Source organism: Gouania willdenowi, chromosome 19 (assembly GCF_900634775.1).
Source record: "Gouania willdenowi chromosome 19, fGouWil2.1, whole genome shotgun sequence".
Taxonomy (NCBI): domain Eukaryota; kingdom Metazoa; phylum Chordata; class Actinopteri; order Blenniiformes; family Gobiesocidae; genus Gouania; species Gouania willdenowi.
Genome location: NC_041062.1, coordinates 25,363,011 through 25,427,760, shown reverse-complemented (window position 1 = coordinate 25,427,760; position 64,750 = coordinate 25,363,011). Strand labels below are relative to the sequence as shown.

Sequence of the window (64,750 nt, the reverse complement as noted above, 5' to 3'; positions counted from 1 at the left end):
TGTGTTTAGAACCAAAGAATGTTTGACCAGAGAGACGAGCTCTGATGTAAATTTTCTGTGTTCAAAACAGGGGACAGGACTCGGATAAGCAACCTGCTTCTCTCGTCTCCTTTTTCGGCATGTACAAAAAAAAAAAAAAAACAAACTGTGAATGCAACCATGTCGGAAATAAACTGAATAAATAAATAAATAAAAAAAAATAATAATAATAATAATAATAATAATAATAATGCATCCTTACGGGAACAATAGGGCCAAAAAAAACCCCACCTCATTATTGTATGAAGATTTATGTATAAACTAATAATGATTTGTCATTACTATTTACTTTTAGTTCAGTGTAAGTTTATTCATTGGTTGATAAAAACATTTATTATAAAATTATATCAAGAAACAAAACAATAAAAGAAAAGGAAAATAACTATCAATATTTGTTTACAGTAATTCAAAGAGATACAATCAGTGTTATGATGGATGGTGAGAGAAGACATAATGTGTAATGTTGATGAACAAGTTCAGATTAACTACGGCTGGGCCCGCGGAACATCTCAGTGCAGAATAGCACGTACCACGTTCCTGAGAATTCAGTCAAATGAGTAAAACAATTCAAATTGTGCAACATAAAATCATAATCTATGTTCAATTGCCTTTGAATCGATATATCACAAAACTATTTCCCCATACATTTGGAAATTTACAGAAATAGAGGTGGGCCCCCGGGCTCCATTTCAAAAAAGGGCTCTGAGCGTCTCAAGAAGAAGAAGAAGAACAAAGTGAGTGGCGTTTTGAGTCCAGCCTAATAAATATCAGTCTTTCGGTCAGTTTTGTAACCAGTGGATGGCGGTAATGCACCTGAGTGCAAACTGCCAATAAATCCCAAAAAGAAGAAGAATCTTCAATTCACACATGTCAAATCCTGACTGTAAACTTGTTATACAACAACACAAAACAAGGGGGGAAGCCAAGATAGCGTCCGGTGAGCATCGTTTCACCTGAGCTCCGTAATGTTTTGGGCACTGATGCTGTAAACTCAATAGAAGATACGACAAACTGACGTCTTAAACAGGCCCGTATTTCTATAATGCCATACAAGAATGTGACAAAGTCAACTAATGACAAAATGCATGTGATGAATCAACACCTCCTGGAACAAGATAAAAAAAATTGAAGAAACTGAACAGTACAGTCGACGTTGGAACCTGAAGCTTTTGAACCTCCCAGAATCCCTCAATGAAACCACTGAAGATGGGAGAAAAGAAGTTTTTAGTACCTTCCGTGCCCAGAGCCAGCAGGGACCGGACCCCAGGCCAGAAGGACCCAGAACAGAAGCAGCCGAGACAGCAGCCCCCCCCCCAGGGACGACGACCATGGCCATAGCTGCCTAGGGCACCAAGTCGCACCTCTGGCCCCCAGGTGCACCGACTGAACACCCCAGAGTGTGCCAGATCGCCTTTTCTCGATACTGCCCGCGCAATGAGCCCTAGCCCCTGGGCCAAGCCCCCGTTGGGGGTGCCACCCCATCACAGCCCACGAACTGGCTACAGCCCAGCAGGACCGCACAGCCCCAGCCGGCGCAAGAACAGCAGCCCAGGCCCCGCCCCCCACCAGACAGCGCAGGCCACGGGGCAATGCCCCCCCACTGGTGCAAGGGCGACCGTCAACCGCCACCTCAGATAGTGAGAATGTATGTAATATACCATTCAAGAAAACTGTCAATCACAAAAAACATGATGACTAGACAACAACAAAACTTTCTTCCACGACTTAAGAAAACACAAAATATTATGAACATGTGGCTCCAACGTGATTTGACAATGTTTGGAAGAATTTTCCTAAGGAAAGCTGAAGGTATCTCTAGACTAATATATCCTGCTTTATCTCTATTTGTTCAGGAATCAACGTCTAAAGAAATGAACCAAATATTTTTCAACTTTACTTGAAAAAATAAAAAGCACGATATATAAAAAAAAAGATAAACTTTCAGGATCCAAGAAAGAATGGGGTTTTGAACTGTTACATTTTGTTGATTTGAACTATATTTTTAAAATTAAATAGATAAAGGAATGTCTCAAAACTCCCAATTCTATCTGGTATTTTATTCCAAATAATATATTTAACAACCTTGGTGGTCTTCGTTTTCTACTCACTTGTAATTACAATATAGCCAAAATTAACTTTACAATTATGTAAATTTTATCAACAGGCTATTCTGGCTTGGAAAATATGTTACACTCACAATTTCTCCCCACACAAATCTATAATTTGGAATAATGAAAACATTTCGATCAGAAGGAAAACAACATTTAGACAAAACTGGGTTGATTGAGGTGTTATTTCTATAAGTGATCTCTTTGACTCTGAAGAAGCATTACTAAGCTATAAGCGTTTCCTCCTAATCAAATCATTCCCTGTTACTAGCAAAGAATTTAACATTGTAACCAAAGTTATTCCTGGTGATTTATTCCTTTTAATGAAAAGTCATCTTCAGTTTCAAGAAACCCTAAGAGTGGAACGTCTTCTAATGGTAAATGGTTTAAATATCATGGACTGAAAGTGCACAAACAAACATATACAGAATACATTTCACGAAAAGAGGAAAATATCTCCAGGAAAAAAGGCCTTTTGGTGAAACCTTTTTACAAACATTAATTGAGAAAAGGCTTGGACACTGCCTTACAAATTTTGTTTTAATAACAGGATTAAAGAAAATCTTATACAATATTTTTCCATCCAATTTGTATTTCTCCAAACTTTTAGACACCGACAAAAAATGCAGCTTTTGTAATAATAAACCAGAATCCCTCTCACATTTATTTTATTACATCATGGACCGCTACTTGGTTAAAACCAGACAACCATCCAACAAAGGAAAGCCATTCAAGTTCCTCTGTCATGTCCACCCAAAGTTCCACAAACACAGGGACAGAGATGAACCTGTAGCAATGATTATGAACTGGAAACTCAACTAAAGCTAACTATGCTAAGCTAACACACCGACTGGGCTAAGAGCTAATGCTAACCACTCCAAATAAGGAACAGACCAAATAAAAGAACACTTCTTACTGTCATAAAACCACAGACAGCCACCGATTTGTTTATGGTCAGATATATTTTTTTGAGTATTTTTCACACAATACATTTTAAACTTTGAATATGTGTAGATTTATGTCTATGTTGACTGGAAAAAAGTGCAATAAACCACAAAAATAATAATACTAAAGGGTTGTTTTACAAATATCTCAGCAAATACAAAAACATCATAGTTTAACCCTTAAAATTATAAATATGAAAATGTTTTGCAAAACCTTTAAATACTAGAATAAATCAATGTTCAGTGTTCAAAGCTTAGTTTTTGAGAAAAACTTTTCATTTTTATGAGCTGACAAAAATATAACATCAAAGTAAAGAATGTTTAGTGCATGTGTTGTAGCTGTATTATTAAGACTTCCTGTTCATAACGAGGTAAAACCACAATTATGTCCATGAGCAGGGGTGCACATGAATATTTGGGTCTGGTGCCAAGGGGATTAGAATATATATATATATATATATTCCATAACCAACTCTGAGGAGGAACTGAAGAAAGGGATGTGTGGATAATTTGATATTTAACTTTATTTTTAATTTGAAAATAAACAGAAGCAGCACAACAACAGGTCTTTGAAGCTTCATATTCTGTGTCAAATGCACATGTGTCAAATTCAAATACATTAAACATTTTGTAAATTACCAACTAATTCAGCTGTAGATATCTCAGGCCCTCCAAATACAAAGATTCAATTAATATCAACAATATTTGCAGAGCTCAGTTTCCAAGCTCTCATATCACATCACAGCAATCATTTTTGATTTCAAATTTTTGAAAGAACTCTCAGTTTTTCGAAAATCTGGCAAATTTCCTTCTAATTATCCCATGAAATTTCCCTAAACCCCCCCAAACAAAGGGACATTTAAGTGAAGTTTTCTGTTACTCAGATATGAAGACACAAAGTAAGGAAGCAGAGACCTCTACTGGTATAAAAGTAAATTATACATAAATAATGAATGAAAGCATTTTAACCTGTTTTTTATTGACATTGTTTTTAAACATAATATACTGTATTTTTTGGACTATAAGGCGCACTGGTTTGTTATTATTATTATTATTATTATTAAGACGCATTAAGCGAAATAAAATAGTCAGATAAGTCAAACTTTATTCAACTCATTAACAATAACTCTCAACATTGTTCAGGTTTAACACATAAAATACAGAACAATACACTGACTTTTTCAGTTCAGTATGTTGAAGCACAGTAGTTCATTTCATATATAAGGCGCACCTGTTTATAAGGCACACTGTTGATTTTTGAGAAAATTAAAGGATTTTAAGTGCACCATATAGCCTTATAGTATATATATATATATATATATGTAGGAGTATCAGATTGATTATTATATATCAGTGTTAGAGTTGCTCTCTTGCTACTGTAAGACTGTATATTTTCCATGTAGTCACCAACAAAATGAAAACTTTCAAAGTCAATGTAGGATGTTGTTATATTCAATTTAATTGTTTTAATATACAACCAGGGGAACCAAAATATCGCCATCTTCAATAACTCAAAAATCAACAAATCAAATTCAGTTTTTCAAAAATAACTGTTGAAAACACACACATATATATAATCTTTTTTTTTTTTTCAAAAACATAATCTATATTTTTCCTGGGCAACATGCACTTCACGGCATGCCTGTCAAAAGAAAAGTTTCTTTCAAAATAAAAGAAAAGTCCAAAATTAGAGACTGTAAGTTAATTTATTTTTGACCTGCTGTTCGTGACCCACCGAGTAGAGGTTCATGACCCACTTTTGGGTCCAGACCCACCAGTTATCACTGCTCTAAACCCTTAACATTTATTTTATTTTATTGTGTTTAAATGTTTTAATTTATTTTACTTATTTATTTAATTGTATTTATTTATTTTGTAAAAAGATGACTGGTGAATGTAAGCATGATTATATTCCCATTTTGTTTAAATAAACTGATATAAATTTCATGAATAAATGTTAAATTCAGCATTGCTCTTAATGACTGAAAGCAGTGTTTACCATGTAAAACATGTTTTTATGTATTCTAGAAGCCATTATTATGCATTATAAATGTATCAAACACTACCCTACGTCTTAAGAGGGCTATAGTTGTCTTTATTATAATAAATAAGTAGTTATTTTAACATAAGCACCGCTGTTTGGCTCAGTGTAACTAATGCCCACATTGACTTCTACAGATACAAGATTTTTTAACCCCAAAATTACTTTTTTAAAGCTAAAAACAAAAGTATTAGGGTATTAAGTAGTGCTACAGGAGCCCTGCTCATAATCATGCATTTTTTAAATTTCCCACTAGTGGCAGTTGAGCCAATGTTTACAGGTAGTCATGGTAACGCAGGCTAAAAGATGAAAGCTGATCAGAATCTACCGCAGTGTGAGTTTTGCAGCAGGATCTACAACAGTGACTGACTAAAGGAGGTCTAATATCTTTAAAAGCAGCCCGTAAACATTGACCAGCAGATGTCAGCAGTGATCAAGGTTTGTCACCAACGTTAGAAGTAATATTGTAAACTTTAATGATTAATTCACTGATATTCCTGAATCAAGTTAGTACATTTTGCTGGATTTGTAATATTGTAAATATAGTTATTTATTGAGATAAATTCCGGAGTCAAGTAAAAAAAAGAAAAAAATACAGTTTGTTTAATAAGATTAAAAATGTAGTTACATATTCAGTTCTAATCCTGTGTGAGAGCTGATATTGTAAAGCACTTTGGAACTACTTTGTTATAAAACTCTACTTAAATCTAATCCATTTTAACATTTACTATTTAGTCAGAATTGTTTTATTTAATATATCATTCCAACAGTGTGGAAACCTTTTTGTGAAACTTTTACTCAATTAATTTATTAAAAACAAACAGTATTGATTCATGTTTAGCATTAATTCAATATAAATGTGAATAAATTAACATATAAATACTGACATATTTAAATTCTATGGAGGCAAATGATGATGTGTAAATTATATTAATGTTTATTTATTGATTGTATTCTGTTGACCTTTGACCATGCAGGTCAAGGTTTCATTTAGTTTTACCTTCATCTTTTTAATGTGTGGAATCTGTTTGTTTCCAGGACATTAAAGCTGTTTATATCTGACTAAAATCTCACTGATGTATTCTGGACCAAACCCATTCACACATTTATACACCAGCAGCAGAACTTTAAAGTTTGTTCTGAGGCTGAATAGGAGTCAAACCCCAGCACAGATATGTCATTTAGACCACAGGGAAGTGATTTATTATGATGTTTAAACAGGAAGTAGGATTTTTTTTTTAATTTTGTGTTGATTTTTCCAATCTTTTATTTTCCATGCCAGTTGGAGCATCTTCAGTCTCAAACCAGGATGCCGGTCTTTCCAATGCCTCGAGCCAAAAGGTTTAAGGTGGACAGGTTGGAGATGTACCTAGAGGATCAGGTCCAAGGGTCTGGACCTGCCCCCCTTGATGACACCCTGACCAGCCTCCACTGGCTCCAGGACTTCTCCATCCTCAGCTCAGACCCGGAGTGGCCCAGTGGCCCCGGGTGTCCCTCCTCCCAGGAGCAGCTCTTCCTCAGACGCCTTGGCAACGACTCTCCGTCCAGCCTCGCCGTGGGAGACACCGCATCCCCCGGGATGGCTCAGTACCTCGGCAGCGACTCCACCGTTGGTCCCCATCCCCGCATCCAGGAGCAGCCCATCCCTCTGGTGGAGGTGGTCTACAAGACTGACCCCAAAGTCAAACCACCTTGTTCTCACGCCTCTCTCATCTGCATGGCCATGCAGGCCAGCAAACAGCCCAAAGTGACTGTGTCCGACATCTTTAAGTGGATAACAGAGAACTTCTGCTACTACAAACACACAGAACCCAGCTGGAAGGTAAGTGACACCCACTTTTATTATTTATGAGTATCCATCTCCCTTCATTTCTCATCACTTACTCATATTTGCTCAATGGCTTTGTAATAAATCTTGGTTTTATTGTGTCTTTGTTACAGAACTCTATTCGTCAAACCTTGTCCCGCAACAAGTGCTTCAGGAAGGTCCCCAAACAAAAAGACGAGCCCAGCAAGGGAGGTTTCTGGCAGATTGACCCAGAGTATGCAGACATGTTCGTCAACGGCATCTTCAAAGGCAGGACCAGAACGCTGAGGAGGAACAATGGTTTTCAGGGCAATCAGGACACTGCAAGAACTTCTGCTAATGAAGATGTGACTCCTGAACAAAAGCCCCTGTTGTCCACTAAACCAGACTCCATGAGGGTAGACATTCTGGCAGCAGCGTTGGAGGAAGTTCTCGGTGGTGATTGTAGCACCTTGGAAGATTCTGACCTCAACGCTGCTCTGAGGTCCCTGGAATGTGAGATGGAGGGGATGCAGGAACCAATAGGAGAGCTGGGAAGGTGGTGGGGAGACGTGATGAACCAGCAGCTGTCCTACGGCTACATGGACCTGTGTGTCACCACCACGAACGGCACAGGGAACGTAGCAGAGCTCCAGACGCCTCAGCACTATCTGTACCAGCATCAGGACCATCTCAATGAGTCCTCGGTGTCGGGGGAAGGGGCGGAGGTCAAAGTGGACACAGTGACCGTACCCCCAACCCTGGATCCAGGCTTTGGTCTGAGTGAGGGCTTCTTCACAGCTACCTGTGACCATCCACCACCACCAACACTGACTGTCCTATAACAATCCTCCTACCTCATTACTTTACTCAATGCCACCACCGTTACAATCTATGTGGAATATCTATGTTTGGATTCACATGTGTATGTATATATGTAAATATGTTTTAAGTTTGTGTTTCTTTTTTAATCTTCAATTTACATTTTATTTAGTATTTTCATTTGTTTTTTTAATATTAATTTTTGTGAACTTTGTTTATATATATTAGTAAGCCCTTAGTAAGAATAAAAAACGTTTTATGTATTAATATATTTTTTTTGAGTATTTTTCACACAATACATTTTAAACTTTGAATATGTGTAGATTTATGTCTATGTTGACTGGAAAAAAATGCAATAAACCACAAAAACAATAATACTAAATGGTTGTTTTACAAATATCTCTGTAAATATAAAAACATCAGCGTTTAAATTTACATCTTAGTAACAGGTTCAAAATACAAATTATTGATATTATTAGAGGAAAGCATTGCACAAAAAAACAACAAGATAAATATAATGCACACTATATCTTTGCTATAAAAAAGAAATATACATTTAAAGTGCCCTCTAGTGGTGGTTTGACTCATCAAGTATTCTTTTTTAATTTAAATACTTATGACTAAAATGTTATGCTATTGACAGTGACGTGCCGTGAGAACTAGGGTAGGGTAGGCAGGGCGTTGCAAATCGAGCCCACCAATGTCAACACCAATGACAATTTCATATGTTTCTGCTGGCAATCGTTAATTCAATTCAATTCAACTTTATTTGTATAGCACAATGTACAACAAAGTCATCTCAATGCGCTTATTAAAATATAAAATTCATAATAAGAAAGAAAAAACCCAATAAGATCCACATGGACAAGCATTTATCCAACTAACAAAATCAACATAATAAACACCATTAAAGAAACATAAACAACTATTTAATATAGCCTCCATACTCTCCCAACAACATATATCTCATGACACGGCAGCACATCTATTGTTTGTGTTGGAAACACAGAAACACAGAGAAAATGACAACATCCACAAAGTCAATCCTACCATTCACTGTAGAAAATATGAACAATGTTCTGACCTTACCTTTGCTGAAGGTCTGGTAGCTCAGGTGTTGGTCTCCATCTTTTAAAAGCTGTCGTTTTTCCTCAAAAGAAAGTTTCTTAATCGTCTCTGGCGCTGTCATCCTGACTGTAGTGTTATAATCCCGCCCACTAGAGAACGTAGCAGCGGCCACGCTGTATCAATTCACTAATGCACTGTGAACATACGTATAGCATTTAGCATAGCACGGTAAATGGTTTTCATCTTAGGGAACTGACTGAGCATGTGCAAACACATAAAAACACGCTATGAGAACAGAGGCAGAGCAACAATGTGCTTTTGGGAGAGGGTGTGGCCTCCTCCTGGCTCCTCCTCCTCCTGCCTTACAGCAGAGTGAGACTGTGCAGCGTCTCTGCCGTATCAGGAAATAGTGATGTTTAGGGCTATAAAAGGCACAAAATGCTGACACTTTCAAACTTATAGGTACTGTAGGCTATCGGAAATGGAAAAATAAAATATTTACAGTTGGCAGAGGTACTGCACAAAGAAACTATTTAGCAAAAATAGTGTTCATCCATCCATCCATCGTTCAGTCCAGCCTTACTAGTTTATTCCCCTGGTTTTCCAGCCAGTGACATCATTTCCTCACTGCATCTGAAACAAAATATTAATGTGAACCAAGTCATAGGATATGAATGATGTGATTAAAAATTGATAAATATTTATACATTCATAAATGAAAGAAAAGCTGTACAAATTTAAGATGTAGCACACGGCAAATAAAAGTAGAGGAAATGTATTTATTATTAAACTGCAACTTATATATTTCTTTCTGATAGTATATAATTATATATTTCATTTATATTAATTTGTTATATAATATATTATTTATTTTCAATATTTATATATTTTCATAGACAGCTCCTTTATCCTTTATATGATTTATACTTTGTGGGAGACATACTGTAGTTAATAGTTTTCACAGCAGATATGATTTGTTTTTAAATTCCGGGATTTAAAAATGGGATTATTTACATTTTTCTTGTACTCTGTTTATTTTCGATTGTTGATACATTATTTTGTTATTAGAGTATCAAAGAAAGGAAAATAAATGAATATTCAAGACCTATAAGAAGTGTTCATGTGACTTTAATTATTCAATATATAGTGTGAAAATACAGTAAAAAAAAGCAAAAATAATCGTGATGATCATAATATCGCAATTAATTCTCTGACAATAATTGTAGCGAGAAAATCTGTATATGTGACATCTTTAGTACACTTTAAATCTTAATGTACAGATCTATAATGGTGCAGTGTAGGGGTCCAGCATAGCTATAGCAATAATGTGACACAGAAACATGAATCGCGCTGAGTGAAAGTTTAATTGTTTGCACTTGGTGCTCCGTCTCAACCTCTGCTTAGGAGAGGCGTTCAGATATACTGGATTATAAGCCTGGCCGATAAATCGATAACGATATACATCGAAAAGAAAATATGTGAGAGAATGTTTGATAGTTTCACTGAACTCAGTTAGAAAAAACCCAGAAACAACCCGCGACCCAGAACCGTAAGGCATTCTGGGGGATGTAGGCAGATGAACGGCTTGAACTGCTCCAAAGTAGCGGTGTACATTAGCAGTTTCATGTTTCACTGTGGATGTACCGGTGCTTGGTTAAAGACCAGACATCCAACAAAGTGAACCAGTCCAAGATCCTCCGCCAGATCCACCCAGAGAGACAGATGCACGCTGGAAAAGCTAACTAAGCTAAGCTAACCCACCGACACATCAGACTGGACTAAGAGCCAACGCTAACCACCGGTGAGACCAAGTTAAAAATACATGGCTTACTGTCATCAAACCATAAATGGCCACTAATTTACGTAGGATAAAAGCTAACATGTCACACGTTGTGTGAAATAAACACATAAAGTTAATTATATTTCATGTGTTCAAACAAAGCTGGTCCCATTAGACAGTAATGTAATTATTGTGATAATTACACCTAAATATCCTGTTAGTTCTGCTCTCAGTAATTAATGATTAAATCATCAAGTCTGATCTGGTTTAATTAAAGACAATCACAGAGATATTTATCAGCCATAACTAGTGTTGTGTTCAAGACCACACTATCCGAGACCAAGACTTGCCCGAGACCAGAATGCACCGAGACCAAGACAAGAACAAGACTTTCGGGAGCTGAGACCGAGTCAAGACCAAGACAAGCCGAGACCAAGACCAAAACCAAGTCCATAAACATTTTTTTTCAATTTAAAAAAATATATAAATAAATAAAATTATGGCAAGGTTCAACAGTTAAATAACATTCTCTCTTTAATTTTAGTTTATTTTAAATACATTTGAAAAAGGAGCCTGCAAAAAATTTACTAAAATATTAAAACCACTACTGCTACTGATAAAATAACTTTATGTAACTCGTTATCAGATATAAAATAAACTACATTCAGCAGCAGTGGTTTATTTTAAACAGTAAAAACACTATTAGTTATTTTTCATGTGCTTTTTCTTCTTTTATTTTTTTAGAAAATAATTTCATTATAAATGAGGAGAAATAAATGCCAAAATAATTGTACCCATAATATTTTCTTAATAATACCCTGCTGTTGGTTTCATGTCAGAGATGTCAGTTCTTCCACAGGTGTGCACTGATTTATTATTTATAAAATATGTTGCACATTTTCTTTGATTAAGCATTTATTTAATGTCTATATTTGTACATTCAACAGTTTTTTTTTAATTGAGCTTTTTTAGTTTATTTCCATAGTTTTGTTGACCTCTTTTTAAAATGTTAAAGATTACGTTTAAAATAAAAGTATCTAAATGTTTTTCTTCTAGTCCTTATTTTAAATAGGTGAAAAAATTAAAAATAATCAATATTGGCTGATATGAAACACTTATATCGTGATACATATTTCAGGAATATCGCCCAGCTCTAGCGGAATACATCCACACCGCAGAAATAAGGAAATTAAAATTAAATAGAATAGATAATGTCTAATCGCAATACTTGTAAAATTATTAAGGGTGTAACAATTAATCCATTAGATGAATTGATTTATGTATTTAAACTAGGGCTGGGCGATAAATCAAGATTCAAGATATATCAAGTTTTCTATTTTGTTGATAAAGAAAGTTACAATATCGTCTATATCAATATATATATATTTTTTTTTAAATACTTTTCTTCATTTGCTGGCGTCTATCTCTAGCTCTCAATGAGCGTTAGGCGGGGGTACACCCTGCACAGGGCGCCAGTCCACCACAGAGCAACACACGTAGAAACACAACCACTCACATTCACTCCTACGGGCAATTTATAGACTCCTCCCACAATCCAAAAACATGACTTAGATTGATTAGAGTGAAGCCGTAGCACTCGGAGGAAACCCATGCAGCACGGGGAGAACATGCAAACTCCTGTGCACATTTATTAGATTTTTTTACACGATTTTTAAGTTATTTAGTCAACCATTGCTCTGCGGTGATACAGCAGTGTGTCATAAACTGTGCATCTCAAGAGTCTTTGTTTTATTGGTGCATTGGTCCCCATGCATAGTTATATATATATATATATAGATAGATTTTTTTTTTAATTGTAACCCGTTGGTTTACAAATTGATTCTTTCCATTTAAGTATAAAATCATGAGGGCTAGATTTGATCTGATGGAGGCAGGAAGAGCTGTGTTTTTGATTTTGTTTTATTGAATTTAGCAATTTAAAAGTGACACATATGTCATCTCATAGGGACAATGTCAAGGATGTGCAGTCGACCCTTTTGGGGCCAAAAAGTCAAGGTCAAGGTCAAAGTCACGTCAAGTGTCAAAAACCAAAATTTATATATTGAGTATTGCCATTCTGGTTCGATTGTATGCATCAAAGCATCATCTCAAGACAAGGGCAACATTTCAAGATGTATATTGAATATTGTGATAAAGCTTGAAAATATCGAGATATTAAAAAAGGCCATATCACCCAGCCCTAGCCACAAATTGTGATACAGTGCTCAGACTGGTACCATTGAACAACATTTCCTTTCAATGCGTGACCTTCACTCAAGGTCATATTTAAGGTCAAGGTCAGTCTTCTGTTTTTCCCATCATTATATAACTTGTCAACAAATCCAGATACAGGTTGTCATTTTTGCATTTTCAGTTTCCAAACACATATTCACCTCACGAATACAGCCCTGGCCTAGTTTTGTTTTGTCTTGGTTTCATGGAGAGGCACAGTGTGTCGCTTGTGATTTTGTCTGTCTATTGGAAAAAAATACAAAAATGACTTGTTTTTAAATTATTATTTTTTAACGGAATCCCAAGCTATGGCTTGAGGACCTCTGGGTCCTCTGACATAAATGTATTTACACATTCAAATAAACCCCTTTCTGCATTTATGAATTATTCTTATTATTCCTGCTTGCAATGAAGCACTGTTATAACCACAGATGTGATCATTTACACAAAATGTCCATTTTACATATTTTCACAAAAATATGAAATTCAGTATAAAACCAAAAATAAACATATTTCTTCACAATCATGTCATCTAACTGTATCACCAATCATGTATATAATCTTGTTTAAACACCTTGTTTTTAACCTCTTAATTAAGAGTACATTTTGTCATAACTAAACATATTTTAAGTATTTACTTAATGTAACAGAATAACCTTACATGCAGTTATTGATTTACACACACACCATTAACTAACCAACTTATTAACAATCAGAAACATGACTAACTCCTGGCTTGTCACCAAACCCAAGAACTCTAACCACACCAACAGTCTCAGTTTAAGTACAGGCCCTAAACCTAGGCTTCAGATGTAGCACATTTGTATCCCTACATTAGCATTAGCTTAAACAACCACACAATGTATTGCACTCACACATCATATTTCACACATAAAGATAAAACTACAAACACATTATTGTCCCACAAAACAACCCACAAATGACCAGGAGCCAATAGAAATAAGTAAAGTACACACTTACTACGGTGTCGACCGCCATTTTGCTTACTCTCCTCGTCACGTAGCATGAAACTTACATTTCTACACACATTTACACATTTTAGCTAACAGGCAACTTATCAGTGGAGCACCCTATTATGTTTTAAACACCTGTACTCACATAAAAGGTGAGAAACTAACCTGTAAGTGTAGGGAAGACACAGCAAAGCCGGACACATGTGACTCTTTCTCCATTCAGTTGGATTATGAGGCACGTCCGGTGCGCACCGCTTACGTTTCAGGTTAGTGTCGCCATCTAGTGTCCGTTTCACAGCATGACATGGTAAAGTAAAATGAAACATTGCAACTACAATAAACTTAAATTGACTTTGCATGGGAAGGAAACCAAAATAAAAACATCTCAACAAAACACTCATTTTGTGAGTATCACATATGGAAGGATAAAAACTAACATGTCACATGTTGTGTGAAATAAATGTTAGCATAAATACTAATATTAATCCGTCCCAATTTGTGAAATGCAATATTTTTTAATTATATTTCACGTGTTCACAGACAAAACTGGTCCCATTAGATTAATGTAACTATTGAGATTATTACACCTAAATATACTGAATAATTAAATCATCAGCTTGATCTGGTTCAATTATAGGAAATCAGAGAAATATTTATCAATCATAACTTTATGTAACTCATTATCAGAAAAATGAAACAAGATTCAGCAACAGTAAAAACACTAATGGAGTTATTTTTGCTTTTCATGTGCTATTTTTTTAGAAAAAAATTTAATTTCAAATGACGAAATGAATGAATTACATATAATAACACTAATAGTGACCCACATGCACTAATATATTCCATAAAATATCAGCTTATGAACTCTTTGAGTCAGCAGCTATTATAGCCTTTTTAAATGTGTCTAATGTTGATGTATTCACATTTATTTGTGTTTGTAAAAAACCTGTTTACACTAAGTTATGATTTTTTATTATGATTTTTTCTTTATAGTTTTCATTTAGCGTGATTTTCATTATCATAATTAATACCAGAAATTATCGGGATAATTTTTTTTTTTGTCAATATCGCCCATCCCTATTGTAAACTTATTCATTTTATATGGTAAATTCTATATTCACAAATGTGAGTTCAACCAATTTAATCCCCTCTTTGTAAGCTTTCTGTGTGAATTTAAAGAATATATCAAAACCATAAACTTTATTCATACAAAAAAACAAAAAAACATCCAAACTGTGACAATATACGATGGTATTTTTGAAATGGAAAGATTATGATTTACCCTTATTTATTTTATCTTTATTTTTTTCAATTTTGTATATGTGATTTTTATAATGTGCACTTCTGACCTGTTGTATATTTAAAAATAAATTAATAAATAAATATTATAACAATAATTTTTCCATATATATATATTGTTTATCATTAAACAACACAAAACAATAACTCACAACTATATTATTTAAAAAACATATGAACCAACTTAACACTAACTTCAGGTGCTAACTCACCCCAGCATCTTTAGATTAATTACGTCAGTTCCTAAAGCTCGCTTGCAGTTATTTCTGTCTTTAACATTCCCTCTATGACGAGAAAATATTAATGAACTATTCATCATCATTTTGAACCGTACAAATAACACTTTAATAACTACAGACCTGTCCGTGGCTGTTCGTGCAGCAGTTAAATCTGTAGATGGTTTTATTATGTTTAGCCCCTCCCCCTCTTTCCTTTCTGTTTGCTCTACGTCAGGCTAGAACGCTGCGCATGCGCAAATTGAAGAAGGCCGGTTGCCATGGTTCTCGACTGTTGTAAACATCAGAAGATGAAAGCAGCTCCTAAAATAGTTCCAAAACGAAATTATCTGAGAAACCACATCATTTATTCTGTCCATCAGAGTGAGATCAACTAAAAACGTACACAAACAACTAAAGTAAGTTTAATATTTTAAATTTACATTTTACATTGTGACCACCAGAGTCTCCCCGTGAGCAATGTGTGAGTTTTTACAGCAGTTTAGGGATTTTATTCCAGCATTGAACTACTTGAGTTTTGTCAGATGAAGTTTGGTTTTAAAACAAAATATGAAAGTAATTATATTTAGTGTAAATCAGTTTTATTTTTGGCATAATTTTACATTCATAAGTGTATATATTTAAAATTGTAGCCATGTTATTCACAACTTGTAGTTAATTCTTTAATGGATAAAAATAAATTCAACAGACAAGCATGAAATTAAATTTAGTTTCTCTTTTTTTGAAAATAAATTATATTCTTAAATGTTTCTCACCTGAAATATATAAAAATATTTTAGAGTTTGCTGATCAACAAAAGGCTAAAGAAATGTTAAATAATATCTATCTGTGTAATGATTTCTTACATCAAGCGTTTGATATTGATTTCATTAACTGTTCAGTTTGTGATATTCATAGTATGTCCACTCAGCAATCTTTTTCTATTTATTTATTTACATGTAAGCAAACGAACATGTTTTGGATTTTATTATAGGGTTGGGATTTTGGGTCAGGATTCTGGTTTTCCATCTCTTGAGTTTGTTAGATTAAGTTTGGTTTGATGTGTTTTATGTATATATTAATATAAGTTTTTATTATTGAAGGTGCAGCTTCATGATGAGGGCAGAGATTGCAGAGGTGGTGTCCTTCCTGAAAAGCCTTGTAAAATTAAAAAACAATGTGAAGGCGGAGAAAATTGATTTGTTTGGAAAGCGTCTGGCAGTGGTGCTGCAGGAGAAGTTTGAAGGACACTGGTACCCTGAAAACCCCAGCAAAGGCCAGGCATACAGGTACTGCTCAGTGGGACACACAATGGTTTGTGGGTCATTCCATGTCATTAAAGTGTGGCAATTGAATAATTAAAGAACAATTGATAAACATTTCAGATTTTTTTTAAGACCAAAGTACATGGGATGTCCTGAAAATGTGTAAAAATGACTTGGAGTGACCCTTGTAGCTGTCCTCTGGTCAGCCTCAGCAGCTAAACACGCTGATCCTTTTAGTGCTGTTCTCCTCTTTCTATCCACTAACCCCAACCAGTCAAAGCAGAGGGCGGCTACCTCTGAGCCTAGTTCTGCTAAATTTTTGCGATGTAAATAAAGTTGAATTGAAATTGAATGTTTGTGTTTTTCAGGTGCATCAGAGTGAATAATTTACATCAACAGGACCCAGAGTTGCTGCGTGCCTGCAGGGAAAGTGGGATTAAATACAGTGACCTGGGGCTGCCATGGGAAATCACTCTGTGGGTTGATCCTGGAGAGGTTTGTGGAAGGTGAGTAACAAAAACACACAATTATTCTTCACTCTTTTTTTTAGATTTTCTACTCCTCTGATTATCCGTGATCGTGGAATTCATGTTCTGAATCTGAAAATGCAATCTAAACTTTTTAGTTTTTTCTCTTTATTTAAAATCTGGTCCTAATGGGCCAAATTGCTCAGTGAGACGTCACTAAACTTAAAACAAGAGGAGCAACTCTGAATAAACAGGAAAAACTGTTTGTCAGTGAAAGGCCAGTAGCTTATGCAAATGTATAATATGTCCTCTGCTATTTATTGCTATTGTTGAGTTTCGTGAGATTATTATGAAAACTATAGTCATTTGTCATCGTGGAAGTGAAGTGTGCATATTACCCATATGACATGGAAATGCATCACATGCATGTTTTGGGACAATATCACACACATAAAAGGTCAAATTACATACATAATACGTGGGATTTTGTGTAAAACTTGAGGGTGAGTCCAAAAGAAAACGGCTAAATGACAGAGACTAAACCCTCATGTTTTAGGACCATATCAAACATTTCAAAGGTATTTTTCTCATAAAATGGGGTGCTGAAAAACAGCTTGTTTTTGTTTGTTTTTAATGTGTGTGTGTGTGTGTGTGTGTTATTGTTGCACAGATACGGAGAAAATAATTTCGACTTCCCAGTTGCCACATTGTCCAAAGACACGGGTAAAATGGTGTCTGAATACCACTCAGATTCTTCTGATGAGGAGAGCAAACGTTCCTCCCCCCTCACCATCCCCAACAGGAAGTGCTCTAACCAGGTAACCCATGGAGCAGAAATCACCTCCTTCCCCACTCACCTGTTCTTAAACCACTGTTGTTTCTGTGTTTGAACTTATCTTTAACTTTTTCCTTCCCCAGACTTTAAATGCAGCTGCTCCATCATGGAATCCTGAAAATATGAGGTCAGGAATGGGTGCCAGCAATCCACAGCCCCACAACAGAACCCCCATTCCTTGGAGAAACAAACTATGGGTACCTCCTTTACCAGAGGCAAAGCCTCCTAATGGGACTCCAACCATCAATAACAATTTTTTTTATCAATAAATACAATTTAAAAATGACTTACCTATATATTTTCTTTTTTAACAAGTGTTTTATAGCTTGGATACTGATTGCAGGGTGACTACAAGTAGGAAGAAGTTATATTTAAAACTTTAAGACCTTTTTAATACCACCTTAAAAAAAATTTAAGACCAAACTTACGATGGAAACACAGACCAAAGGGAAAATATATTATTTTACAATTAAAGGCATTGATGTCAGTTAATAATATACAATAAGGAAAAATGAAAGTAATCAGTTGTTCAAGAACATTTTTCAAATGTGTTTATTAATGTGGAAAGAGAAGAAAAATATTGACATTGTCCTAAATTATATTTATTGTAACACAATTCTCACAACATTTAATATCAGTGGACAATAAACTACAAATCAAAATTGACTGGAACCTGTGAGCAAACCAAACACCAAAGTGCTTTGATCAGATTCTTCACTGTGTAATGCTATATGTGCAACTTTGATCAAAAATTAGGCCTTCTAAGAAAATGTAACCAACCCACATTAGCAGCCTAATTTCTGTCCTGGCTAATGAAACTTGATGTTTCTATTATGGGCCCACCTTAGACATAACAATGTGAACACACTATTTTCATTTGAAATGTTGTGAAAACAGAAATTCTGGGATGAGGTAAAAGAGGTCGGTGAGAAGGTAAGGGAAAGAGAAAATGTCTGACTGGACATCAAGGCATGTGTCTGAGTTCTGTTGATTTGTCTTCCAGCTCCCTCTCAACTAGAGCTGCAACAAATTATTATTTTCATAATCGATTAATCGGGCGATAAATTATTTGATGAATCGGATAAAAAAAACAGCACATTTTTAATTTCAGCCTGTTTATTCGTCCCATTGTGAATGTAGTGGTAGGTCACCCTAAGGTAGACTTCATTAGCTACACGTGTCCATATATCAGCAGTGAGACACAGTTTGCTGTTTGTGTTCATTGCATTCTTCACTTCCTTTAAAGTCTCTTCATATTTTCTCTCCATGAGCTTTGTAAAATGTAAAACATAAATTGTGTCGTTGAGGGCAGAATGTGACCTGGATTAAAGGTGAGGATGATTGTAGTGAAGCTTCATCTTCAACCATGGACACAGACCTCATGTCAGTGATCATCATGTAGAGCAGTGTTTTTCAACCTTTTTTGAGCCAAGGCACATTTTTTTCATTGAAAAAATCACGAGGCACACCACCAGCCAAACATGTTAAAAAATGATACTCTGTAGCCTATGGCCTATATTAACAATATAGCCATTCTCATCAAAGTGTCTTGAATAGGAATCAAATAAACACAAAGAATAAAGGACTTTATCATCATTTGTATTTCTTCTTTCAAATAAAAAGTGCACTTAACATGTCCACTTCAAAAATACAGCTTGAACATAACAAATGAAACAACAATGTGGTCTTAAAGGTAGTAGAAAACGTCAAAGTGTTTTGCAAACTCTAATTCTGTCCAAAATTATTAATTACCAGGAATACAGAAATATCGTGCTTATTATGACAGAAGCAATAATATTTGGGAAAGATTTCACTGTTCTACACTGAGAAATATGAAGAGTTCCATGTACAAAATTTATCCCCCCCTCAGCGACGCGACTTGCATGATCAAAGTTGAAAAATTTAAACTTTTTAAGCGACGTGAAGCGATATCTCCCGTCCTCCACTGTCTGTAGAGCGGAGGCAGCAGCCCCTCCCTCCCGCTCCCGCTTCAGTGCTGACGGCTGCAGCGGAGGCTGTTCTACTTCCTCAAAGTATCAGGTTCAAAATTAAAGCGGTAAATTTCTTTAAAACCACAGTAACTACTGATCAAACACATTCTGAGTGAAGTCATCCTTTAATATCTCCGTTAAGTTGGTCATTTAACCGTAGAAGCGGAGCAAGAAGGGAAAAAAAAGACGTCATCAACACTCTCTCTCTCTCTGTCTCTACTCTGTTACCGGGGCCACACACACACACGCACACGCACACGCACACGCACACACACACACATACATACACACAGCTCCCTAGTGATCGCGTCGCTGGAGCGATGAAATGATGGACTGACAAAAAAGCACCACTATGTGCAAACTACCGATCAGGGACGATTTAAGGCAACGTCATCGCTTCCGTCGCGTTCGGTGTGCACGCACCTTTATTCACTACTGCAGCACGGACACTCGACAATGGTATATTATTTGCAGATAATAAGAGGATGTTCTCAGTCACAGCTTCTCTCTGTGGTTACATCATGTGTTCATCACCATGACGCCTGTCATTGTTTGATCTTTTCTGATGAAATGAGAAAGATAGTATAGCATTAGTATGTATTATAGCACAATTTACTACAACTAAAGTATTAACTTGTTTTATATGCAGTATTAGGTTAAGACATGTTCATAGTCCAAAGAGCAAAACACACACACACACACACACACACACAAACACACACACACACACACACACACACACACACTAACACATAAAGTACAAGTACCTTAAAACAATTAAACAAATTAAAGTAGATGTGATAAGTCACTTTAACCCCAGTCTAAATGTAATTAATCCAGCCTCACTCCATTACAGACCAGACTTTATCTTTAAACTATTACCACCATTATGTACAAGTATATATATAAAGCACATTTAAACCCTGCTTAAGATGATAAAATAAAATAAAAAAGTATCTCAAACACACAATGTGATGGAATAAACTTTTTTAAAAATTCCAAGCATTCTATCATTTTGTTCTAGTGTTTTCTTTACTACTACATCTTTGTTTTTTTGTGTATTTTTTAGTCTTTTAACTTGTTTAACATAAAAAAGGTATAAATTATGATCAAACTTAAGCATAAAACACACGTGAATCATAAAACTTAGTTACTAATTTGTTTAATAATTGTCTTTGGAGTCATTAATATCAACTTTTAGCCTCAAACAGGTGAAATAAACCATTTACATTTGAACGTCCCCATTTTGGACTAAAAAATCCAAGTAAAGTGCCAGTAACCGTAATAATAATAATAATAATAATGATAATAATAATAATAATAATAATATATAATAATAATAATAATAATAATAATAATAATAATAATAATAATAATAATAATAATAATAATAAATCCTTACGGGAACAATAGGGCCAAAAACCCCACCTCATTATTGTATGAAGATTTAAGTATAAACTAATAATGATTTGTCATTACTATTTACTTTTAGTTCAGTTTAAGTTCATTTATTGTTGATAAAAACATTTAATTCTAAAATTATATCAAGAAACAAAACAATAAAAGAAGAGGAAAATAACTATCAATATTTGTTTACAGTAATTCAAAGAGATACAATCAGTGTTATGATGGATGGTGAGAGAAGACATAATGTGTAATGTTGATGAACAAGTTCAGATTAACTACGGCTGGGCCCGCGGAACATCTCAGTGCAGAATAGCACGTACCACGTTCCTGAGAATTCAGTCAAATGACTCAGTTCCACCAAATAAAACAAATCAAATTGTGCAACATTGAATTGCCTTTGAAACAATATATCACACAACTATTTCCCCATAAAGTTGTAAATTTACAGAAATAGAGGTGGGCCCCTGGGCTCCATTTCAAAAAAAAAAAAAAAGGGCTCTGAGCGTCTCATCAGAAGAACAACAAAGTGAGTAGCGTTTGAGTTCGGTAGTCCGGCCTAATAAAAATCAGTCTTTCGGTCAGTTTAGTAACCAGTGGATGGCGGTAATGCACCTTAATCAGATAAAGTTCAGTGATAGCCTAATCATTGTCTCTGGTCCAAGAGATGAACTTGGATGAAATAGAGTTCCATGCTTGAACAGTCGCTGGTCGAGCCTTGTTAAGACGTGCAGTCGTATGTTCGAGGTTGATAATATTGATCAGGCTTTGAGACCAAAATTATTTCATGCACATACCTGGAGTAAACCTATGTTTTAATATAGTTTTTTTTTTTCTTTCGCAGAGGTAAAACCTGCAAACACCAACTTGAGCTTAATTTGTGTTAAAGTTACATCAGAATGATAATTAAGGAGACAAAATGTGGGATTAAAAATGTAAAAAATGTTCAGTACGTCTGCTAACAGAGTTTACATGAGACCAGAATTCAGAAATGATTTGACAATCCCAAAACATGTGTAAGAATGTCCCAAGTGACGCAGTTCCACATATATGGCAGTTTTTTGTAGATTGTAATTTCATTATCTCTTATAGGGTGTAATGTAAGCTCTATGTATGGCATTGAAGTGAATTAGTTAGTGCGCTAGATTTTTGGAAGTTGAAGTGAGGTTGCACCAGATCTTCCTCCAATCTAAACTGCCCAGTTCCTTATTCCACACGGATTCAGTTGGTAGAACTTTAGCGCTATGCTCTATCAGTTGATGGTATATTAAAGAAACAGAGGGTCTATCCAGTAACTTAGAGATCAATTTTAGCATGGGATGTGCCTAAAGGGGAGAGTTCCAGGGAACTCCATAAGCTTTTAGGGCTGATCTTAGCTGAAAATAAACAAAGTAAGTGAGAAATGTGTTTTTAAATCCTGTATCGGTCGAAGACCGTGAATGTTGTAAATATCACCCAGTGTGTGTACTCCTCGTGATGACCAAGATGGTGGATTAAATGGTTTGTGACCACATAATAACCTTGGATTGTGCCATAATGGTGTGTTCTTAAAAGGGCCGCCCATCCAACGTTCTACTTTCTTCCACACCTGTATGGAATTTGCAATGATGGGCCCGAAGTTATTTTTGATTGTTTTGTTCGATAAGCTGGAGAACAGAATATCTTGTAGCCTGTGTGGTAATATTTTAACAGATTCTATCATTTTCCAAGCAGTAGTGGATTGTGTATCAACCCATCTGCTTAATGCTCTGATCTGAAATGACCAATAGTAAAGTTCAAAGTTTGGGACCACCAGACCACCTAGCAGTTTGGGTCGTTGCAATGTCTTTAGATGAATCCTAGGCTGTCTTCCTTCCCAAATAAACCTTGAAACCATGGAGTGGATGTCTTTAAAGTCATTTGGAGGAGGGCAGAGTGGTAACAGAAAAAAGGAAGTTGAGACGAGGCAGTACATTCATTTTTACTGTGTTAATCCTACCTTGAAGAGAGGTTCTTAAACTTTCTCATCTTTGAATATCTGACTTTATGTTGCTTGGCATAGCGTTGAAATTGTCTTGATTCATTTTATGCAAGTTTTTCTGAATTGTAATGCCCAGATACGTTAAATATTTTTCAGGTTGAATACCTACTGGAATAACAGCGTTTCCATCTATATTATTTAAAGGCATGAGCGCAGATTTTGTCCAATTAATTTTGTAAGTTGCTGAAATGATCAAATACCTTAATAAGTGGTTGGATAGAAGTGGCACAGTTGTTTAAGAACAAGATTATATCATCTGCATACAATGATATAATATTTTATGGTCGCCTATTTTAATAGGGGATGCTGTAGATTGTCTAATGGCTTGTTCTAGAGGTTCCAGAGAGAGACAAAATAAAAGTGGTGAAAGTGGACACCCCTGTCTTGTTCCCCGCTGTAAGGTAATAGGGGAAGAGATTATGTCACCTGTTAAAACGCATGCTAAGGGAGAATGGTAATGCTTTCATCATTGTTATAAAATTATTTATAAATCCAAAACGTTGCAGTACCACCCACATATATTCCCACTCTATCCGATCAAAGGCCTTCTCTGCATTAAGCGAGAATAAAGCACAGGGGGTTGGATGTGTTTCGGCCATATCTATGATGTGTAGTAGTCTCCTCATGCTAACCGATGCATAGCGCCCCTTTATGAAGCCTGTTTGATCTTCGTTGACTAAAGATTGAATAACGTTCTCAAGGCAAAGAGCAAGTGCTTTAGCATATATCTTCAGATCACTTGATAGTAAGGATATTGGTTTAAAACTGGAGCATTCCAAAGGATCTTTTCCCTTTTTCAAGAGTAAGGTTATGAGTGCTGTTTATTGATCTCTATGAAAGGTACCACTCTTAATCACAATGTTAAATGACTTAAGTGTTAGGGTGCCCACTATATCCCAGAGTTCCAAATACAGCTCTGGTGGGAGACCATCCAGGCCAGGTGATTTACCTTTGTTGAGACCTTTCAAAGCCCTATGCAACTCATCCAACTTTAACTCAGTCTACAAATCAGCTTGAACTTCTTGCTGTAGAGTGGGAAGCTCTAAATTGTTAAGAAATTGTGTACATGTAGTATCATCATGAATAATCTCAGATTTATATAACTTTTCATAAAAGGATAAAAATGTTGTACTAATGACCTATGGATTTGTTGAGGTTTTGCCATCAGGTTTATTTATTGCTGAGATATTAGTTTTTATTTCACATTCCTGCAGCATAAGCACCTGCAGGTGACGAGGTCTCTCTGATTCAAAGTAGTATTTTGGCCTACTTCTATGCAGGATAAATTCTGCCCTTGACAGGGACAGAGTGTTGTATTCATTTTTAAAGATGTCAGTAGTTTGGCCTGAACCTCTGTGAAGTTATTTTTTTGTAAAGTCTCTATTGATTGTATTTTGTTTTCAAGATTTGTCATTTGTCGAACTCTTGTATTTGCTAGACTTGAAGAGAATGAGATACAGAAACAGATAAAACACTCTGTGGCCTCCCATAATATCTGTGGGTTAGAGCACTCTTGTGCATTAATGACCAAAAACTCTTTTAATTGGGTTTTAAGTGAAATGATAAATCCTGAGTTAATTAGTAAGGACGTATTTAGTCGCCACCTTGGTGCTTTTATTTTAATATTGGGTAAATCAATGTTGCACAGTAGTGCAGAGTGATCGGACAGTAGTCTCGGTAAAATAGTGATGAATATATTTGTGTTCATTTGTATTATTCTGTAATTAAAGCTGGGCTGAGAAAAATATAATCTATCCTGGAGAATGTCTTGTGTCTAGCAGAGAAAAATGTATAATCTCTTGCATGAGCATTTTGTATATGCCAAAGATCATGCAAAGCAAGATCTTTAACAAGTGTATTCAGCAGGTTAGATGATAGATTGGCAGTAGCATCTGAATTTGATCTATCAAGAGATGGATTAAGGACTGCATTCAAATCACCCCCCACTACAAGGGAACAATCATTTTGTTCTAATAGTGTGTTTCCAATGAAATTAAAAGGTCTCTATCAGGATCATTTGGACAATATATGGATGTAAAAGCTAATTTATGATTAAGAATGTTAACACGGGCAAAAGCAAGTCTTCCTTTCCCATCATTTCCAGTGACGTGTCTTTCTATGGTGTAAGTACTCAAGAACACGAGTTTTTCACATTAAGTGATAATATATTTAATACACGAGTACACAAATTATTCAGCTACCAAGATGTATTAGTGCTAACGTAAGATGAAGTTTAACTGCGTAATCGCCCTGCCAAATGCTGTATATTTGTCCAAATACTGCTGCAATATAGAGTAAAAATATGTCTGTAAAGAAGAGGGGGAGGGGAAAACTATATACAAAAACTAACAGACTGTACAAAAAAAAAAAACTGTTGGTCTGTGTCGATAGCCCGCGGGACTTTATAACGGTAGGGGATCTAAAACTGCCGTTCTTAATACAAGAATTCCCCCTCTACCTTGTCACCGAGGCTGGCTGCCTATCCTTTATTATTGTTTTCTAATAAAAGATAAGACTAATTGTACCTCCTCTTATAGGAAGTCTAAGAGTCGTCTCGCTATTTTGTGGGATTGATATTAAGACCCACCGAGTGTAGGTCAAAGCTGGAAACAATTCTTTTTTACAACAGTATGAGCTAGCCCCCCCCCTTTCCCTTCTCTGTGAGGAAAGGAGCCGAGGGGGCTTTCACTTACCAGAGGTCTAGGAGTGTATCTTTTTCAAAACCCGGGCGCTGTCTCAGGTGGATGATTGCAGGCGGTTAATTTACTCAAGAAGGCTTCTTAATAGTTAATATATTTTATTAAAGGTTTCACAAAAATTAAACAAAAAGAAAATCAAAAGTCAATCACAAGTTTCAAAGTATCAAAGTCCTGAACTGACAGCCGACAAGAACGGACAGGGGCCTGCCGAACAACCAGAATGTCCGTCTCTAAAAAGCTCTCCCTCTAAAAAAGCTCCCGTTCTTAAGAATCAGTGAGATATATATAGCAAGAAGCGTGGCGTGATAGTGTGTCATAATTCATGCCCTGACCGCCTTAGCGAATAGGAAAAGAGAATACAAGTTCATTTTTTTTTTTTCAATGCCTTACTGGTGTAACAGATGCTTCAAGTTCACTCAGATGTCATGGCATACAAGAGTACAAAAGGTTATGCATATATGCAGATGTCATGGTTCAACGGGAGTACAACAGTGTAAAAGGTTGCACAAGGCGTTTTAGCAAAACACAGTATCCCTTTTTTTATGAAAATAGAAGTATTAGCACCAGATGGTCATAACTTTTCTTGTGTAACATTTTTCCTATCATTTTTTATAATAATAATAGCAGTTTTAATAGGCGTGACACATCAGGACAGGCATATAGCTGTAGTGGTTAAATAAACACTTCTTTGCATAATAATGAATGAATGATTAATACACACAACGTACAACATCCTCCTTATTAATCATCATGAGCATATATGACCGGCATCGGTCAGAGCTGTCGCCCGCCGGGTGTTTCCAGAGTAGCCACCCCCGTCTAGGGTGTCAACCCCTTACGGCGTTACTTCTCAGAGCCTGCTGGCATCCGAGGCCCCTTGTGGCGGGGTGAGACCCTCCTTCACAACCGACATAACGACACCCCTGACGTCTTCCAGTATGACGCTGAGAACCGAGAACGCCCGCTCCAGTCTCTCCAGACTGTCATCAGTCGGGGCAGGTGTCACTGTCTCTATGCCTTCATTGGGGGCCTCCCCCCCCCTTTCACCCACGAATGTCTCTGCACCCAACAGCTCCGCCCCATCATCATCCGATTCATTTTCCAGCGGGGGAAAGCAGTCAGCCACTTCATCAGCAGACTCGACTTTCATCACAGTGGGGAAGGGGGATATTCTGGCCACCCTTTCGGCAAAGAAGATCTCTCCTGTGTTGTCATCTCTCTCCCATTCCATCTCCATACACGCAGGAGACTGTGAGACAGCACGAGGAGGTGACACAGACAGGGCCTCAGTCAGAGTCATTCTCTCCTTTTTCCACTCCGGACCCATATCATCTCCATCCTCTCCTCGTCTTTTAGCGGGGGAACCAACTCCAGCTTTTTCATCTCCTGAAGAAGAATCACTTCCCTCCCCGTCCTCAATGCTAAGTTTCTCTTCTATGTCTTTATCATCACTCATGCTCTACCCTAATGCCAGGAACCGAGCCACGGCAGGAATTTTGGACATATCCCCACATCTGTTTTTTTCAAGGATGTTGTTTTTTCTGTTTTGTTTTTGGTAACGTTTCTGGTAAAACGAGATGTAGTCACTCCCGATGTTAATTGTCTCCATTCCATCGCCTAACTCCCTCACCTGTCTGAGTGCAGTAAAATTAACTTTCCTTGCTTCTGCTCTCGTCATTAGGTAAAGATGGGGGTTCAGGTAACTCATCCTTCCCTCAGTAATTTCACTGAAGAAATAAGGAGTATCCCTGTCCGGATAGGGGTAATTCCCCAGGGTCAAGGGTGTCTCATAGACTTTGTTATTGCGGGGCACCCAAGCATCCGTCCTATGATGGGGGAGGAGAATTCAAACATTAGCATGAAATTAAATATTATGCAAGGGGATTCCTCCCCTGTCAATAACATTTCTATCCCGTACTATCAATCTTTTATGGTGATTTATTCCTATGACGAACCCCACAAAGGCTATGGCCAAAACTTGTGTAGGTTGTCCCAAAGTTATCATGATGATTCCTGAGAAGATAAAAAACCCCCATGTTATTTGCTAAATTTTTTGTCATTTTTTTTTGCTGAGGGCCGATCCCTTTTTGTACATAGCTATTAATATTAATAGAAAACAAATTGAATATATACCTGCGCCTATAAAACGAAAGTGGTTAACTCTTGTTGTCTTTATCCTAACTATAGTTAAAATTATATCTAGGATGTATATAACTGTGGTCGCAATCCAGAATTCATCCTGCCAATTGCGGGTAGGGAGGCCACCAAATAAAATGTAAAAAATTACTAAGGAGGTATGTAAAGGTGTGATTCTCAGCAGGAATCTTCTGAGAATACCCACCACAATTATCATAATTGATGAGGTTAAAACTTTTATCCATTCAATTAAGTTGTTTCTCCTCGCTATCAAAATCAATAGACATGCTATTATGGCCAGCAGAAAGAAGTCTGCGTTAATTTTTAGAATTATATTCTCATGGCTGACAGCTGGGTTTTCGTTAAGTGCCAGTGTCATTGCCTCACAATTTTCCAATTGCTTTGCACAAAGTTGCCAGTCTATTATTCTTTCTGTGTTATTTTGAATTTCACTGTCATAACACAACATCAGTTGTATTAAACAGCGGAACACAAGTGTATCATCCGAAGGGACATAGTGGTGGCAGTAGGCAGTTAGTGCCTCAGTTGTTGTCAGTCGATTTTTCTCACACTTTTCCCATTCCTTACTACAAAATTCCCAATCCATATTCGTATTTGTGTTGTTTCTTAATATTTTTGTTGTATTAGCATAGCACAATATCAGTTGTATTAAACAGCTGAAAACCAGTGTACCCTCTAAAGGTTTATTTAGTGCCGTGCTGCAAGGCATAGGTGTGGATGTGAGAGTTGTTGTTATATTTACCGGATGGTATAAATTGGGTGTTGCTTCAGCCATTTCTATTCTCCTTTTATCTGGTCAGGTCTCTGTCAGTCGCCTGTTAGCTGCTTATCAGTTCTCCTGCAGGTCGTTTCCTTGTGCAAGAGTAACGAAAGGCGCCTCATGGGCAGTATATATCTCTTGAGAGGAGCCCTCTATTCCCCCCCCGTGGGCGGGGAACGCCCTGTCAACGCCCAATCTTATGATGTTTTTTACGCCTTTGCTGAGCAGGAGGCCCCTGGTTAAAGGGCCTCTCCTTTCTTCCTAAAACGATGCCTTTTCTTCTTCTTTTGTATTTCTTTGTCCAACTTCCTGGCAGACTGAGTCACTAATGTTTCGTGTCTTCTATCTGCTCTACTAAATGCCCAGTTGCACATTTTTCTGCAGCAATTTAAAATTGCTAATATTTTTCCTACTACTGCCAAAAATATTATACCCCCAATAGCTAGCATTATCCATTTAAGGTACCACATTATTTCTTTGGTCCACCACCAAACATTTTGAGCAGTTTCAACCACTCCCTTTTTTACTCCCTGTACGGCGACCCCGATCATCATAGCCCCAAACATCCTCCAAGCTGGCAGGCCTGTCCCCCTTTTTTCCATACTCTTTTCTCTATAACTATGCTTCCCTATTGCTTCACAGTTAAAAACATCATCCGAGGCCTCCAGTACAATTCTTGAGTTATCGATTTCTGTCACTGCACAATTCCTCACAGTATCAGTTGGGATATACCATGGGCTATCTTCTTTTAGTTTCATTTTTGTATTATCATTTTTCCATTCCTGAAAAATTGGAACAGTTTTCTCCCTATTTTTTAATTTGTTTCCATCACAAAGCACATTTCTAACAAACCTCAATCTATCATACATCAATCCTCCTATGCCTATTCCCTGTAACCATCCGACAGACGCCACATGGGATGGCCAGTGAGGTACCCTCACATGCTTTCCGGGAATCACACACATCCCTCTTCTGTTCTCGGTCAGCATATCGTGTGATGCAAAGGCATATGTGGAATTTACAGTTTTCTTTAGTTCCTGTATTAGAGTTTTATCTTTAAGACACTCCCATTCGCCTCCTCTCATCCTACAAGGTTGCCATTCAACTTCAGCTGTATTCCATATATTTTCTACATAAGTCTCACCATTCTTTATTACTGGTTTCTTTCCAATTATTCTCGCACCTGCCGCCTCTGTAATCGTCAGATTCCATGATTCATCTTCGTGAGACCAGCGAAGCTGATGCCATTGAGCATCAGGAGTTAGTGGCAACCATTTCTTAAATATTGTCTCATTATCCTTTTCGCCGTTCCAATCATTTATGGGTGCCGTGAGGAATAATGATCTCTCGGTGGTATAGAGGAAAGTCATTTGATAGGGGAACGGTGACTGTATGAAGTCTTGCCAATTCCATTCACCCTGGTGTTTGTGATGCTTTTTAATTGTGTGCAAAAAGTCTGGGAGTAGATGGCGGATTTTCCTATCTTCATTTGTTAATGTATATTTTTTTGCAGCTAATTTTTCTGCCCAAGGTTTAATCCAGATTTCACCTGTACTCTCTGTATTCTCATATTCTATTCTTTGTAAAAATGCTTTGTATGCCTTATACATTTTCATCACATCCATCCACTCTTGTCTCTTTCCAAAAGTAGTTTTAGTCAGGTACGAATAAAAGAACTGCATCTGCCAACGTATATGCATGTCCTCTATTAATATGCGCATCTCCTCTGGCAAAAACTCCTTCCTTGCTTCTCCCCATTCTGTCATATTTTCTACCCTGATCTCATCAGAGAAACTCCCCAAATCCTTCTTAACTTCTATTTTTCCTTTCCAATCAAAGGTGTTCCTCTCATTAAAAAATTCCAAACCGTCATGGTCTTCGGGAGGCAATGGATAAGCCAAAAATTTATGTAACACCGACCCATCCTCCCTAGGGATTGCTATCAGGTGCGGAATCACTAAGACTCCCATTACAGCCGAATCAAAACTATTCCAGCCTTCATTCTGTCCCAGTAATAAACCTGCTAATTGACTCCATTCTCAGGCTTCAAAGAATGCAGAGGGCCTCATCTTTGCTTCCTTTCTTAGTTCTGTGAGATTTATAGGTAGGTGTCCGCTGCAGTTCCACATCGCCTCTTCCCATAAATCACTTCTAAACGGTTCTTCAGCTACCTTTCTGCTGGTGTTGCTGAAGACCACTTCCAGTATTAATTTATATGCATTCGTAGCCTGCGTCAAATCAACCCCCAGTATGATAGACATACACATTTTTTTTTTTTTTTTTTTTAACTTATCCACCACACTGTTTGGTTCATCATCATTTAACCATTTTTTTTTTTTTCTCATCGGGATTTGGTTGTATTAAAAACACAGTGTCTTAAAGGATTTCTGTCATCGCTTCTCTGTGCAATCCAATATTTCCTCCTTTGAATCCGTGGCAGACTACCATTCCCTGTATGATACAGGCTCCTATTTATTTTATTTTTTTTTTTTCAAAAAATCCTGCATCATTATTTTTTCCAAAATAGTCTCCTGCAACCTTATCGATTTACATTGCGTCCCATTCCCGTATGTGAAATTCCTAGTCCAATTACTTGTCACATCTTTCCATTTCTGGAAAATGTTGACATACCATTTTACGGCGTCCACGCTACATTTTTGTCCCCTATATTTTCCAATACCACGTTTCCATCTAATTTTCTTTGAGCTCTCCTTGTCTTTTTGTATTGCAAACCCCGGGGTCACCAATGGCATAGTCCTAATGTCATAAACCAGAGCCTTATTTTCTAAAGATTCTATTTTAAAATTACCAAAAACCTCTTCATTAATCGCATACGGATATTTTACAATGCTATACTGTTCTTCTGTGATCTCATCATGAGATGGAACATTCCACACGGAGTGTTCGTCTATTTTTTGGCATGTTTTATACACTCCAAACTTCTCTTCAGTTATTCCCCATTTTTTCCTTAATATCTGAATATAGGATTGATATCTACATTCTATTGAAGTATCCCTTCTTTCTCACCAATACAGCTTTCTCTCACAGCGAATCCTTCTGCAGTAGTATCGTCATAAATCTTCTCATAATCCTCCCTTGTGCATATTTCCATGTCCCCACTTACTGCCTCACACATGTTTTTATAGGCCACTCTTGAGAGTTGTTCCATTATCCTCATTATCATTTCCTCACAGCATGGCCCCTGATAAGCCTCAAAGGTTATCTTGCATCCGTTAAGTTTCATTGTTTCCATTTTCTTTACACACTTCTTACTTCCTTTATTTGTTATATTACCATTTGTACTGTCTAATGCAGCCGTCGGGGGAGTTGTTGTGTTTATCTTCCTTATAGGTGACTCAGGTGAAATTTTACTTTGTGGCTTTGTAATGTTTATACTCACTAATCCCGTTGGAGACAGTGTTTGCTCCTCCTTTGACCTTACACCCCGTGGGTGCGGGAACAGAGAAATACATCCCTCTATTGCATAGCCTATTTCTCCTTTATAGTCACTCAGGCCCCTTTTAACCATTTCTAACTTTATAAGTCTTATTTTCCTGCATATTTCCTCCCCTTTATCCATAAGATTTTTCATTAAAGCTGTGTTGTTTCTTAGCACCAGCTTTTTCCACATTAATTCCTTTAGGCATTTGTCAGGCCGATTTGACCTCGGGTGTTGGTCATATTCAATGCAGCTAAGCCGCCTATTCTCATCTCCCTCATTATGCCCTTGTTTTAATTTATGATCCGTAATTTCAGGGAGAAAAAATTCCCTGTCACATCTTCCCACCAAGCCTCGGGTGAGAGCTAGGAATTGGATCCCTCCTCTTATGTATCTCTCTTGATCAAAGACCATCTTTCTCCCAGTGCCAAAAGGGATGGGGATCTCTACCTCTGCCCTGGGTGTATATACATTACATGATTTACACCTAACCAGTTTCTCTTTAACCACTCGTTTAATGGAACCTGTCCTCCCTAGTTCCATCCATGTCCTGACTCCAATTGCCGTTAATAGGCCGAGGAGTGTCAATATCAGAAAGATTACAACGGCCTTACTGATTATCCCTATTTTTGATTTTTCATCCCATCTCCGCCTCCATTCCTTTCTTTTCCTATTCTTTTCGGCTATGGCGTAAGGTTTAAGTCTGTTTTCTTTGATATCCTTGATATAATCTCTTTCCCATAATACCTTTCTAGCCTCCTTATCATAATGTCTTTTATTCCAAATTAGGTGGAGCCGTTCCATTCTTCCGATGGGATGACTTCTCTCTCTGTAACGAGAATAGTACCACAATTATTTCCTTATATTATTTACATCTTTCCATTTCTATTTTTATCTCTCTATATATTTTTTTTTTTTTTTTTTTTTTTTTTTTTTTTTTTTGACGCTATTCATTATCAGATCCGTTTTCCTGTGGTCTTTTTACATCTCTTTCTTCACTAAAGACAAGCTTTCTCCTCGATCCTTCCTTTTCCTTATTATTATGTGCATTCACAGGAGCATCCACCCAAGTCTCCCTTGGTTCAACTTCTGCTCCCGTGAGGTCATCATCCTCTGTTTGATTTCTCCTTTTTGTCCATTCCGTTAGCCACCTAAGCCTCTTTTTCTTATCTTTTGGAGCCACCCGCATTAATTTTGATGTCCTGATTATTCCACCGCGGACCCATGCTTTAGCAGCTACAGCAATGATCTGACTCATGTTAGATTTATTTTCTATGCATCTTTGAGTGAGAACCTCCATAATTAAATAAAGATCCTCATATCTCTCTTCTGTTTTTCTCTTATCTTTTCTTTTTCCTGTCACTTCAGACCCCACTAAGATACTTAATTTATATTTTATCACTTGAACCCTCATTGGGTCCCCAGCCGGATTCACACTCCCCGTTGTTATCCAATCTTTCTGTGATGCACTTAGCGTTTGAGGCGTCCATTCCTCAATTTTTCCTCCCTCCTTTTCCTCCTGCAGGGCTATAATCATTTCTCCTAGCTTTTCACCTATGTTTGTGAGTTCTACTTTATCTTTAGCAAACCTCCGTTTAGTTTTAGAAATTCGGCAGGCCCCAGCCAACTCCAGTCCTACCAATTTTCCTTCCGGCTGACAGTCATATCCTAACCTCCTGTCCTGTCTTCTACCCATCCATCTGAGACAGAAAACTCCTTCCATACACAGACAACACTTCCCCGGCTGATACTCTCTCTCCATGGGAAGAGAGCCAGGAGAATGTCCTGGGAACAGTACACGTACCATCATCATCTCACCCCAAAGAGCAGAGCATAACCAATCCCATGGTCAATTGGGCTCGGTCCGGTAAGACCTGGTAAAACTCATCAACCTCCGAAGGGTGATACGGAACCTCCCAAGTGGGGAGAACCGCTTCTTCCACCTCAGTTTTTTGAAGTCATAAGTTCGGAGGCCCTGTTGGAATTGTGTCCTGCCTATCAATCCCTTTTACATCATTATTCCTTAAACCGCCTTTTAACTCGGACTTGCTGGGGGTGATATTTTTCCTCCATCCGTAATGTATATTACGTTACCTTCCTGTCGGTCGATTACCCGGAATTCTTTTCCGTTTTTTATCCACCTGTCTTTTGCCTGTAACACAGGATAATTCTGGGTCAATCTGGTAACTGTTTTTGATGTTTAGGCTGGCTTAATATTTGGTTGATGTAAAATAAATTGTCATGGCTCCACCAGTCTTTCCCTATCGCGGCTATTGCTTCTTTCGCTGATCTAACAGCTCGTTCCGCAACACCGTTTGTATTGGATTGGTATGTGATCGCAAGAACGTATTCTATTTGAAGATCATACAACAGTTTCTGGAACTTTGACTCAGAGAACATTGTGGCATTATCACTTTTTACTTCTGTTATTGTCATCTTTCCCTGTAGATATGACAGCGAGCATTTTTCTGCCTCTTCTTCCTGCATTTTTACAATATGATCATAATGTCTCAATTTTTTCTCCGCATAGCTTAGTTCCTGTCTGTACTGGTCAATTTGCTCCTGAAAAGATTGTCTTTGTAATTCTGAATCAAGCCTTCTCTTTTCCTCAGCTGATCTATTTACTATTTCTCCTTCCCTTATTTGAATATCCTTTTCAGCTTCTAATTTCTGCAAATCCTGGAGATGTCGTTCCTGATCCACTTTTTCTTTTTTCCTCCTTTCCTTATCAGCAATCCTTTGCTCTTCCTCTGCCGTTTCACATCTTAATTTTAATTGCTCTAATTTACTCTCTAGGAGAGCTTCTCTTTCTCTGCTCTCATTATTGTTTGGCCTTGTCTTATCTTTACACTGACGATAGGCTTCTGCAGCTCTCCTCTCTAACCACATCTGTTGTGCATTATCCTCCCTGAAAGGCACAAGCCCTTCATCATCCTCCTCTTCACTCCCGGAGCTGCCTCCCTCATCCTCAGTAGTTACTAAGTATTTACTACTTAGACCTCCGTCTCCCTCTTCTATTAGTGCATCTATTATGCCCTCGTCTGTGAAATAAGGGGCTGAGGGAGTAAGAGGCATTATTTGTGTAATTATTGTACTGTACGGCGATGCTCCCGCTTGTGGTTCTTCATATGGAGGTGGCTTTGCTGTTTTTATTTGACCCTTGCCTCCGTCTCTTCCTATTGTATCAGACCTTGCGCCCCTCTCTGCTGATTTTGACCTTGGCCGCGTCTTTGACAACACCTTTAATCCTTCTATTTTGTAGCCGAGGTCCTCCTCAGGTATTTTTGCTATTTTTGTATGATGCAGAGACAGGAGGGTGTTTGCTTCTTGAAATTTTTCTCTGGTTTGTAGGACCCATATAATTCGACGTCCTGCACCTTTGCTTAACCAATTCCTCATAGCTTCATATATCATTATCCTGGCCATATTGTCGGGATATCCGAACAATCCGTCTCCCCACGTAGTGGTTACCACTGTTTTTGTTTCTACCGCTTCGAAGACAGCTTCCAATGTTTCTCCTAATTCGTCCCAACTTAATTTTGGATCTTTATCATAAAAACGAGAGTAATACCCATTAACTATCGCTATTACCCCATCATTTTTAATTTCCTCTTTTTCTATCCTTACTTCGTTTGCCGTTTTTCTGGAATACTTTCCTGTCTTAATATCTCTCCTGTTTATATCCTTATTGACTGAGATGGGCCATCGTGTGGCTACCCATCTTGCTACTCCGCCACCGTCTTCCCCACTGGGATTTCTCGGGTTTAGAATAGTACATTTTGGCCCTGATATTTCTGCCACCAATGTGTCTCCTAGGTTTGCTCTTACTGTTGTAATCACGTCATTGAATCTCACAGTTTCAATCTCTCTGCTAAGTACCCTAGTACCGGTGGAGCCTGTTGACAATCCTCCTGTCGAAACTCTTCGAACAGGAGAAAAAAATGGGGAGGTAACGCCCTCCGCCATTGCTTTATCTTACGTTCGTGTCAAAGTATTCCCGTAAGCGGAGACTGAGGTATCTCCTTGAGAAGAGGGCTTCAATAGCCTTTTTCCCCTCTGATTACACGCGTGTTTGAATAGGCTTACCTCAACCTGATTCTTTTAATAAAGGAAACCTTTCTGATTTCGTGTTCAAAGTGTTAGACCTCACACTTCTAATCTCTCACTCTTTTTCTTTGCACACTCTGTCCAGGGTGATCAGGTCTGCCAGAGTAACAATTACTAAAGAGCTGGAGATTTTTCCACTACTTTCGTACTGAGTTATCCTTTATTCCTCATAGGGTGAAAGTCAATCGATTCACCCTCCTCCTACCAAGCAGTATGGTAGGGAAATGAGACTCTCTCTCTACTCCTTTATTTAGGGACACTCCGCAGGTTTTCTAATTAGACTCGGTACTCGTTTTATTTTTCCCGGACTAACAGGTTAACTTGGTCGTGCCTCACGTATGGGCGCCATGTCGTTAGCCCGCGGGACTTTATAACGGTAGGGGATCTAAAACTGCCGTTCTTAATACAAGAATTCCCCCTCTACCTTGTCACCGAGGCTGGCTGCCTATCCTTTATTATTGTTTTCTAATAAAAGATAAGACTAATTGTACCTCCTCTTATAGGAAGTCTAAGAGTCGTCTCGCTATTTTGTGGGATTGATATTAAGACCCACCGAGTGTAGGTCAAAGCTGGAAACAATTCTTTTTTACAACAGTATGAGCTAGCCCCCCCCCTTTCCCTTCTCTGTGAGGAAAGGAGCCGAGGGGGCTTTCACTTACCAGAGGTCTAGGAGTGTATCTTTTTCAAAACCCGGGCGCTGTCTCAGGTGGATGATTGCAGGCGGTTAATTTACTCAAGAAGGCTTCTTAATAGTTAATATATTTTATTAAAGGTTTCACAAAAATTAAACAAAAAGAAAATCAAAAGTCAATCACAAGTTTCAAAGTATCAAAGTCCTGAACTGACAGCCGACAAGAACGGACAGGGGCCTGCCGAACAACCAGAATGTCCGTCTCTAAAAAGCTCTCCCTCTAAAAAAGCTCCCGTTCTTAAGAATCAGTGAGATATATATAGCAAGAAGCGTGGCGTGATAGTGTGTCATAATTCATGCCCTGACCGCCTTAGCGAATAGGAAAAGAGAATACAAGTTCATTTTTTTTTTTTCAATGCCTTACTGGTGTAACAGATGCTTCAAGTTCACTCAGATGTCATGGCATACAAGAGTACAAAAGGTTATGCATATATGCAGATGTCATGGTTCAACGGGAGTACAACAGTGTAAAAGGTTGCACAAGGCGTTTTAGCAAAACACAGTATCCCTTTTTTTATGAAAATAGAAGTATTAGCACCAGATGGTCATAACTTTTCTTGTGTAACATTTTTCCTATCATTTTTTATAATAATAATAGCAGTTTTAATAGGCGTGACACATCAGGACAGGCATATAGCTGTAGTGGTTAAATAAACACTTCTTTGCATAATAATGAATGAATGATTAATACACACAACGTACAACAGTCTGCAAGAACATAAACTCAACAAATTGTGCCAGATAGCCACACAGTTATTTAAACACAAAAAATAAATACATTCGATAATACGAGAACCAGCAAAGTCAATCTGGATTGTACGTTAATGCTAACCCATCAATAGAGCCCGTTTAGAAGAACAGAAGTACTGGACTGGCAAATATATATTTAATATTGCCAATTAAATAATACAATTCCCAAAGTTACCCGCTCACCAAAAAAATAAAAATAAAAAATTGCTTAAACACTAACTGCTTAAACTTTAAGAACTTATTTATGTCAGGTAAGTTTTGAAGACTCATCAGTCCATGTCCGTCAGGTTACCCTCTCTGTCATCCTGGAGATCCGCGTGGGCCACTGTTAAAAGGCCTGGGATTGTTACCATGGCGACCACTTCACTCTCTTCAGGACAGAGCTGCAGCTCCTCCTCCTGGCTGTCATTGCTGGGCTGAAGTCGGTTGTTTTCGGGGTGGCTCCGTTGGATTTATACTTCACTGGGAGGACATTCCGTGCGCCGTTAAGGATTGCCGCTCTGTCCTGCCAACAGAGCAGTCTGAAGATGAGAGTTCGTGGTTTGTTGGAATTAGCCTGGCCTCCGTCATACACCCGATGCGCCCGTTCAATATCGATGTCACGGCCATCCAACAAAGGGATCCATTTAGATAGATTCTTTTTCAGGTAGCCAACTGCATCTGAACCCTCCATTGATTCTGGTAAGCCCACCAGCCTTATGTTATTCCTTCGCCCCCTGTCCTCCAGGTTCGTCAACTTTGTGGTAAGGAGGTCAAGCTGTGACTTTAGCTCGCTAAGCTAACGTCTATGTTCCCATGCCGCGGCCTGCACAGCATCCATTCGGTCCTGGGTCCTCTTAGCAGACTTGCTCAATTTATCGAGTTCATTGGTAATGCCATTCACGGCTTCAGCAGTCTTTTGTATTTCTGTTTGCATGTCATGTAAAGCTGGTACCAGGATCGAATCCACAGCATCCCTAATGGCGGAGGCAACAGCTGAATCCAGTACACCGCGTTGTTCTTTGAGCGCTAGCTTAATGCCGTTAGCAATGGCTGCATCCAGTTCCTCCTTCGAGATGGCAGATTCTTTAGTTTTTCTTTATAGGCGACTGTTCAGCCTCCCTTTTCCGAGCATCTTTGGTTGAGGAAGTACTCATGATGAGATGGATGTTGAAGTATTTGTTGTATAATATCGGATTATTGAAAAAAAATGACTATGCTAGGCAGAGATAGACACTACGCTGGCATCGCAGTCGAGGGATCACGTGATTCCACACAGTAAATTTCGCAGTGTTAAATATGCAGTGTCAACGTTCATTGATTTTTTCAGAGTTATTACAACAACAGATTGAGTAGAATGCCCCCTAGTGTTGGTGAAAATTTCTAGAGTTATACGACTTAGTGTTGATAGTGTTAGTGTTGTTTGTGAGCTATTCCACTTATTTCATGTGAGTTTGCTCATTTATATTTGTTTTCTATGTTCTTGTACATGCTTTAGCTTTATATAAGAGTTATAAGCTCCTGCTTAGCTGCACTTTTGTATTTGAAGGTCTCATTCATCTCTGTCATTAAAGAAAACCATTTGACATAGAGGAGTGTGTTTCTTTATGAATGAGACATGAAATAAGTGGAACAGCTCACAAACACGTCTTAGCAGGAGGGAAGCAGCAGAAAACATGGATGCCTCCTGACTAACTCAGACACCAACGAAGCAGAGGCCTACAGTGGCCCCTAGTGGCCGGTGGTAAACCCTGCAGATTTGACCCTGGAAAGCCCCGCCCATGTCATCGTCGATGTTAAAACCGACCGGGAAAGATTTTTTTTGGAAACCATTTTCACCTCGTCGAACGGCAGCGGTAAGTGTATTTTTTTCCCCCACATAATAACCCCAATCTTATGTTGGTATTTCAACAAAAATGTTGGTTTAGAAGAACATTGTGCTGTTTGGTCCCCGTATTTGAGCGGGTTTTCTATTTTAATACCAAATTAAAGACGGCTAATGTGACCGAGTGAATGTGACCTAGCTTAAAATGCGCGCGTGTCCGCTAAAGGTAGTAAATTTAGCAATATGATGTGGAAATATAGTTTTTTTTTTTTTATTTGTTATTAAACATGACTTAAATTCTGTCTAAAATCACCGTGGGTTGAGAAAAATGTAACGTTAACTCCCACAGTGGCTGTTCATAGGGTCAACGGTTGAGCACTTTTTTTTTCTCCTTCCAAATAAACTGGTGACTAAACAAATCCACGAGTTAAGTTAATGAATCATGTTATATTCAGAATTTCCTGTGTTGGTTTGGGTATTTGCTAAACGAGTTAACGTTCGTGTTAGTTTAACCTAGAAATTAGTTTGAAATTACTTGGCTGCATAGCTTTCGACATTATATTCTATCTACGGTAAAGGATGTGATGGAAGGCTAAGTTATGTTCGGGTTGTGGAAAGCAGTTTGCACGTTTGGGGAAAAAATTGACCGGCTGCGGCTTTGTCTGACAACAGGCGGCTTGTGTGAGTAATTTCTAGCCTCCAGTAACGTTACCGCCACAGACTCGGGTGTTTTTAATTTGAAGTATAAAGGGAAGTAGTCCGTGTGAAATGCTGCTAACTGTTGGCAGTGCATGATGTACAGTCAGCTGTAGCAGCTGGTGTCTCCCGCCCTTTGTTTTTCATTTGCGTGCTGGCACGTTGCTGAAATCACAAACGTTGTCTGTTGAAATGTTACGGTGGATGCAGGTGGAGCCTCATAAGCTCACGTGATTAAACGGTTCCCTGCTCGTCATTGCTGCAGAGTTTTCCTCAGTAGATGCGGGGGTCTAAGGGTATGTTATGATGCCATTGTAAAGTAGGGATGTAACGATTAATCGTAAGGCAGTTAAAAATCGATTCATAGGTATCACGGTTGATATCGATTTTCTGAAAATTGAATCGCAGTACTTTTTTTTTACAAGTGTAGGCGGCGGGCGGAGTCTGCTAATACTTTCTTTCTGGCCGCCTTCTACTCTTAAACATGTTAATAAATGATTCATTACCCCTTAAGCACCGAAAGAATATCTGTAATATTACTTGAATATCTGTAAAAGTCACGTTTTTCTATTAGGTGTGTCTGCTAGCATAGCATCTCTTCTTCACTGCAAGATATCTGCATGCCAACCGACCACTGTGTTACCAGCGCCCTCTGCTGGTCCAAACAAATATGACGTAAATCAGTGTTAATCACGGTTTTTTTTTTTTTTTAAGTCCAATTGTTAAGGCACAAAATACATTTTCAGTTGCACTTTTAAAAGAAAAAGAACTATTTTGTAGTTTTGCATTGTTTATTATAGAACCAGAATTTAAATTAATAGGCTTCATTTTCATTTGTATTATTCCTTTATTTATTTCATTCAAGATTTATTTTTAGTTACATTGCATTGTTTTGAATAGTTTATCAAGGAATTCTTTTGACAATGAAAAATAAAAGGAAGACAGTACAGTATTTTCTAGTTTTTTTTCTCAAAAAATAAATTTGTCTACAGTTCCATTTTGTAAAATAAATCGTGAGAGAATCGTATCGTGAATCGAATCGTATCAGGAGTTGAGTGAATCGTTACATCCCTAATGTAAAGCCCTTGAAACAAACTTTGTAAAAACGACCTAAATAAATTAAACTAGCCTTGCCTAGCTGATAATTTGTCTGTTGTTTGATGGCCTGAAGCAAAAAACTCATCTTATTTTCAAATCTAACATAATTCATGAAAGTTGGTCTTGTTGACAGCTCTGTTGAAAACCGCGTTGTTGATGTTATATTTGATTTTTTGTTATAATAAGCATACTCTGTTGTGACAATGAGGAATTATTCTGCAGGAACCATGTTGATTAAGGCCAGGCTTGGAGATATCCAAAAATTTGTGCGAGTAACAGAGCCGCATCTGAAGGACTTTTTGATTGCAGGTAAGAAATTATCATTGGAATTAGGTTTTCCACCAGAAGCTTTAAGGTGCTAAGAGTAACTGTTATGGTTACTTTTTAGTACAAATGTTACCATCTCACATTGAATTATTCTGAATGCATGCTTTGCTTAAGACGTAGTTATGAGTAGTTTTATTTCACACTTATTTATTGATGTTTATTCAAAAGTAATGTTCAAGATTCATTGGATATTTGTGAGTATTAAACCAACATGAACTAGGGATGCACTCCATTATCCGTTTAACCATTAACCGATAACAGGAACTTTGACCGATTTTAATACTATCGGTTAATTTGTTTTATGATGTCATATCATGGGGGTTTGTCAGCACGTGCCTTCAGTCATATTTCCCAGCAAAAGGTTACACAGGAGGACTGACAGTAGCCTATGTGCCGTGCAGTCTCTGTGAAGGAAGATCAGACAGCAAATGTTAACCTCCAGCTCCACAGAGGAGCCTCTATCTGCTGTTCCCCTCTTCAGTCTAGTGTTTGGCTGCACTTTGTTTAGAAACAGTTAAAAATTGGATGATCTAACCCTACATGTGTAAAAAAAAAAAAAACCGTGATTGCCCTGCAAGGGTTGTAATCTTGTCAGTTAATGGTTAATAATTGGTTAACGAGCATCTGCGTTATTGGTCAGAAATGTGCATCTCTAACATGAACTCATAAGTCATTTGTCTTTTACTCTAGCATTTGCAAAGTTTGGTGTGCCAGCTGTGACAGAAGGTGTAAAGGTTGTTGACAGTACGGGGACTGAGTTGGATGATGACGTATTTGAGGATGTTGTTAAGGATCCTTCAGTGGGAGTGCTAACCATCAAATATGACACTGGTTTGTCTCAGTTATAGTTGTAATTTATAGTGTAGTATTTAATGGACATACTAATTCCTGGTGCTTAATGTTTTTCCTTTCATCTGCTTCTCCGATCGTCATCAGAAGAGTCTGTCTCCATGGCATCATCTCCTGAGCAGTCAGACCTAAAATCCCGTGATTCGTCTGATTCTCAAGATACAATCATCCTTTCAGAGAGTCCTTCCGCTAAACAGCAGAAGCTGGATACAGAAGCCAAGAATGTAAGAATTGACACACAAACACCAGAGCACAACGGGAATTATTTTTAAGGCCACCAAGGCTGTAAAAAAGAATATAGCGTCATTTTAAAGGAACTACCAGGAGTTTTGGAAAGTGAAGTATTTTCACACCACGTTTCCCATAATCCGTCGTGCAGCATCTGTGAAACCGAAACTAGGAAATAAAAACTAAATAAAATAAAATAAATAAATAAATAAAACACTAAATAAAAACAAAAATAACTATAAAGAGAAACCGATATATTTATCGAAAACTGAGCCATTAACAAGTGTTGGTAACGTAGATTCTTCTACATTGAGACTTTTTTATAACCAAATACAAATACCTCAGGGTCTCTTTTAAAGACCATTTGTTTACTTATTATTGTGATGTGTTCTCAACATGCTAAATTGTTTTGGTTTTTTTTGTCTGAAGTTGGTGGAATCCATTCTTACCAAGAAACCTGGTGGGGAACGCATAATGAATGAATACAATCGAAGCAAGTCCCTGACAGATGAAACCAGGAGGAAAATGGTGAACATACTGGCAGCTGACATGACAGAAAAGAACGGGTAATTTTACTTTTTAGTTTACTCACTGTAGCTTTTACATTAAATTCAAAACTTTAAATCCAGTGCAAATAAGAAATCTTTACCATTTTATATTTTGCAGGACATCACCACCCAGACAGGTGAAAGAAAAGTATGCCAGAGGAATTGTGAGCTTATTCCCCTACCTCAGTGATCCGTTCTCCAGGACTGGTTATGTAAGTCACACACTATAATGGCTGTAAAAATAATAAATGCAACACCAAAACCCTTTGATTTCTACTAGAGCATATTTTTAAAAGTTGATAAATCACTAGAGTGCACCTTAACTTAAAAAAAAACAACTTGTGAATGGATTGTCTGTTTTTGTTATCCTTTTACCCTCCAAGGACCATTATTATGATGGTGAGAGTGGCACTGGGTACTTGGCCTGGAGGATTAAAACTATACAGAGATCCACTGCTAGAGACAGACGATCATCGTATGGAGGTAACACAATGATAATACTAGAAAATCTGGACTGATTTTTTTATTTTTTTTTGCTTGTATGTTTTTATATGGTCTTGTGTCTAGCAGAGAAAAATGTATAATCTCTTGCATGAGCATTTTGTATATGCCAAAGATCATGCAAAGCAAGATCTTTAACAAGTGTATTCAGCAGGTTAGATGATAGATTGGCAGTAGCATCTGAATTTGATCTATCAAGAGATGGATTAAGGACTGCATTCAAATCGCCCCCCACTACAAGGGAACAATCATTTTGTTCTAATAGTGTGTTTCCAATGAAATTAAAAGGTCTCTATCAGGATCATTTGGACAATATATGGATGTAAAAGCTAATTTATGATTAAGAATGTTAACACGGGCAAAAGCAAGTCTTCCTTTCCCATCATTTCCAGTGACGTGTCTTTCTATGGTGTAAGTACTCAAGAACACGAGTTTTTCACATTAAGTGATAATATATTTAATACACGAGTACACAAATTATTCAGCTACCAAGATGTATTAGTGCTAACATAAGATGAAGTTTAACTGCGTAATCGCCCTGCCAAATGCTGTATATTTGTCCAAATACTGCTGCAATATAGAGTAAAAATATGTCTGTAAAGAAGAGGGGGAGGGGAAAACTATATACAAAAACTAACAGACTGTACAAAAAAAAAAAACTGTTGGTCTGCAAGAACATAAACTCAACAAATTGTGCCAGATAGCCACACAGTTATTTAAACACAAAAAATAAATACATTCGATAATACGAGAACCAGCAAAGTCAATCTGGATTGTACGTTAATGCTAACCCATCAATAGAGCCCGTTTAGAAGAACAGAAGTACTGGACTGGCAAATATATATTTAATATTGCCAATTAAATAATACAATTCCCAAAGTTACCCGCTCACCAAAAAAATAAAAATAAAAAATTGCTTAAACACTAACTGCTTAAACTTTAAGAACTTATTTATGTCAGGTAAGTTTTGAAGACTCATCAGTCCATGTCCGTCAGGTTACCCTCTCTGTCATCCTGGAGATCCGCGTGGGCCACTGTTAAAAGGCCTGGGATTGTTACCATGGCGACCACTTCACTCTCTTCAGGACAGAGCTGCAGCTCCTCCTCCTGGCTGTCATTGCTGGGCTGAAGTCGGTTGTTTTCGGGGTGGCTCCGTTGGATTTATACTTCACTGGGAGGACATTCCGTGCGCCGTTAAGGATTGCCGCTCTGTCCTGCCAACAGAGCAGTCTGAAGATGAGAGTTCGTGGTTTGTTGGAATTAGCCTGGCCTCCGTCATACACCCGATGCGCCCGTTCAATATCGATGTCACGGCCATCCAACAAAGGGATCCATTTAGATAGATTCTTTTTCAGGTAGCCAACTGCATCTGAACCCTCCATTGATTCTGGTAAGCCCACCAGCCTTATGTTATTCCTTCGCCCCCTGTCCTCCAGGTTCATCAACTTTGTGGTAAGGAGGTCAAGCTGTGACTTTAGCTCGCTAAGCTAACGTCTATGTTCCCATGCCGCGGCCTGCACAGCATCCATTCGGTCCTGGGTCCTCTTAGCAGACTTGCTCAATTTATCGAGTTCATTGGTAATGCCATTCACGGCTTCAGCAGTCTTTTGTATTTCTGTTTGCATGTCATGTAAAGCTGGTACCAGGATCGAATCCACAGCATCCCTAATGGCGGAGGCAACAGCTGAATCCAGTACACCGCGTTGTTCTTTGAGCGCTAGCTTAATGCCGTTAGCAATGGCTGCATCCAGTTCCTCCTTCGAGATGGCAGATTCTTTAGTTTTTCTTTATAGGCGACTGTTCAGCCTCCCTTTTCCGAGCATCTTTGGTTGAGGAAGTACTCATGATGAGATGGATGTTGAAGTATTTGTTGTATAATATCGGATTATTGAAAAAAAATGACTATGCTAGGCAGAGATAGACACTACGCTGGCATCGCAGTCGAGGGATCACGTGATTCCACACAGTAAATTTCGCAGTGTTAAATATGCAGTGTCAACGTTCATTGATTTTTTCAGAGTTATTACAACAACAGATTGAGTAGAATGCCCCCTAGTGTTGGTGAAAATTTCTAGAGTTATACGACTTAGTGTTGATAGTGTTAGTGTTGTTTGTGAGCTATTCCACTTATTTCATGTGAGTTTGCTCATTTATATTTGTTTTCTATGTTCTTGTACATGCTTTAGCTTTATATAAGAGTTATAAGCTCCTGCTTAGCTGCACTTTTGTATTTGAAGGTCTCATTCATCTCTGTCATTAAAGAAAACCATTTGACATAGAGGAGTGTGTTTCTTTATGAATGAGACATGAAATAAGTGGAACAGCTCACAAACACGTCTTAGCAGGAGGGAAGCAGCAGAAAACATGGATGCCTCCTGACTAACTCAGACACCAACGAAGCAGAGGCCTACAGTGGCCCCTAGTGGCCGGTGGTAAACCCTGCAGATTTGACCCTGGAAAGCCCCGCCCATGTCATCGTCGATGTTAAAACCGACCGGGAAAGATTTTTTTTGGAAACCATTTTCACCTCGTCGAACGGCAGCGGTAAGTGTATTTTTTTCCCCCACATAATAACCCCAATCTTATGTTGGTATTTCAACAAAAATGTTGGTTTAGAAGAACATTGTGCTGTTTGGTCCCCGTATTTGAGCGGGTTTTCTATTTTAATACCAAATTAAAGACGGCTAATGTGACCGAGTGAATGTGACCTAGCTTAAAATGCGCGCGTGTCCGCTAAAGGTAGTAAATTTAGCAATATGATGTGGAAATATAGTTTTTTTTTTTTTATTTGTTATTAAACATGACTTAAATTCTGTCTAAAATCACCGTGGGTTGAGAAAAATGTAACGTTAACTCCCACAGTGGCTGTTCATACGGTCAACGGTTGAGCACTTTTTTTTTCTCCTTCCAAATAAACTGGTGACTAAACAAATCCACGAGTTAAGTTAATGAATCATGTTATATTCAGAATTTCCTGTGTTGGTTTGGGTATTTGCTAAACGAGTTAACGTTCGTGTTAGTTTAACCTAGAAATTAGTTTGAAATTACTTGGCTGCATAGCTTTCGACATTATATTCTATCTACGGTAAAGGATGTGATGTAAGGCTAAGTTATGTTCGGGTTGTGGAAAGCAGTTTGCACGTTTGGGGAAAAAATTGACCGGCTGCGGCTTTGTCTGACAACAGGCGGCTTGTGTGAGTGATTTCTAGCCTCCAGTAACGTTACCGCCACAGACTCGGGTGTTTTTAATTTGAAGTATAAAGGGAAGTAGTCCGTGTGAAATGCTGCTAACTGTTGGCAGTGCATGATGTACAGTCAGCTGTAGCAGCTGGTGTCTCCCGCCCTTTGTTTTTCATTTGCGTGCTGGCACGTTGCTGAAATCACAAACGTTGTCTGTTGAAATGTTACGGTGGATGCAGGTGGAGCCTCATAAGCTCACGTGATTAAACGGTTCCCTGCTCGTCATTGCTGCAGAGTTTTCCTCAGTAGATGCGGGGGTCTAAGGGTATGTTATGATGCCATTGTAAAGTAGGGATGTAACGATTAATCGTAAGGCAGTTAAAAATCGATTCATAGGTATCACGGTTGATATCGATTTTCTGAAAATTGAATCGCAGTACTTTTTTTTTACAAGTGTAGGCGGCGGGCGGAGTCTGCTAATACTTTCTTTCTGGCCGCCTTCTACTCTTAAATATGTTAATAAATGATTCATTACCCCTTAAGCACCGAAAGAATATCTGTAATATTACTTGAATATCTGTAAAAGTCACGTTTTTCTATTAGGTGTGTCTGCTAGCATAGCATCTCTTCTTCACTGCAAGATATCTGCATGCCAACCGACCACTGTGTTACCAGCGCCCTCTGCTGGTCCAAACAAATATGACGTAAATCAGTGTTAATCACGGTTTTTTTTTTTTTTAAGTCCAATTGTTAAGGCACAAAATACATTTTCAGTTGCACTTTTAAAAGAAAAAGAACTATTTTGTAGTTTTGCATTGTTTATTATAGAACCAGAATTTAAATTAATAGGCTTCATTTTCATTTGTATTATTCCTTTATTTATTTCATTCAAGATTTATTTTTAGTTACATTGCATTGTTTTGAATAGTTTATCAAGGAATTCTTTTGACAATGAAAAATAAAAGGAAGACAGTACAGTATTTTCTAGTTTTTTTTCTCAAAAAATAAATTTGTCTACAGTTCCATTTTGTAAAATAAATCGTGAGAGAATCGTATCGTGAATCGAATCGTATCGGGAGTTGAGTGAATCGTTACATCCCTAATGTAAAGCCCTTGAAACAAACTTTGTAAAAACGACCTAAATAAATTAAACTAGCCTTGCCTAGCTGATAATTTGTCTGTTGTTTGATGGCCTGAAGCAAAAAACTCATCTTATTTTCAAATCTAACATAATTCATGAAAGTTGGTCTTGTTGACAGCTCTGTTGAAAACCGCGTTGTTGATGTTATATTTGATTTTTTGTTATAATAAGCATACTCTGTTGTGACAATGAGGAATTATTCTGCAGGAACCATGTTGATTAAGGCCAGGCTTGGAGATATCCAAAAATTTGTGCGAGTAACAGAGCCGCATCTGAAGGACTTTTTGATTGCAGGTAAGAAATTATCATTGGAATTAGGTTTTCCACCAGAAGCTTTAAGGTGCTAAGAGTAACTGTTATGGTTACTTTTTAGTACAAATGTTACCATCTCACATTGAATTATTCTGAATGCATGCTTTGCTTAAGACGTAGTTATGAGTAGTTTTATTTCACACTTATTTATTGATGTTTATTCAAAAGTAATGTTCAAGATTCATTGGATATTTGTGAGTATTAAACCAACATGAACTAGGGATGCACTCCATTATCCGTTTAACCATTAACCGATAACAGGAACTTTGACCGATTTTAATACTATCGGTTAATTTGTTTTATGATGTCATATCATGGGGGTTTGTCAGCACGTGCCTTCAGTCATATTTCCCAGCAAAAGGTTACACAGGAGGACTGACAGTAGCCTATGTGCCGTGCAGTCTCTGTGAAGGAAGATCAGACAGCAAATGTTAACCTCCAGCTCCACAGAGGAGCCTCTATCTGCTGTTCCCCTCTTCAGTCTAGTGTTTGGCTGCACTTTGTTTAGAAACAGTTAAAAATTGGATGATCTAACCCTACATGTGTAAAAAAAAAAAAACCGTGATTGCCCTGCAAGGGTTGTAATCTTGTCAGTTAACGGTTAATAATTGGTTAACTAGCATCTGCGTTATTGGTCAGAAATGTGCATCTCTAACATGAACTCATAAGTCATTTGTCTTTTACTCTAGCATTTGCAAAGTTTGGTGTGCCAGCTGTGACAGAAGGTGTAAAGGTTGTTGACAGTACGGGGACTGAGTTGGATGATGACGTATTTGAGGATGTTGTTAAGGATCCTTCAGTGGGAGTGCTAACCATCAAATATGACACTGGTTTGTCTCAGTTATAGTTGTAATTTATAGTGTAGTATTTAATGGACATAGTAATTCCTGGTGCTTAATGTTTTTCCTTTCATCTGCTTCTCCGATCGTCATCAGAAGAGTCTGTCTCCATGGCACCATCTCCTGAGCAGTCAGACCTAAAATCCCGTGATTCGTCTGATTCTCAAGATACAATCATCCTTTCAGAGAGTCCTTCCGCTAAACAGCAGAAGCTGGATACAGAAGCCAAGAATGTAAGAATTGACACACAAACACCAGAGCACAACGGGAATTATTTTTAAGGCCACCAAGGCTGTAAAAAAGAATATAGCGTCATTTTAAAGGAACTACCAGGAGTTTTGGAAAGTGAAGTATTTTCACACCACGTTTCCCATAATCCGTCGTGCAGCATCTGTGAAACCGAAACTAGGAAATAAAAACTAAATAAAATAAAATAAATAAATAAATAAAACACTAAATAAAAACAAAAATAACTATAAAGAGAAACCGATATATTTATCGAAAACTGAGCCATTAACAAGTGTTGGTAACGTAGATTCTTCTACATTGAGACTTTTTTATAACCAAATACAAATACCTCAGGGTCTCTTTTAAAGACCATTTGTTTACTTATTATTGTGATGTGTTCTCAACATGCTAAATTGTTTTGGTTTTTTTTGTCTGAAGTTGGTGGAATCCATTCTTACCAAGAAACCTGGTGGGGAACGCATAATGAATGAATACAATCGAAGCAAGTCCCTGACAGATGAAACCAGGAGGAAAATGGTGAACATACTGGCAGCTGACATGACAGAAAAGAACGGGTAATTTTACTTTTTAGTTTACTCACTGTAGCTTTTACATTAAATTCAAAACTTTAAATCCAGTGCAAATAAGAAATCTTTACCATTTTATATTTTGCAGGACATCACCACCCAGACAGGTGAAAGAAAAGTATGCCAGAGGAATTGTGAGCTTATTCCCCTACCTCAGTGATCCGTTCTCCAGGACTGGTTATGTAAGTCACACACTATAATGGCTGTAAAAATAATAAATGCAACACCAAAACCCTTTGATTTCTACTAGAGCATATTTTTAAAAGTTGATAAATCACTAGAGTGCACCTTAACTTAAAAAAAAACAACTTGTGAATGGATTGTCTGTTTTTGTTATCCTTTTACCCTCCAAGGACCATTATTATGATGGTGAGAGTGGCACTGGGTACTTGGCCTGGAGGATTAAAACTATACAGAGATCCACTGCTAGAGACAGACGATCATCGTATGGAGGTAACACAATGATAATACTAGAAAATCTGGACTGATTTTTTTATTTTTTTTTGCTTGTATGTTTTTATATGGTTCTCAAAATATGCTATTTTTCTATATTTTGCAGCGTCATCTGAAGGAACATCTCGTGAAGTTGGGCTCGGAGGACCAACTGCCAGACGAGAGACCCAGTTTGTTCCAGAGACTGTCCTGAGCGAAAATGAGTGTAAGGAAGCAGTTGCACTGATGAAACATTGTCCTGATGAGGACACAATCAAGAAGAAGATGAAGCTGACATTTGATTTCCGCCGCAACATGGTCCTCGACCCACAGCAGTCAAGCAACGTACTGTCTGTCTTTCCACGTTTCAAAGACGTCAAAGGCTTGGTAATTGATTTTCATTATTTTGGCAGTGTTATGACAATTTCATAATTATTTAAAAAGTATGTGTGTATTTTATTAACGGTCAAACAATGAACACAATTCATCTGGCTGTGAAATCTTTAAGTTCCCCATTATCCTCACCCTAGGTGGAACAGGATTTTGTTCTGATGTTTGGGGAGGATGTCTCTGGCAAGTTTCTGGAGAAATGGACGACCACATTTAAGAAAAAGATCATCCAACAATGCAGAAAGCTTCCATCCACCAGTGAGCTTGAAGATCTCCTCCTGGCAGCTGATACTCCTGAGGATGGCATTGAAGTGGATGACGACAGTAGTAAGTATGAATTGCTATTGAAATCAAGACAGTCTGGCTGCAGACCTCCCCTCTCAGGTCCCATCCTCACAGAACTGAGACCTTTGCTTCTATATATTTATCATTGAAAATGTAGTCTCCTGTAACTAAATGCCGGTCGTGAGAGTGGAAGAGACCTCATAGTGCAGGTCTGCAAGGAAGGGTCCTGAAAGTAGAGGTCTGCAGCCAGACCCCTCTCATTGAAATAGCAGAATCACAGAATTTTGCTGATGGTCCACATAACATTAAATTTGTGTATTTACAGGTTGGGATAGTGACCTCTCATCGATTTTGCTGCTGTTACACCTGATTCCTCCCTCTGCCCAGGGTCGTAAAAGACCAGGAAAGGTGTCTGCTTCCCAAGCAGAGAAGCATCTCGTGGTCTTCAAGAAGGTTTGTATTTGTTCTTAATTTAATTTACCTTTTTTATTATTCAAGGATGTTTCACTGAGGGAGCCTCGGTTTTTTAGGTCGTGATCGCGTACAGTACCAGTCAAAAGTTTGAAACATTATGGGATAATGTTTCAAACTTTTGACTGGTACTGTACACACTCAGTTAAATACTATACAAATACACACGAAGGCTGATTTTCTTGTGCAATATTACCACGATGTAATTGTAATAGTTTTGCCATGTGTTTTGTGTTTTTGTTTTCTCAGACAGGAACCAACATCCAGGAACATCTTGATTCCATCATGACAAGCACACAACCCTACCTCCTGGCTTTAGGACGAAAAAAAAAAGAGGTCCACCAGTTCTTTGTCATACTTGACAAAAATGCCATCAGTTGCAAGTCGGCCTCCTCACTTGGTGCCATCGACGAGCTTTTTAAGGTGCATTACGTTTTTGCCACCTCATACAACCCCATGCTGAACAACATGTTCATGTTCATCCAGACCACTGTGTACGGCATAGATGTTGGCAAAGTGAAGGAGAGTCCCCGTGTTGCAGAAGTTCGGGCTAGGTTGCTTCATTAGTACTAGTACTTGAACAAATCTGTTTGACATGAAGTGTTTTGTTTGTCAGACTCAGTTAACTTCTGCAAATACACTTGTTCGGCATTTACGTGTAGTTCATGGTTACTTAGATGGAAAAAATCTTCGCCTTAAATGTGCTCAGTCTGGATGTGGCCGTGTGCTTGGAACCTTTTCTGGGTTTAGGAAACATTTAAACACCAAACACACGGACAATATCGACCAACAAGTTAATAATGATGTCAATATAAGCAGAGCAGATCTTGGTGATGCAGTAGAGCTGGTGGCAGCTAATGTAGAGGAGACAGCCACAGCATCTACTCCACTGACAGAGTCATGTAGCAGCACGTTAGATATGTGCGCTACTGCTATTGCACAACTCAAAGCAGCTGGATTAAGTCAGTCTAATGTTAAGAGCTTTGTCTCATCCATGGAAGAAGTGATTTTTGAGATTCACAATCAGGCTAAGGATGTAGCTCTACAGTGCTTCTCTCCACAGGATACCGAAAATAGGAACAAAATAGAAGAGTCCTTCCAAACTTTGGAAAATCCATTCACACCTTTAAATTCAGAAGCAAAACTAAACAAACACATGAGACAGAAATGGGGACTTGTTGAGCCTGTTCAAAAAGTGCTCGGCACAAGATTCGACAGCAGAAGAAACAAAACTACTGGGACATATGACCAAGTCTTTGTAACTGATATGTTTTCATATGTTCCAATTTTGGAAACACTGAAGAGTATTTTACAAAAAAAAGAATATGCAGACATGATCAAACCCAGGTATAGTCCCAAGGACGGTGTATATGCAGACTTGAGAGATGCCACCTATTTTAAAGAAAGTCCCCTATTTTCTATTGAAAAAGATGCCTTGCAGATTCAGCTGTTTTATGACGACTTTGAAACTGCAAATGTCTTGGGACCCAAAAGGGGTTTACATAAATTAGGCGCTATTTATTTTACTTTAAGAAATTTTCCCCCAATCTTTAATTCATCTTTGATTAATATTCATTTGTGTGCGCTATTCCATGCACAAGACATAAAGCGATATAGTTTTAATTTGATACTTGAACCACTTATTAATGATCTTAAAGTGCTTGAGACAGAGGGACTTCAAATTCCAACTTTTGAACATACGATTCATGGTACTGTAGTTCAAGTCGCTGGCGACAATCTTGGCTTGCACGGTCTATTTGGCTTTGTAGAGTCATTTGGGGCACGATATTGCTGTCGTTTCTGTCTCCTTGAGAAACACTGTTTTCAAACTATATTCTGTGAAGATGAGCCAGAAGTTGTTTTAAGAACAGTCGATGCGCATGCACAGCACTGTCAGACTGTACAAACAGATCCTCGGCTGCCTCATGTATATGGTGTGAAACGCAGTTGTCTGTTGAATTCACTGGAGTATTTCAAAACAGCCAACAACTTCTCAGTGGATATAATGCACGATATTTTAGAGGGGGTTTGTCAGTTTGAGGTGAAACTAATTCTGAAGTACATTCAAGGCAACTTTCTAAGTGCTGAACAAGTGGTTGGTAGAATACATGCTTATGACTATGGTTTCAATCAGCAGCGAAACCGTCCACCTCTGCCATCAGACAAGTTAATGGATGGAAGTAATGATTTGGGGCTGAATGCCATACAGTCTTGGTGCTTGTTACGTAATATGCCTTTACTATTTGGTGATGTAATCGAGACCGATGATAAACACTGGCTTCTCCTACTTTTGCTTCTACATATTGTTAACATTGTATTTTCACCAGTCCTGTCAGAAGGCATGACCATATACCTCAAACATTTAATCATTGATCATCATCGGCTTTTCAAGCAATTATTTCCTGAAATAAATCTCTTGCCCAAACATCACTTTATGATACATTATCCTCGAAGCATAAGGTACATTGGTCCGATTTTGCATACATGGTGCATGCGTTACGAGGCCAAACATAATTTCTTCAAGCAACAATTAAAAAGCTTTAAAAACATCACAACAACATTGGCCAAAAAGCGTCAAAATTATATGGCAATGTATCATGAATATTTTAGCAAGGAAAGATTAATTGTAGGTCCAGGAAAAATGATGACACTTTATGAGTTAAACCAGGGTGCAGCAATTGCTGAAAAACTTGGAACTGTTATGTCAACCAGTGTGTTTTCTGCCAAATGGATAAAATATCACGGTACAGAGTACCGTTGTGACTTCATTATATGTACTGAGGTAGCATGCGAGATGCCTGTGTTTTGTAAGATCAACACAATTGCTGTAAAGGATGACTTTGTTTTGCTCTGTGGAAAATTGATGGAAACTATGTGTTTTGATGATCATTACCATGCCTTTAAGGTCAGGCTACATCCAGACAAGGTTCTAAAAGTGTTGCACATAAATTATCTTTTTTACTCCAAACCATTTGATGTTCAAATGAAGTATGGTACGACAGATACTGCCTTATATATTGTTCCATATTGCCATTTTATGCAGACTTGAGGTCAGTTGCTTGGCACGGCAGGCACACTTAACTCATGGATGTTGTATTTACAGTTCAATTGGAGCCCTGTACACTGTTACATGACCTTACTGTAACTGTTTGTGTGGCATATGTTTTTCTGAAAGTGAATGTTGTTGTATTGGTGCTTGGCATGGCAGGCACACCCATTGCACAACTATTCACTTTTTATTTTTTTTCTAAAGTGCAGAATGTCAACAGTTAAGTGCTCTTGTACAACTAAAAGTTGATTTACAAATGTTAAATACACTTTCAAAAGGTGCTTTTGTGAAATAAAAAGTGAGAAGTTAAATGCATTTTTGTGATAACTTGTTTTATTCAATGGTAGATTTTCAATTATTGATTGAGCCAATTTGACACTACACAAGTGTAAAAATAACACTACTTATTTATCTGTGTAGTGTTAAGAATTGACTGAGTTGTTTTTTCACTGCAACAGAGTAAATCATTAACACATAAGTGTGTTAAATTAACACTTTTCTGAGTTACATTAGCCTCCAGTGTTAACCTTCAATAACTCAATGCAGTGTTAAAAAGCACTAGAATCAGAGTTAAATTGTCACCACAGTAGAGTAACTTTTCTACACTGCTGGGAGTCATATTTACTCTCTCCAGAGTTATTCAACCTGTAGTGTTAAGTTTCATTAACACTGTGCAGTGTTAGCCAGTGTTAATTTTTTACTCAATTTTGAGTTAATTTTACTCTAAAATTTTAACACTATGGAAAGAGTTAAATTAACACCAATTCCGATAAGGACCAAATACACTCGGACACAGTGTTAAATTTTACTCTTTAAGTGTTGATTTAACACTGCAAAATTTACTGTGCAGCAGGAATGTCTCTTGTTTAATAAATTTACTGGTAATGTCTTGGAAACTCATGGCAAAAAATGGCAGATGGATTAGAACTGTATTCAAACTAGACAATTCTCTTTTCATACTATGCACTGTATATGGTCACAATGGAGTAACTCAAGCTAAAAATATGTTTTATCAGATTTATTCCAAAATTGAGTATCGACAAGGAAAACATAAAGATGCACAACTAATTATTGGAGGTGACTATAATGATGCTCCAAATGATTCAATAGATAGAATCCTGGAAAAAAAACTCCCAAAACTTCTGTTTTAAAGCTACATCTTACCTCACTGAAAAACTTCTTGTGACAGACTGAGTTTTTTAACCCTCGCTGTAAGGAATTTACCTGGTGTAATGCTAGACGCACTCAACACTCTAGAATAGACTCATGGTTCACATCTTCATCTTGTATACAATTTATATCTGAGGTTTCACATTTACATGCTCCATTATCTGATCACAAAATGATTTTGATTCTCGTTTCTGGTTCCAAAGATAACAATAATAATCTAAGAGGATACTGGAAGCTAAATAAAAACTTACTTAAAGATACAATCTTTCAACACTTTGTGAAACAAATAGCACTAAATATTTTCAATGATGAAAAGTTAAATAATATTCAAAAATGGGAGTATTTCAAATTCAAAATTAGATAAACTGCTATTCATCGTAGCAAAGAAATAAAGAAAATGAACAATTCTAAAGAAAGAGGAGTTATGAATAGTTTAAAGCCCTTATTAAATAAATTAAATAATGATGCAGTCAAATTATAAATGATCTAGAGCTAAATGGCTGGAAAATGGAGAACAAAATTTGACTTATTTTTTTGCACTTGAAAAACGTAATAAAAAAGAATGAATATGTCGGCACTAAAAATAAACGACAACTTAAACACTAATCCTAAAGAAATTTCAGAATATGTTTGTTCATTATATAAAAAAATATATGAATCTAAATTCAATTCAGAACACTGTGAGGAATTTTTTAATACAATCAAAGAATTTATCCCTACTATTTCAGATCATTTCAAGAAGAATTGTGATAAACCTCTCGAACTTTGAACTTATTGAAGCCCTAAAACATTAGAAAAAAGGTAAATATCCTGGAATTGATGGTTTAGTCACAGAGTTTGATCTATTTTTCTGGGAGATTATTGAATTCCCATTAATGAATATGTACAAAGATTGCATTGCTAATCAAGAAATGACAGCCACTCTGAAACAAGGATTAATAAGCTTGATTCCCAAACCAAACAATGATTCTTTATGCATAGAACATTGGAGGTCAATTACTCTCCTAAATATTGATTACACATAATTCTCACTTGTTTTTGCCAGACACATAAAAAGAGATCTTGGCGAAATCATGAATGAAACACAGACAGGTTTTATGTCAAATCAACACATACTGTAAGTAATAACATTAGACTAATCTTGGATTTGCTTGATTATTCTGAACATTTGGACTCAGAGTTAGTTATAGTTTTTCTAGACTTCTACAAAGCATTTGACACTCTGGAACATCCATTTATATACAAGATTTTAGATCTCATGGGTTTTGGGGGAAGTTTCATTTCAATTGTTAAAATGCTTTACAAAGATAACAATAGTAACTTAATGATTTACCCGAGCACTTCCAAAAGATTCCCTGTTAATAGATCTGTTCCTCAAGGTTGTCCAATTTCACCAATTCTTTTTCTAATCGCAACAGAATTCCTGTCATTACAAATTTTAAACAGCTCTAAAATTAAAGGTTTATCAATAATTCAAAGAGAAATTTGAATTACGCAATTGGCGGATGATACGGTTTTGTTTTTAAAAGATAAACACCACATTGAACCAGCAATACAATTAATTAAAACATTTTCCAAAGCATCTGGCTTACAACTCAACGTAGGTAAATGTGAAATATTATCCATACATGATACAGATAGTGAGAATGTATGCACTATACCATTCAAGAAAACTGTCAATCACATAAAACGTCATAACTAGACAACAACAAAACTTTCTTCCCCGACTTAAGAAAACACAAAATATTATGAACATGTGGCTCCAACGTGATTTGACAATGTTTGGAAGAATTCTCTTAATGAAAGCTGAAGGTATCTCTAGACTAATATATCCTGCTTTATCTCTATTTGTTCAGGTATCAACGTCTAAAGAAATTAACAAAATATTTATCAACTTTACTCGGAAAAATAAAAAACACAATTTAAAAAAAGATAAACATGAATCATCAAACATCAAAACCTCTACTACCATCTCGATAAGCAAAAATCCCAATTTATATCAAGGACATCACTCATATTCATTGACTGAGTCCAGTGGTCCCATTGGTAACTGGGGTCACCAATAGCCAGAAGAATAGTGGAACCATGGTTAGAACCACCCCACTTGATTGGTGGCATCATGAGTGAAATGACTTTCATTTTAGTTTATTTTAAATACATTTGACGGACAAAAAAGGTGCCTGCAAAAAATTAACTAAAATATTAAAACTACTACTGCTACTGATAAATTCACAATTATTCTACATATTTGAAAACAAGATGTTTATGTCAGCTGAATGTGTTTAAAAGCATTTCTGCCAAGAAATAATGATTCTTGATTCTGATTCTTGAGTTGTGCAGGTCAACAGGTCAGAGATTTCACAAGATAATTTTTTAGTTTTAAAAAGCCTTTACACAGGTTATTTTATTAATTCACTTAGTTGATATAGTTTAATTTGATTACTGTAATGTAACTAGGATATTCAATTAACAAAGGTTTCCAGCTGTAACTGTAAAAGTGAAACTTTCTGAAATAAAACTACAAACAAGTTGTCATCAGTGTAAAAAACATAGATCTACAGGTAGATGTGAAACTAAATAAAACAAACTCAAACCCTGGAAAAGTCATGTGACAAATCAATCAATAGTTATTGTTGAGAATTATCATGCACCACCTAAGATCTATGAGGATAATCAAGGTGCTATTGCGTTAGCAAAAAAACCCAGTGAGCAGGCAAAGGTGTAAGCACGTTGACATAAAATAGCATTTTGTTAGGTCAACTGTGAACGATGGAAAAGTGACATTACACTATTGCCCTACAGAGGAGATGTTAGCAGACGTGATGACAAAACCAGCATCACAGCACAAGTTGTTCAAGTTTTCAAAACTTATTTTTGGAGTTTAAAATGTTATTTGTACATTTTTCTTTTGTTTATCCAAGCAAAGGAAGCTGACAATATGAGAGCAAGTGGGGGTGTTAATATATTGTTAACACATGTATGTAAATAATTAATATGCTCTCAATTGTATTTTTACTTTATTATGTTTGACTCCTGACCCCACCTGTTGGCACCGTGTGATGCGATGTATAACTCCGCCTGTTAATAAAAAGTAGTTCCGGTCATGCAACGAGCTTGTACGGTTGTTGATGACTTTTCAAGACATTGTGTATCATCCCCTCTTTAACCCAATAGTGTACGGGTTGAAGATGAAGGAAATATCCAAACACTTCAAAAGGTTGTTCTGCCAATCAAAGTCATTTAATGCATTTAAAACCTTTGTATTGCAGTATGTTTGGTGGCAATAATCAACTCTAGATGCACTGAATGTTGGGATGTATTGAAACAGTTATTGTGTCTATATGAGGTTAGGGTCTTTTTTACATGAGGTTTTATTTCAATCCTTTTTCTTGTTGAAGAGTGTCACCTTTACACGAAAGCTCCAGTTATTTGCTTAATTGCATTTGTCATTAAAATTGTACAACATTAAGATGTGCTTATATTTACCATTTTGTTAAAACATATTTATATTTTGTGTTTATTAATGCCAAAGCCAGTTAGAATTGTCATCTTTTATTTTTTTTTTATTTTTTTTACAGTCATGGCTTTTTGTGTGTAACTGTAATGGAAATGTAATTTTTGAGTTTCTATTAAATGGAAAACCTTGAACACCAGCATGTACACATTGTTGATATTCATTAATGTTCTTTCTTGAATGCACATGAGCTCATCCACAACCTAAATTCTCTGGTAGAATTTCAGCAATACATTTTCTTTTTGCGCTTAATTCTATTTAAGATGCTGTCCATAATTTGCCAAATGTACTCTTTATGAAGCTCAACGCTTTAAAGACAGTGGAGATGATAGCAGACTTCAGGAAGAACCCAGCCCCCTCATCCCCTCACCCTGGGAGACTCTACAGTGAGCTCTGTGGAGTACTTCTGCTTCCTGGGGACCATCATCACCCAGGACCTCAAGTGGGAGCTGAACATCAGCTCCCTTATCAAAAAAGCTCAGCAGAGGATGTACTTCCTGCGGCAGCTGAAGAAGTTCAGTCTGCCAACAAAGATGATGGTGAACTTCTACAGCTCCATCATCCAGTCCATCCTCTGCTCCTCCATCACCATCTGGTACGCTGAAGCTACGGCCAAGGACAAGGCCAGACTGCAGCGTATCATCCACTCTGCAGAGAAGGTCATCGGCTGCAATCTTCCCACCCTCCAGGACCTGTACGCCTCCAGGATTTTGAGGCGTGCAGGAAAGATTGTGGCCGACCCCTCCCACCCCGGTCATAAACTGTTTCAATCTCTCCCTTCTGGAAGGAGGTTTAGGTCCATCAGGACCAGAACCTTCAGAGACAAAAACAGCTTCTTTCCCTCTGCCACCATCCACATGAACACACCCCAAGTCACCCACTGAACCCCCCCCACCCGATCACCACCTCCATGATGACATTATCTGCTGCACTGTATATATATATATATATATATATATATATATATATATATATATATATATCCTTTATTCACTATCTGTCCTTTATTTATCCCTCATCCTTTATATTTATCATTATTATTATTATTATTGTTGCTGGGTTGTTCTTTGTTTTTTTTATTTTTGTTGTTGTTTGTTTTGTGCACCAACTACCAAGACAAATTCCTTGTACTGTCCTTAAAACTGTACATGGCCATTAAAAACATTTCTGATTTTGATTCTGATGAAATAAACAAGCTACACGCTTTACAACCTCTTTGAAATGAAACATCTCAGCCCTACACTATGAAGCTGGATCTGTCAGGGACTAGGCTGAGGATCAGCTTCAGCTAGTGGGAGGGTCACATGTTCTGGGCGTTCCTGTCAGCACCACACCTGTAGTCAATCTGCTATAATCACGTCACCTATATATATCCTGTCTGTGTGTATCTTCCTTGTTGGTCTGTTAGTCTTTCACGTCTGGTCCGTCCTACTCGTCAGTCTGGAGTCCAGGTCGGCCGCACACCCCAGGTTGAGGATCGCCCTGTTCCTCACGTCAGTCGGTGCTATATGTGGTTAAAATAAAGACTTTGTAACACAATCCTGCCTCTGAGTCCTGCAATTGGGTCCTGTCTGCTACCCGTGACAGGATCTACAGATCCAGGCTGTTGTTTGTTCACGGGTTTGACCAAACCAAACATTTACACTCCCAGAGCGGCTTTACAAAGACCTTAACTTTAGCCTGGGGTTTCCAACCTGGATCAGTGAGATGATAAAGGAGAAACAATGCAGAGCAGCCTACTTCACCATCAACAAACAGACAAATATTCTTAAAGAATATGAAGAATTAAACTCCATAATCTGTTGTCACAGCTAAAGCCAGAAAAGAAGGATCACTGACAGAAAATTGCTGACTATTAATGCATAAACTTGTAATATTATACAATAATAATGCATTTGACAATAAATGGACAGCACTCTGATTAGTCAGATTTACTTTAATACTAAACAGATAATTCCACACCTTGATGACATGAGTCGTTGATGGTTACATTAATCCATGTTTCAGCAGTTTGAAGTCAAGTGTATTTAAGGATTTTAAGCATTGTACATTATAAACAAGTATGTACATATATGCATAAACATTATATACATCAATGGTCCCCAATCCTGGTCCTCAATGGCCACTATCCAGCATGTTTTAGATGTTTCCATCTTCCAACACACCTGATTCAAATGAATAACTCATCATCAAGCTCTGCAGAAGCCTGATGATGATCCTGGTCATTTCTAATCATTAGAACATGAACTGAAAATACAAGGGTCAGTCTTGGTCCCACGTGATGAGGGAGATGATCGTAAATGGTAAAATCTATAGAAATAAATCTATTCAGGAGGCACTAAATACTGTTTCATTCTATTTATTTACAAAATGAGATTCTTTCAAATGTGTGTTATCACTCATTATTTCCATCATTGTGCTTTATAGTTGTTTTTTCACAGACTTCTGAATAAAATGTTATAGTCTGAAAAAAGGGAGTACTTGGATTCAGAAATAAGAGAAAAGGGGTACTTGAGTCAAAAAAGTTTGAGAACCACTGGTTTATACTGTATGAAGTAATGACCTGTAGCCATTGGAGAGAAAAAGAATCTCAGAGCTGACTTTTAATTAGAATCTTCAATCTGAAGTGAGGCTTAACTCGTAACTGGAACTACACACTTCCAGCTAATATGATGATAAAACATGGACAGGCTAAACGACAATGATGAGTACTTTTTTGTATTTATTTTCATGAATCCTAACCTGATTCCATGTCTATGTTACAGATCACAGAGAAAGGACAAAGTGTGGATAATCGGCTCCAGTTACATCCGGCGGGGCGAGGAGAGAGAGAGATAATAACCACTTCTCGTCAAACTTTTGACAGCCGGAAGTCCCGCCTTCCCAAACCGGAAGTCCCGCCTTAGGGGGAAAAAAAAAATATATATCTTTTTCACACACACACGCACGCACACACACACACGCACACACACACACAACCATGAAATGCTTTGTAGAAGGGTTTTGTTTGTTAAACCTTTCAAACTAAACGGTAGCTATTCTATTTTTTCCAATATAGTACTTACTTAATTCACCAACCTCTCAACAAACCCACACTTTGTTTTTCTTTGAAAAGAAGATGCAAAAAAGCTTTCCAAATCTTACCATTCATAGCAGCAATATGACCATGTCTGACCATCACTATGCATAAGAATGCTTCGCACATCAGACTTACCTCTGAACTTTAAACTAGTCACACACACACACACAGAGAGAGAGAGGGTTTCAATCACCTTTCTGCTCCAAAACTATTCATGCATTTAAGAAAATGTACAAGTTAAATATTATAGAACACTTGAATGAAACATTAGAAAAGAAGTTGATCGAGGATGCTTAATATAATTTTGATTAAGTTTTGTGCTTACATCGTTGGTATGAGAGAAATTGTGTCATCTTTGGACAGACAGTAGTGTTTCAGTTGTAAAAGGGGTTAGGCAAAATAAGTCTAGACTTCAGCTTAAACCCCTTTCGGTCAGGCATCATTTAGAGGTTGACATTCTTAATGTATACATATTTTTTTTCTTTCTTTCTTTTTCCTGGCGTGTAATGTGTGTGATCTTTTGAATGACCTTAGATGTTCACAATGACCGAAGAAAGTTTGTAAGCTCTGAAGAGATAAGAGTCAAGGGGCAGAAAGTGAGCCGCACCCTGGGTGGGGTGAAACAGACAAACACACATTCTTCTAGTGTGCATCTAACAGATAATAACATGACAGTTAGTTAAAACAAGTGACTGCACAAGCTGAAGCATATCTTACAAAAAGCTTTCCAAATCTTACCATTCATAGCAGCAATATGACCATGTCTGAACATCACTATGCATAAGAATGCTTTGAACATCAGACTTACCTCTGAACTTTTCACACACACACACACACACACAGGCACAATTTCAACCATCCCACCAACAAAAAAAAACAAAAAAAAAAAGCAGTCCTGGTGCGCCAGCTATGACTTGTTTTTAAAGTTTAATTGTCTGTTTTGAATGGGTCATATTCAAAGAAGGTAAATGTCATAAAACTTATAACCCAGGAGGGTTAAGTATTTCTTTTCTAATAATCTAGCACAATTACAAATTACCTGACAAAAATTGAATCTGTAACTTACTCCTAATATTGATTGATTTGCTTTTGACTGTCTTCCAACATAGACGATTCAATACAAAGAATAAACATTCATTTAAACAGCAAAGTGGTGTTGTAGTAGTTGAATAATATAGACTCATAATATAGTATCATACTTGCATTAATTCACCAACCCCTCAATGAACTGTTCAGCTACTCATCTAATGAGGCATGTTTTAAAAAGCCAGGAGAGTTTTGGATGAAGGGGAGAGTGGAGGCCAATGCGTGTCCAAAACATAAAAGAATTCAAGTGGTGTTTGTAAAAAGAATGAGCTTTTTAGAGTATAATTTTACGCAGAATACGTACATAATGTGATGATAAATATGTTTTGATTATAATATCATGATTTATTCACGAATAACATTGTTTTTAAGACGGACCCGGTTTTGTACCGCCAACCACAGTTTTGCCTTGTGGCTGCCGCTGTTTTTTCTCATCCTCTGCAGCTGCTGAGGTTCCAAGGGGGGCAGTGCGTGTGTCTGTGTGGCTGCATGATTTTTGGTTCAGAGTTGGTTGTTCCGAATTGAGTTATTAAAAGTGAAGAGTTTTGCTCTGTTTGAATAGAAATAGTTTCTGAAATGATGTTTGCATGGAGCGCAGGAATGTTTTGCTTTAGCCTGTTTACGTATATAACAACAACACACATTGATGGTTATAGACACATCGTCACATTTATTTTGATTGTATTTTTATAACGACAGGCTGTCTGAATTATTCTGTTTCTGTCTGATCAGCGGAGCGTTAAGGAAATAATAACCGGCAATAAAACTCTGGAAACAATAACTAGGAATAAATAGTTGTTCTTTGGTAAACTTGGTGATATTACAGACGGTATGGACACATTTACTCCGTTTCCGGGGTTTGACGTTCTAATAGTAAGTTAATATTGAGACAGCGTCAGTTCTGATGATAAACATCTATTAAACAGATAAATGACGCTCTACCCGTGAGGTTTTATTACAGGCAAACCGCTAGTTAAACACGTTCGCATTGAGCCAAACACACTTTTTCTTCTTCATCAACGCATTACCTATTAAACTTTACA

The 64,750-nt window shown here is 37.4% G+C and overlaps 5 protein-coding genes and 1 long non-coding RNA gene across 8 annotated transcripts; 4 read left to right on the top strand and 2 right to left on the bottom strand.

Moving 5' to 3' along the window:
* The first annotated feature begins 5,444 nt into the window (after positions 1-5,444).
* Positions 5,445-7,905, top strand: LOC114481883 (forkhead box protein J1-B-like). The gene is made up of 3 exons (XM_028476944.1): positions 5,445-5,570; positions 6,415-6,954; positions 7,074-7,905. Exons 1-3 carry the CDS (start codon positions 5,553-5,555, stop codon positions 7,761-7,763), a joined length of 1,248 nt encoding a protein of 415 aa, XP_028332745.1. The 5' UTR covers positions 5,445-5,552; the 3' UTR covers positions 7,764-7,905.
* Positions 7,906-8,945: 1,040 nt separating this feature from the next.
* LOC114481927 (uncharacterized) lies at positions 8,946-14,041 on the bottom strand. The gene is made up of 3 exons (XR_003676284.1): positions 13,960-14,041; positions 9,392-9,441; positions 8,946-9,002 (listed from the first exon to the last, which is right to left on the bottom strand). It is a non-coding gene; the product is annotated as an uncharacterized LOC114481927 (long non-coding RNA).
* Positions 14,042-15,697: 1,656 nt separating this feature from the next.
* LOC114481114 (protein BTG3-like) lies at positions 15,698-18,893 on the top strand. Its single transcript, XM_028475524.1, has 6 exons — positions 15,698-15,792; positions 16,418-16,597; positions 16,942-17,079; positions 17,711-17,858; positions 17,959-18,072; positions 18,879-18,893. The coding sequence occupies exons 2-6, from the start codon at positions 16,422-16,424 to the stop codon at positions 18,891-18,893; spliced, it is 591 nt and encodes a 196-aa protein (XP_028331325.1). The 5' UTR covers positions 15,698-15,792; positions 16,418-16,421.
* Positions 18,894-26,553: 7,660 nt separating this feature from the next.
* LOC114481693 (uncharacterized) lies at positions 26,554-37,352 on the bottom strand. Of its 3 annotated transcripts, none has more exons than XM_028476690.1 (2): positions 37,112-37,352; positions 26,554-27,815 (listed from the first exon to the last, which is right to left on the bottom strand). In XM_028476690.1, the coding sequence occupies exon 2, from the start codon at positions 27,443-27,445 to the stop codon at positions 26,840-26,842; it is 606 nt and encodes a 201-aa protein (XP_028332491.1). In that variant the 5' UTR covers positions 27,446-27,815; positions 37,112-37,352; the 3' UTR covers positions 26,554-26,839. The 3 variants fall into 3 exon arrangements, 2 of the variants coding, with proteins under 2 accessions (XP_028332491.1, XP_028332490.1); XM_028476689.1 differs by lacking the exon at positions 26,554-27,815 and adding an exon at positions 31,847-33,174; XR_003676265.1 differs by lacking the exon at positions 26,554-27,815 and adding an exon at positions 33,327-34,497.
* Positions 37,353-41,455: 4,103 nt separating this feature from the next.
* Positions 41,456-45,287, top strand: LOC114481113 (uncharacterized). Its single transcript, XM_028475523.1, has 7 exons — positions 41,456-41,800; positions 42,509-42,649; positions 42,755-42,891; positions 43,325-43,461; positions 43,562-43,655; positions 43,827-43,926; positions 45,169-45,287. Exons 1-7 carry the CDS (start codon positions 41,695-41,697, stop codon positions 45,285-45,287), a joined length of 834 nt encoding a protein of 277 aa, XP_028331324.1. The 5' UTR covers positions 41,456-41,694.
* Positions 45,288-48,113: 2,826 nt separating this feature from the next.
* Positions 48,114-53,029, top strand: LOC114481908 (uncharacterized). The gene is made up of 10 exons (XM_028476974.1): positions 48,114-48,559; positions 49,267-49,407; positions 49,513-49,649; positions 50,083-50,219; positions 50,320-50,413; positions 50,585-50,684; positions 50,791-51,050; positions 51,194-51,380; positions 51,664-51,791; positions 52,059-53,029. The coding sequence occupies exons 1-10, from the start codon at positions 48,454-48,456 to the stop codon at positions 52,374-52,376; spliced, it is 1,608 nt and encodes a 535-aa protein (XP_028332775.1). The 5' UTR covers positions 48,114-48,453; the 3' UTR covers positions 52,377-53,029.
* Positions 53,030-64,750: the final 11,721 nt, after the last annotated feature.

Coding starts and splice junctions, on each gene's coding strand:
- LOC114481883 (XM_028476944.1), top strand. Junction 6,955..7,073: donor ACACAGAACCCAGCTGGAAG/GTAAGTGACACC, acceptor TCTTTGTTACAG/AACTCTATTCGTCAAACCTT.
- LOC114481114 (XM_028475524.1), top strand. CDS start 16,422: ATGATGAGGGCAGAGATTGCAGAGGTGGTGTCCTTCCTGAAAAGCCTT. Junction 16,598..16,941: donor AGCAAAGGCCAGGCATACAG/GTACTGCTCAGT, acceptor TGTGTTTTTCAG/GTGCATCAGAGTGAATAATT. Junction 17,080..17,710: donor CCTGGAGAGGTTTGTGGAAG/GTGAGTAACAAA, acceptor ATTGTTGCACAG/ATACGGAGAAAATAATTTCG.
- LOC114481693 (XM_028476689.1), bottom strand. CDS start 33,149: ATGGAACGGCTCCACCTAATTTGGAATAAAAGACATTATGATAAGGAG.
- LOC114481113 (XM_028475523.1), top strand. CDS start 41,695: ATGAGGAATTATTCTGCAGGAACCATGTTGATTAAGGCCAGGCTTGGA. Junction 43,462..43,561: donor GACATGACAGAAAAGAACGG/GTAATTTTACTT, acceptor TATATTTTGCAG/GACATCACCACCCAGACAGG. Junction 43,656..43,826: donor CGTTCTCCAGGACTGGTTAT/GTAAGTCACACA, acceptor TTACCCTCCAAG/GACCATTATTATGATGGTGA.
- LOC114481908 (XM_028476974.1), top strand. CDS start 48,454: ATGAGGAATTATTCTGCAGGAACCATGTTGATTAAGGCCAGGCTTGGA. Junction 49,408..49,512: donor AACCATCAAATATGACACTG/GTTTGTCTCAGT, acceptor GATCGTCATCAG/AAGAGTCTGTCTCCATGGCA. Junction 50,220..50,319: donor GACATGACAGAAAAGAACGG/GTAATTTTACTT, acceptor TATATTTTGCAG/GACATCACCACCCAGACAGG.